This window comes from Gracilinanus agilis, chromosome 3, assembly GCF_016433145.1.
Source record: "Gracilinanus agilis isolate LMUSP501 chromosome 3, AgileGrace, whole genome shotgun sequence".
In the NCBI taxonomy this organism is placed as follows: Eukaryota; Metazoa; Chordata; class Mammalia; order Didelphimorphia; family Didelphidae; genus Gracilinanus; species Gracilinanus agilis.
In genome coordinates, this window is record NC_058132.1 from 620,205,528 (window position 1) to 620,260,679 (window position 55,152).

The 55,152-nt window shown below is 37.6% G+C and overlaps 1 protein-coding gene across 3 annotated transcripts; it reads left to right on the forward strand.

Annotated features, from left to right (window-relative positions):
• Window positions 1–13,909: 13,909 nt before the first annotated feature.
• On the forward strand, window positions 13,910–51,991 carry MOGAT1 (monoacylglycerol O-acyltransferase 1). Of its 3 annotated transcripts, none has more exons than XM_044667583.1 (6): window positions 13,910–14,164; window positions 29,923–30,119; window positions 31,921–32,125; window positions 34,426–34,600; window positions 35,429–35,628; window positions 51,593–51,991. In XM_044667583.1, the coding sequence occupies exons 1-6, from the start codon at window positions 14,071–14,073 to the stop codon at window positions 51,745–51,747; spliced, it is 1,026 nt and encodes a 341-aa protein (XP_044523518.1). In that variant the 5' UTR covers window positions 13,910–14,070; the 3' UTR covers window positions 51,748–51,991. The 3 variants fall into 3 exon arrangements, with proteins under 3 accessions (XP_044523518.1, XP_044523519.1, XP_044523520.1); XM_044667584.1 differs by having other exon boundaries at window positions 29,941–30,119; XM_044667585.1 differs by lacking the exon at window positions 13,910–14,164 and adding an exon at window positions 25,729–25,787 and having other exon boundaries at window positions 29,941–30,119.
• The last annotated feature ends 3,161 nt before the right edge of the window (window positions 51,992–55,152 follow it).

Below are 55,152 nucleotides of genomic sequence, written 5' to 3' on the forward strand. Positions count from 1 at the left end.
AGTACTTTGTCTATTTTATCTGTTTTTTCAAAGTACCAGCTTCTAGTCTTATTTATTAATTCAATAGTTCTTTTACTTTCTATTTTATTAATTTCTCCCTTGGTTTTTAGTATTTCTAATTTAGTTTCCATCTGGGGATTTTTAATTTGCTCGCTTTCTAATTTTTTGAGTTGCATGCCCAATTCATTAATCTCTGCCCTCCTTAATTTGTTAATATATGCACTCAAGGATATAAATTTCCCCCTGAGAACTGCCTTGGCCGCATCCCACAGAGTTTGGTAGGATGTCTCATCATTGTCATTTTCTTCAATGAAATTGTTGATTGTTTCTATGATTCCTTCTTTGACAAATTGGTTTTGGAGAATCATATTATTTAATTTCCAATTAGTTTTTGATTTTCCTATCCAGGTGCCCTTACTAATTATTATTTTTATTGCATTATGATCTGAGAAGGTTACATTGATTATTTCTGCTCGTTTGCATTTGTTTGCAATGGTTCTATGCCCTATAACATGGTCAATCTTTGTGAATGTGCCATGTGCAGCTGAAAAGAAGATGTATTCCTTTTTGTCCCTATTTATTTTTCTCCACATATCAATTAAATCTAATTTTTCTAGGACTTCATTCACCTCTCTTACCTCTTTCTTATTTATTTTTCGGTTTGATTTATCTAGATCTGGAAGAGGAATATTTAGATCTCCCACTACTATGATTTTACTATCTATTTCCTTCTTGAGCTCTGCCAGTTTCTCCTTTATGAATTTGGATGCTATTCCACTTGGTGCATATATATTGAGCAGTGTTATTTCCTCATTGTTTATACTGCCTTTAATCAGGATGTAATGACCTTCCCTGTCTTTTTTAATCATATCTATTTTTACTTTGGCTTTGTCAGAAATCATAATAGCCACTCCTGCCTTCTTTTTCTCATTTGATGGCCAGAATATTTTGCTCAAGCCCTTAACCTTAAACTTGTGTATGTCCACCTGTCTCATATGTGTTTCTTGTAGACAACATATGGTAGGATTTTGGTTTCTAATCCACTCTGCTATTTGCTTCCATTTTATGGGCGAGTTCATCCCATTCACATTCAGAGTTATAATCATGAGTTGTGCATTTGCTGACATTTTCGTATCCTCCCCTATTCCTACCCCCTTTTTCTTATACTGTTTCCTTTAAAACCAGTGGTTTGCTATTAAGACCCTATCCCTTATCCCCTCCCTTGATTAACTTCCCTTTCCACCCTCTCTCTTATTTCCCCCCCCCTTTTTGTTTTTAAAGGCCTTATGAATTCCCTCCCCCTTCCTTTTTTTGACCTCCCCACTCCCCTGTTTCCCTTGGTTTATCCCTTCTGACTTTTTCAGAAGGGTTAGATAAGAGTTTTATGTCCCAATGGATAGTATAGCTACTCTTCCCTCTCCAGGTTGATTACACTGAGAGTAAGATTTGATTATTACCTCTTAATGCTCTCTTCCTCTCCTTCTTATAATAGTATTTGTCCCCTCTGCTTCCCATGCCCTCTTTGTGTGTAATAGAATATCCTATTTTTCTTATTCACTCAAGTTTCTCTTGGTGTCCCCTGCTATTCACCCCCTCTTTCCCATCCCCCATGTCATCTTAGATTATTTAGTGTTCCACCCTCACCCTGTGAATTATTCTTCTGATTACTATAATAGTGAATACTATAATAGTGAATAGAGTTCACTACAGAGAATTATACATAACATTTCTCTACATAGGAATACAGATAATTAGATCTTACTGAGGCCCTTAAAAAGGCAAATTTAAAAATTATAAGTTTTCTTTCTTTCCCCTCTGTTTCTTATTTACCTTTTCATGTTTCTCTCGATTTTTGTGGTTGGATATCAAACTTTCCATTTAGCCCTGGTCTTTTCTGTGCAAATATTTGGAATTCTTCAATTTTGTTGAATGCCCATACTTTCCCCTGGAAATATATAGTCAATTTTGATGGGTAGTTGATCCGTGGTTGCAGGCCCAGCTCTCTTGCCTTTCTGAATATCGTATTCCAAGCCTTACGGTCTTTTAGCGTGGAGGCTGCCAGATCCTGTATGATCCTGATTGGTGTTCCTTGATATTTGAATTGTCTCTTTCTGGCTTCTTTTAAGATTTTTTCTTTTGCTTGAAAGCTCTTGAATTTGGCAATTATATTTCTGGCCATTTTCTTATCTGGATCGAATGTCATGGGTGTTCTATGAATCCTTTCAATGTCTATATTGCCCTCTTGTTGTAGGACTTCAGGGCAATTTTGCTGAATAATTTCTTTTAGTATGGAGTCCAGGTTTCTATTAATTTCTGTTTTTTCTGGAAGACCAATTATTCTCAAATTGTCTCTTCTAGACCGGTTTTCTTGGTCTGTCACTCTCTCATTGAGATATTTCATATTTCCTTCTATTTTTTCAGTCTTTTGACTTTGTTTTATTTGTTCTTGTTGTCTTGAGAGATCATTAGCTTCTAATTGTTCAATTCTAGCCTTTAGGGACTGGTTTTCGGCTCTAAACTTTTCATTTTCAGCTATGATCTTTTCAATCTGGTCATTTCTGGTGTTCAATTTGCTTATCAGTTCATTTGATTTCTGAGCCTCACTTTCCAATTGCAAGATTCTACCTTTTAAACTGTTATTTTCTTGCCAGATCTCTTCCATCTTTCTCAGAATCTCAGTTTTGAACTCTTCCATAGCTTGTGACCCGTTTTCCTTATTTGAGGAGTGTCCGGATGCTTGTTAGTTCTCCTCCTCTGTTTGCTTGGTTGTCTGGATTTTCTCTGTGTAAAAGTTGTCGAGTGTTAAAGACTTCTTTTTCTTGTTGTTTATCTTTCTCTTCTGAACTTCCTGAGTCTGAGTAGCCATCATTAGCCCAGCAGCTTCTCAGCTTTATCCTCGCGCTCGGGGTCTGTCTGCTGGTCTTTTGGCTCCTGAGGTCTGAGTTCTGGATTTTTCCAAGGTCAAGCCCCCTGGTGGACCCCCTTGCTTGATCGTCTGCGGGAGGTTCCTTTACAAGTCTCAGGGCGCTGCTTCCACAGTCGTATACCCGTCTGCACTGATTCCCTACTCAGGGTTTCAGAGCTTTAGCTCGTGCCTGTGTCTGCCTCCACCCACGCCTCCGCTGCGTCTGCGCTCTGCTCCTGTGCTCAGAGTTTGCGTGCATTCTTTGGCTTTTTGGGGTCCCAAATCTTGCTGCTCTCAGGAACAGGCCCCGGAGCTGCCAATGACTCAATGGGTGCCCCAAACTTGCTCTCTTTCTTTTTAGCTGGCTTCAGCGCTATAGGTGTTGTGTGTGGAGGGGGTGAGGGTGGGGTGGTTGCTCAGCCAGTGGTTTAGTGAGAGCTGTTTCACCCTTTTATAGCATGGAAATGTCCCAATTCCACGTACCTTCCATGCTGCACCCTGTTGTGGGGTTCCTCCATTCGTCTGGACTTGTTTTTATGTCCCCTTGAGGAGTTTTGTGTGTTTCGGTCAGGAGAGGTTAAGAGCTGCTTCTTACTCTGCCGCCATCTTAACCCGGAACCATCCCAACATTTTTTTTAATGTTAAATTTTTTTTACACGTAATTGGGGGAAATAAAATAATGTGAATTTTTAAAAAGTTATATCACACACATGATAAAAAGTCATGACAGACTGAATCACTCATTTAAATGGTATTTTAATCCCTTTCTCTATGTATCAGTAATAAAGATAGTACAAAGTGGTTTAGACAAAATCCAGTTAAAATTTGGAGAGGGAAGAGCTCATTTGTACTCTGTAGGAAACAGACTAGAGGGATAAGTGAGGGGAGGCTTCAGGATGGAAGAACAATGGGAAATAGGTTTTGAATAATACAAGCCAAGTATGAACAATGTATGAAGAAAAGGCATAGGGACAGAAGAGGGTAGGATGGAAAAGAAGACTGAACCCATTTAAGGACTTTACAAAAAGCATTTTCTTCACAACATTGCCCTTTTGCCTGGAAAGGATTTCCCTACTCAGAGTAGTCTCTGTTTAAGGCCTTGTCTTCCATGGCTCCTCCACCCCACTGCTAAGAAATACAAGTGAGCTCTCTCTCTTCAAATCCTGACAGCACTTTAGGCTTCTGCTTTGTACTTACTCTCTTATTGCTATGTGTGGAGATGGGGAATAAAATTCTAGTTTAAATGAGTGACTCAATCTGTCATGACTTTTTATCATGTGTGTGATATAACTTTCAGTGACTTTGCCCCCAGGATTAGAGACTCTAACTAAAGCAGAAATGTTGGTACATTTTTCTGGGTCTGGGAATCTGGACTTCTGATTTCATTAGCAGAGAAAACTCTGGGTGTAAAACTCCATCAGTGCAGAACATCAGTGCCTCTGTAACTTTATATTTAATTGTAAAATATTATTTCCTTGGGCCCTAAGAGATCAAATATGTTATTCATTTTTTTGTGATTTGAAAACTTTAATTAATTAATTTAGAATATTTTTACATGGTTACATGATTCATGTTCTTTCCCTCCCCTCCTCCCACCCCCTCCAGGAACCAATGAGCAATTCCACTAGGTTTTACATGTGTCATTGTTCAAGACCTATTTCCATATTATTAATATTTGCACTAGGGTGATCATTTAGACTTTACATCCCCAATCATATCCCCATCAACCCATGTGATCAAGCAGTTGTTTTTCTTCTGTGTTTCTGCTCCTACAGTTCTTTCTCTGGATGTGGATAGTGTTCTTTCTCATAAGTCCCTCAGAATTGTTCTAGATCATTGCATTGCTGCTAGTAGAGAAGTCTATTACATTTGATTGTGCTACAGTTTATCCATCTCTATGTATAAGGTTCTCCTGGTTCTGCTCCTTTCACTCTGTATCAATTCCTGGAGGTCGTTCCAGTTCACATAGAATTCCTCCAGTTCATTATTCCTTTAGTATTCCATCGTCAACAGATACCACAATTTGTTCAGCCATTCCCCAATCGAAGGGCATCCCCTCATATTCCAGTTTTTTGCCACCACAAAGAGCACAGCTATAAATCAAATATGTTATTCATGATCTCTTGGTATGAATCAAAGTCAGGATAAGGCTGGCCCTGAATCCATGATTCTACACTGCCTTTTGTTCGTACATCAGTAAAATATATTGTTACATCTTCCCTTTCTTATTGTATTCCTGAATTTTGTAAAAGGCCTCACTATACAAAGGGCTTACCCTGTGGAAGCTATATGTTAGTATTAGATAAGGAGTTCTATGAAGTCCATGCAGACACAGGTCCCATCAATATGAAGATGTAACCTGCAAGGCTCACAAATTTACAAATTAGGCTACTCATAGGTAGGTGTAGGGTGGAGAGGAGGGTTTAGCCAGTTTAGGAAGGGACCATCCCAAGTAAAAAAACTAGTCTCTATATTTTCTCCTCATGGATGCTTTGTGCTTTATGTGGAAGCTGGCATGCTTCCAGGGCATGTACTCTTTTACAAAGAAACTGAATAAACATGAATGGGGTGGGATTGGAGACATGGGCAAAAGTAACCATGTTTCATCCAAGACAGCACCAACACAGGGTCTCCTAGAGTCTAGTGTGTGCCATATTTCTCCTTGTGTCCTGAATAACTAACAAAAATGCTTTGCATGCTGTAGCAGCTTAATGAGTTTCTTGATCTATGTTAAATTTGTTCAATATTCTCGATCTAAACTCCAGCAGAAATTAGAATCATACCATTTTGTCACCACTCAAAGATCTTCTCTATCATACTATTCTCCCATCCACCACAAGCTGAATGAATTGGGGAAGAAGGACAAGGAAGGAAATCCAGAAAAACTGTGGCAAGGCAATGCAAATGGAATGAGTGAATGAATGAACAAATAAATGAATGAAAAAGCATTAAAATGCTTACTATATGAAAAGCACTGTGCTAATTGTTGGGGCTATGAATAGAGATGTATCAAAAGCAAGACTGGGCAGGCCCTGAATCCATGACTCTGTACTGCCTTTTATTTGTACTCTATTAAGTAGAAGATATTATATTATCTTTACTTTCTTATTATTCTCCTGGACTTTTAAAAAGGCATCACGATAAAAGTGTGTGGAATAGTTTTATGTAGGCAGGAAGCATATCTGGAGAGAACCAGAAGCTAGTGGTCAAAACAAAGCATGGGGTCCAGAAGGAGGAAAAGGGTCTAGAGAGAGTGAGAGTCCACAGAGAGCAGTAAGATAAGAGTTAAAGCAAAATCATGAGCTGGAGGTTCACAAGCCTAAGAAGTGGACATGAACCTTGAAGATGACCTAGTTTAGCCTTCATACAGCCTTGAGGCACAGCATATAGAAAAACAATGGTCAGAAGCCACAGAATAACAACTATACCATTTATATTTATGAGGTTTGTAAAGTACTTATGAGGAAGGCAAGTTGGGGTAATGTGAAGATCATCTGACTTGGCATCAGAGAACCTGAATTTTAATCCTTTTGTGTTGTTGTTGTTATTAATTTATGTCCACCTCTTTGTGGACTGCCCATGGAGTTTTCTTTGCCAGAATACTGGAGTGGTTTGCCATTTCCTTCTCCAGTGGATCCTTTCGTCAGGCAAAAGTTAATTGACTTCACAGATGTTGGATTTGATTTGAACTTAGGTCTTCCTGAGTCCGAGCTCATTACTCTATCCACTGAGCTACCTAGCTGCCTTCTAGGCATACAGAGGTTAAGTGACTTGCCCAAGGTTACAGTTGAGAAGTATGAGGATGAATTGAGCTTAGATCTTCCTGAGTGCCCTTAACCACTGAGCCACAGCTACTAAGAATTTGAATTCTAAATTTTCTATTTGCTACCAGTGTGAACTTCACATTACTGAGTCTCAGTTGCTTTGTCTGTAAAATCAGGAGTTAGATGAGAGCCCTTTTAGTACTAAATCCTTAGATTCTTCTTGAGTATGTCTATCCCCAGACATTTGCCATCGAGCCAGGATTTGTTCATCTAATACCGGGGAGGTTAATTTTTTAAATCTTTTATGTAACTTCACATACATAGCTATTAAATTTCACCAAATCCAATTGAGGCTAACATTCTAGCCTGACTCCGACAAGTTCCCAAACTAGTAAGCAGAGTAGCAAATTTGGTTCAGGTAAATAGCTAGAAATCAGGAAAAGCAGGAAAAGGTCAAGCTGAGAGGAGAATAATAATCATAGAGGCTCTCCTATTGGGAGGTCCCAGATTTTTATATGGTCCAGTGGAGGCAAGAACTAATCCCAGTATGAAAAGCCCAGATTGAGTAGGAAATTGAGAATGCCACACACCTATGGAAAGTATTCAGGGTAGAGTCTGGTGCCTTAGACCACTTGGCCATCCTGACACTGCTTGAAAGTATTCAGGGAAGGACATCCCATGTACTCCAGGAGACAGATGCCAACATAGGCTTGGCCTCTGTTTCCATTGGCCTGTCCCCAGTGCCTTACCACCACCACTTTCATCACAAATTCTTTACATCTTTTCTCCATTCTCCATTTTCATTTTTCTAGAGTTGAATTTTTTATCTTGGAGTCCATACATTAAAAAAAAACTTTAATAATTATATTCAATAGAATTGGTTTTCTTTATAATGTGTTTTATTTTATGTATTTAAAAACAATCTTCTGAGGGGTGCACTGGCATCAACAGACTGCCATGGAAATCTATCACCCCCACCAAAAGGTGAAGAACCCCTGTTCTAGATGTTGCCGGAATAGCAGTGTTTCCTTCAAGGCGAAGGTCTTATTCCCATTAATGTGTATGTATATATTATAATTTCTATCATTGAGGTTTGCAGGGTGTTTTTCTCATATCTCTATGTAGATTATGATCTTAGCTGAGTACATGTCATTTACTTATTCATTTTATCCACTCAAATTGTATTAATCCATCTGGGAAGAAGAAGCTATTCTCTCCACCAGAGTCCCTGGTGCTGTTCTGATAAAATCTACCTCATTCCTTGTGAAACATTGCCCTACCACACAGAATGAGAGCTTAAAGACTTGCCAGCTGGATATAAGGAGGATCTGGTGTCTCAGGTGATCTGATAAATTTGATCAAGTGTGTTGGGAGACTCAAATGAAATAATAGATGAAAAACACTCTAAAATCTTAGGCCAGTTGTTGTTATTGTTATTAACCTACAATTTCTAATCTGGTAATGATCGAGCCTTCTCCTGTACTGCTAAACTCAAGCAGTGTTTATAGAGCAATTATAGTAGTGAGTTGGTAAATTTAATCTGCATTATTAACACTTTCTTAAGTCAAGGGGATCAACAAGACAAATAAACCCAGATTGTAGCAATAGGAAATTTCTGAGGTGTGAATGTACATGACCACACAATACACAAATGAGACATCACATGGTAGCTTGCATGCCACACTATATGTTGCTACACAAGGAGAATTGTGGTTCTCCAATGTTGGCAGAAGAGCCATGCAGTATGGGTAAATATATACATATATCAGCATTTATCAGTTCATTGAACACAACACAAAACTGATTTTTTCACCTTTTGACATAGACTTCATATAGACAAATGAGAGTCTCTATAATGTATATATGTATATTTGTATCATATGTACATATTGCATGTGAATATCTGTATATAATGGAAGAGTATCCCAGGATCTCTAGCATATCAAAAGATCCATTGTTTGTTTTTTTATTTGATAGACATCAATGGAACTTTTACTTGTATATATATATTATGTATAGCTGTATTATAATTACTAACACATATATAGTTTAGAGTTACTAATAACCTTAGGGACAGGTAGCTTAGGGACCTTTAGAATACAGAGTTAGTTAGGGAGAGTCACTATAGTATCAGAATAAGTAATGTATTTAGCCATGTACATAGTTATGACTAACAAGATAACCTTAACATACTAATAATTTAGAACTTAGAAGTATCAACACTATTAATATAGCTTCAGTAATGTACTAACACAAAAAATTAGGATTAAATGTTTCTGTTTATGCCTAAACACAATTTTATAGCACTTTGCTGTAGAGTTTGACCATGTTTCTTTTGTTATGTCAGAAGCAAGTTCAGATACAGTTTAGCCTTTTGCAAGTTTGCATTTGATTGTGTTTCAAAGATATTTTTGTTGCTTTAGAAATGGTCATTGCAACCTGTTTTGTTGCAAAGTTGAGTTTTTTAACTGTGTTACTTTGTTTCATATGTTGTCACGCTTGTATTTATATCAAAACCTTTTTTCCCTTTGTTTACTTTCCTTTTCCCTTCTTAGATAGTGGTAGACAGTTAGAAAAAGGCATAGGAATAGCTTTATGCTATTAGGAATAGAGAGCATAAGGTTAAGTTGTTAAGAATGGGAAAGTTACTTTAGACATAGTGTAGAGGGGGGTGATATGTGCTGAAATGTCTTAAGCCTGCAGAATATCCAGTGGAAATTCTAGCTACAAGAAAAGTGGGGTTACTGTGAGATTCATATTGCAGAAAGGAATTCTAGCTGAAGAGAGGGGTTCAGGCCACAGCTCAAAATTCCATAGGGCCCCCCGAAGAACTCTGAGAGAGGGGGCAGTTAAAGGCAGTTGGAGTCATGGGTTGAAAGTAGGGAGGTCACTCTCTGGGGCTGGGTCTTGGGTCCTGGGTTGCTCTTAGGGCTTGAGGCTGGAATCTGAGCAAAGCCATTTTAGTTCCTAGCTGCCAACTTGTTTTACCTTGATTTGACATTCAATCTATATCACAGTTTACCTCTGTTTAGTTATTTAGAGATAGAGGAAGAATATTTATAGGGATAGAGAGCAGATTAGCTATTCAAGTTACCTTTCCCCTTTGGGGGGAGGGGCTGCTTGGACATAACAGTTTGAGGGCTTTCCAGACCTTGTCAATCCTTATTTCAACTCCCTTCCTTCCCATCCCCACATATCATTAAACCTTTAATCAATTGGGAGCAGTGCTTGGTTCTATTTAGGGAAATACTCACAATTTCCTTAAGCTGAGTTCCTCTTACTTGGTAGTCCTGGTTTATATCCTATCCTCTGTGCCTGTGAGCTTCAAAGACATCAAGCTTCTCCTATACAATCCTGTGGGGAAATAATTTAGAGAAAATTATCAACTTTAGGAGTTTAGTCTTTCCTAGTTTATTGTCTGGCCCAGAAGTTAACAGATCAACCTCCATATTGTAACTGACTTTCTAACTGCCTTGTGGGAGGGGGGAAGTGAAGGAACTCTCAGCAAGATCTTGCCCCTCCCTTCAGTCAAGCCTGTTTGTGGGTGTGTGTATGTGTGTGCGTGTGCATGTCCTCTCCATAGACCAAAGCATCAGAGAGATTTGACCCTACAGATTTCTGTCATCTTACAGCTTCCCAAATACAACAGGACTCGTGATGAAAAATGCCATCTGCCTAGAAAAGAACTGATGAGATCTGAATGTGGACCAAAACATACTATATTTCACTTCATTTCTTCACTTTTTGAGTTCTCTTTCATAAAATGACTAGTATGGAAAGATGTTTCACATTATTTCACATGTAAAATCTACATTAGATTGCTTGCTATTTCAGGGAAGGGGGAAGGAAGGGAAAGAGAGAGAAGGAGAGTTTGGTTCAAACTTAAAAAAAGGTTAAAAATTATTTTTTTCATGTAATCCAGGAAAAAAATAAAATATTATTGAAATCCTTAAAAAATATTATGTCTAATGTTATATATAAAATTTACATGTAATACTAATTTAAATGTTTGCTCCTAATGAGAATAAAAAGGTAAACTTTACCTTTAATATATTATTCAGTATTTTATATTCCTTTATGTTTCCTGGGATATGTAAGAAGAAATGATGAATTAAACATTTTTGACATTCACATATAAGACAATTTTAGTAAAGTCAATAAATAAAAAGATGAAGGCATTAACTTTAGCCTCAAGTTAAAATATTCGCCACTGCTTCCTGTAACATTCAAGCTATTGCACCTATTAGAAAGAAAATTCATTTTACTTTTTCATATAAATACAACTTTAATAATAATTTTTGGCATTTTTTGATACATGTCCTCTCTATATCTCCCACTCAGCAAGCATTTTTTAAAACTTTACAAATTGTGTATTTTAAAAACCCTTATCTTCTGTCTCAAATTTGATAGTAAGTATTGGTTTCAAGGCACAAGAGTGATAAGGACTAGGCAATTGGGGTTAAGTGACTTGTCCAGGGTCCCATAGCTAGGAAGGGTCTGAGACCAGATTTGAACTCAGGACTTGGACTCTTGCCCCCCAGGCTCTGTATTGACTGAGCCACCTAGATGCCCCTGAACAAGCATTTTTGAAGCACCTTTTATGTTCAGAGCCCTGAGTTTAGTGCTAGACATACAGGTTAAAATAAAACTATTCTTGGCCTCAAGGAACCTGAATTCTTTCATTTCTTTTTCTCTACAACACATTTCAAGCCTTAAGAGCAACAACAACAGCAACACAAATCTTGTAATAACTACATTTTTCTTATCAGTTCATTCACAGGAATATGTAAATTTAAATACTATTTTGTTTGGCAATTCAATAAGCATAAATTGGCATCATGATGATACCTTCTTGCTCAAGGAACCAATTGTGGTTCCTTGAATATAGGAAAAATAATTATCCCGTAATTGAAGAAAATTATTTTTAATGTTTATTATGCCTAAGAGCAATCTTTTATATTCCATAAAGAAATGTCACTTTCTTTTACTCTTTAAAAAATTTTAATTTTTTCTAGATTTTCAAGATACAATTTTTAATATGCATTTTTATAAACTTTGTTCTCTGTCTTCTTTTTACCCCTTTCCCCTCCCCAAGAAGGCAGATAATATGATATAGATTGTACATATATTATCATATAATACATATTTCCATGTCTGCCATGTTGTGAAATAAGACATATATTGCTTACACTAGAGAAAAATTCATGTAGGAAATAAAGAGAAGAATGATATGCTTCAATCTGCATTTGTACTCTGCTCCTTTTTTTGGCAGTGGATATCCTTTTTCATCATAGGTCCCTTGGAGTTGCCCTGGATTCTTGCCTTGTCGGTAATAGTTAAGTCATTCATTAGTGATCATCATACATTATTGTTGCAACTGTTTACAAGGTTCTTCTGGCTCTGCTCACTTCATTTGCATCACTTCATATGAGGCTTTCCAGATTTTTTGCTACCTTTATGGCCAACAGAATGGACATTTTTTTTTAAACTCAACGACTTAATTTTATATTACACAAGATGCATGAGGTGTTGGGAGAGACAGGGGTGCCAGGATTAGCATCAAATGCCCATTCCAATGGCCATAAAGATAGCTAACTTGTTTCAGCTCTAATAAATCTTTGCACCCTGTATGGGATGAAATTGTGCATTATACCTCAGCAAACACTGATTAGTTTTAGTAATCATAGCCTGGCAACTTCCTATAGAACATTAGTGAAATTTAGGTGCCCCTCACTAGAGAGATGCCAATCTCTCCTTATGAAGACTAGAGAAATCCCCCTCCCCAAGAAGCTTCATATATATATATATATACATATATATATATATATATGAATATACATAAATATAGACCTTTAGTGTACTCTTTTCTTATGTGGCTAAGAGATACACCCCACCCTTCTTTTTCTTCCCTTGGGAAAAATGTCGGTGTCCTACTTCTCATAAGAGGAATCTTGAAACTTACAAGTTATACCTTGGACACCTAGGTACTCAAGTGAGAAATTGTAAGCTTAAGGAATGCTCCCATAGGTTTGGAAGTGTTGGGAAAACTTAAGGAGGACAGAACAAGATAAAGAAATATAACATACAAAAGCATTATGTCACACTAAGATGGTGGGAAAGAGGAGAAGGTATTGTCTTAGATTTCTATAAATTCTGAGTGCATTTGAGCATCTTTGGACACTGCTTCTGAGAGGTCTCTCCAGACAGTGCTCCCACTCTTTCTCTCTCAATCTCTCCCCTCTTGCCCCACCCCACTCCTAAATAAAGCCACATGATCTCTGCCAGCATCTTATCAGGTCTCCTGTCTGCTCATTAGAGTGATTCTTAGGGGAATGAGCACCCCCAGAATTGGACTCCACACACTCTATTCTAATTGCCTACAAGACTTCAGGCATCTTTCAGGGGCACCTAAGAATCCATCCGGCTTTGAGGATCTGAAAATAAGATTAATCACATACACCTGAATTGTTTTTCTTTGCAAGTGTTGGTGTGAGGTGAGCTTTACTATGTCACTACGAATGCCACCAGGCCTTTACTGCCTCACTTCACGTCTTCATAGACTAAGCGTCCTGGAATCTAGTTTTGTCAGTGTTTGAAAAATGTCAGACTCCGAAAGCTGTACACGCCGTAGAGGCAACCAGATTATAGTTGTCCTAAGGAATCGTGCTCCTCTTTCACCTTATTCTTATAACCACTACTTCCCCAAAGAGTCATTTATCTCGTCCATCAGTAGGCTTGGAGTTCTTTCAAGAAGAGCTGAAAAACAACGGGGGTGGGTGAGGGGGAGGGGAATAGTTAATGAAGCAAAGGAAGGTTGCATATATTTGGTGATGAGCCACCTTTACTCGCTCAATCAATCTGGTTCGTCTGGGCAAGTTGGATGACGCTTCTGTTCTTGCTACAATCCCGGTCTCCCCTGGGCTTTGGATGGAAGGAGAATGGGTAGACAAGCTGGGCAATGGACCCTTCCCTCGGCAGCTGCCACCCCAGCCCTTGTCGGGAGCTTCTGGATGCCCGCCCGGGGCCATTGGGCAGCCTCCAAAGCTAGGGTAAGGTCAAGGCTGCGGCTCCTCCCACCCTCCGGGCAATGGCCAGCTCAAAGTGCCCTCGGACAATAGCCTGGTTAGTCGCCTCTGACTCTCCCAAAGTCTTTGTAAGTGCGTGGAGTGGTGGCAGCTCGGGCGCACCGGGGGTGGGGGCGGAGGCGGGCGTGGGGGCAGGAGCGGGGCTGGGCTTCCAACTTCCTGAAGGTAAAGCAGAGGAGCGCCCGCACCCTAGATCCCGTTGGCTCCGCTACACTGCTACCTGCGGCGGCGATTACAGTCTCGTGGTAGTAGGTTTGCATACTCTACCGACTGACAGGACCCAGTGACTGACAGACGCACGTGTCCCGCGCCAGTCATGAAGATCCAGTTTGCCCCCTTAAACATCCCTCTGGAGAGGAGGCTGCAGACCGTTGCCGTGTTCCAGTGGATCTTATCCTTCCTCCTCCTGGGTAAGAGCCTCTGCTGGCTGGTGGGATGGGGATGCCCTCTACCTTGTCGCTCCTGTCTTAGCCTTAAATCTTTCCGGCTCTAGGGATCTCCTTCCCAGGATTAGCAATCCCTGGCGCAGAATTTGGCTTGTTGCCTCTGCCCACCTGCTCCCACCTCACCGCTCCACAGAAGCTAGACGGTTGCTAAGAGGAAATCTGGAGCTAGCTCTGATTCATCCACCCACCCTGCAGTGGGCAAGAGCGTTGACCTCTTTTAAATGGAAATATAGGTACTCCTCTTTCTTCTAGTCAGGCATAAAATACAATAAAATAATAATAATAACAAAGTAAGGCTTCAGAGCAGCCTTGCTGCACGCCGCCAAGACAAACAATTGCCTTACTTTTTCCCTGAGATTTTTCCCCCTCAGATTCCCTTAGAAAGCAGGGAACACTGGATCTGTCATACTTCGGGGAATTGGATTTCTTGAAATCATTGAGCATTTTCCAGGCGGGTTTTTAATTCAGCCCATAGCTTATACTTTAGAAGAATTGTAAAGAGCACAGAGAGCCTCCTTGAAGGAAGTTTGCCTAATGGGATAAAACATCTTGTGCAAAGATGATTTCTTTTGCAAACTTGTTCTGCCATTGGTGGAAATGGGAAAGTTGAGTTCTGGGAGTTTGAGTTTTCTGGACCAAGGCTGACTATGGATTTTTTATTCGGATTTTTAAAAATGTGCATTTCAGATAAAGAGCAGAACACAAAAAGAGGATTGCATGTGCATCTGTGTGTCCATTGCATATGGCCTGCTTTCGTGGAAATCATTTGTGCTGTTATCTCTGGCCTAAAGTGCAAATACAAGAAATGGCTGTTTGCCTGCAATTTGCAGAGTCCTGTCCTGGAAACTGGGGAGATACAAAGTTTAGATAAGACTAGGACCTTATCCTCAAGGGTTTAAAGAATATAAGATGAAGAAGGAAACACAAACAAAACCACAATATCCAAGATAACTGTATTAGAGAAGTACATAACCAAGTTGTTTGATGGCCTAAAGAACACAAAACAGGGGCAGCAAGGTTGTGCATTGGGTAGAGCACCAGGCCTGGAGCCAGGAAGACCTGGGTTCAAATGTGACCTTATATACTTCCTAGCTGTTTGACACTGGCCAAATTACTTAACCCTGTTTATCTAGCCTTTGCCTTCCTATCTTAGAGGTGTTTAAAAAAAAAAAAAGTATAAAACATAACCACTTGAGGGGAGGCCTAGGGAAATCCAGGAAAGCTTCCTGGAAGTGGTTTTTTGAGTTGGACTTTCAAGGTGGTTAGAAGTTAAACAGGAGTTTGGTCTCCCAACCTCAAGGCCCTCCCTACTCCATTCCATCATCTAGTCATTTTCCTAAAGTATAAGCCTGATCTTATTACTTATGATCAGACTCCTGAGGGAAACACCCATGGTTCCCAGTTACCTCTAGGATAAAATATGAACTCTTTGAGGCATTTAAACTTCATAACCTGGTTCATTTTCAAGTTTTATTATATACTACTCCTGTCTCCCTGCTCAGCAGCCCAACCATATTGACCACACTTCCCTTCCTATGAACTAGCTGGGCCTCCTGATTCAAATGTCCCCCCTTCTAACACTACCTTTATGGATATACCTATCCATGGACATACTGTGTCCCTAACACAGTACCTACCTGAGCTTATTGAGTAAGAGGCAGAGTTGAAATTTGACTGCAGATTCAGCACTCTTTCCATTACAATATGATGCTAAACAAGAATTTGCATTTTCCATACTAGGTAGTAAGGGAAGCAGTAGACTAGGGTGATGAGGATGAATAAGAAGGAGAGTGGAAGTACTTCCCTTTTACCTAGCACTTTCTGCTTTCCAAAAGGCCTTCTTCTACAGAAGGACTATATCTCACGTTCATTTCAGCTAATCAGTCAAAAACATTTAGTAAGCACCTTGGCTTGGAATCTGGACTAAGCTCAGAATGATCCTGGGGGATCATGGGCAAGTGTCAGAATTTCACATTGAGAAGAGACCTCAGAAACCATCTATTCCAAACCCAAATCCGAAATAGGAGCAACACTGCTTCTAAGTTCAAATCTTTACTTAAATGTGTTGTTTTTAGAATTAATTCCTTGGGGCATTTTGTTTTGGATAGTTCTATTTGTAAAAAGCTGTTTTTAAATTCACAGGAAGCCTAAATTTACTTTTTTGAAATATGAACCCATTGCTCCTTATTCTGTCCTCTGGGACCAAACAGAACAACTCTAATTCCTCTGCCACATGGAATAGGGAGATAAGAACTGGACCAATGATTTAATGGATTGAAAGGTCCTGAATGAATAACTCCCTTTGCCAATACGAGTGTAAGGCATGTTCAGAAAAGACTAGTACCTCTGGCATAAGGGCTTGCTAGACCTGTTTTCCTCCTTTGGTGTCCACCTGTCTCCCATCTCTCAACTGTGGCTCCAAGAAGCTGTGGCATGTGCAGTGGTCACATTCAGTAAGCCATCTCAGCAGGCAAGCTAAACCAGGTTGAGGTCTCGAACTCCTCAATGAGTTGGAAGGGACAGTATCTACTCAAAGTATGTGAAACTTCCCCCAGGGGAAGGGACAGATGAGAAGAATTTGTTCCAGTGGCCATGAAGGTGGCAGAAGCAGGTGCTATGGAATGCTTATAGAGAGCTTGGTCACATATCAAAGAAGCCAAAGTCATACACTGCTTCCTGAGCCATCACCAGTTGTCTTGACTTTTATCTTGCCCTTAGACTTGGATGACTATCAGAGAGAGTGAGCTGATGGCTTTGTGTAACTCTGCCTCACTTAAAACCAAGTTATGTGTGACTCAAAGGACATTACCAATGATGTCATTTTGGTCCTCTTTGAATATAAAGGACAACAACCGACTAACCAATGCAGAGCAATACTTTTTCTGTTAGAGGCAGCTAGTTGGTGTCCTCTTGCAACCCAGCTCTAACTGGTGGGTCTGGGAAGCTGGAGCATGCAAATCTGCCCACACCTCAGTCAACAGTCTGGGCAGTCAGGCTAAATTAGAGGCAGCTAAGTAGAGTGCACTGAGCTTAAAGCCAGGAAAACCTGAATTCAAATCTGGCTTCAGACACTAAATGTGTGATCCATGGCAAATCTTGTATCTGCCTCAGTTTCTTCAACTGTAAAACGGGAATTATAATAGCCCTGCCTCATAGTGTTGTTAAGCTGCTTAAAATGATCCTAAAAATGATGGTGATAAAATCTCTAATACTTACCTCAGAGGGTTGTCTTAAAGAAAATTCTAGTGAAGTTATTTCTGTTGTATAGCTGTGTCTACTCTAATGTACTGACACATTAAAATGATTTCATTTGTACTTTTTTTCGCAAATGAAAATGGGATGAATAACAGTTACAATGTATTTTCTATTATCTGTAAAGGTCGCCAGATTCCATTAAAAAGATAAATCGAAATTCCAATATTTTTACAGTGTTGCAGGAAACGAAATTCAAGCTGAGGGTGTAAATGTAATTAATCCTCAGGATACATACTAGCATCTCAAAGTACTTTTTTGTACTTGTTTTTTTATGGTTTTATAAACCATTCAGATTCTATACTCTTGAGACAGATAACATATAAAGAAACTTGGCATGCAGGCAGTCTGAAGGTTGGCTGTGATGTTTAGAAGACACAGAAGAATTTAGGAATATGAAGTAAGATCCCAGGCTTCTGAATTTGATATTCTATAGTGTTTTTTTTAACCCTTACCTTCTGTTCTAGAATCAATATTGTGTTTTGGTTCTGCAGCCAAAGTGTGGTAAGGGCTAAGCAGTACTTGTCCAGGATCACACAGCTAGGAAATGTCTGAGGCCAGATTTGAACCTAGGATCTCCTGTCTCTAGGTGTGGTTTTCAATCCACTGAGCCACCCAACTGCCCCTGATATTCTATGTTCTAATGTTTTTTATACAAGCAATGGCAGGGAACCAACCTTTGAGAACTATGACTATGGGAGCAAAGGACTCTTAGTTAGGTATGGAAAGGATACTACAAGTTCTATCTACTTTTCCACTCAGGGTGGGAGGCAGAGGTCCCATTAGGGAATAACCATGGCCTGAACAACTATGGGACAGTTAAGAAAGTAGGGCAGTCTTCAATAAAGTCTTCAAAAACCTTGGGTGCTCAAAACTCTTCTAGGCTATAAGGCCCATTGCCATTTTACCTCCTTTGCTAATAGTCTTTAACTTAGTTTACTGGGAATTTTCTCCCTTCCCCAAGTGAGAATATATTTCAAATTTTGTAATGTCAACTAGTATGAAAATATTATTTGCCTTATAGACATCGACTCTACTTTGCTGAAAGGCAAATTAAGAGATACATGTCAGTGATGTATGAAGTAGAATGTGTAAGTGATTAGTTTACATATATATATGTATATATATATGGAGAGAGAGAGAAAGAGAGAAAGAGAGAGAGAGAGAGAGAGAGAGAGAGAGAGAGAGAGAGAGAGAGAGAGAGAGAGAGAGAGAGAGAGAGATCTCGGTGATTTTGTTAGTTTCATATCTATCAAGTACTTGCTCTTGAGATATCCAGATCATTAATATATACTAATTCATCTGACTTTATTTCCAGTATTTTATTTTTGCTAGAATATAGTGGAGATAGATTTCCTCAAACATTAGTGAGGAAAATGGAAATCTGGGGGAATTTGCTTACTTAAGAGTAGAAGTGCAAGAGAATTGACTCATGCCTTTTGACCCAGGATATTAGCTTAGGCAAACACATGTTTTCTGACCTTTGTTTGCAAGGGGCCAAATATAATCCTTGGAGTGAAGACCATCAAGGTTAGTTTTGGTAAATGTGCTGATGATGCAATGAATTTTTATATCCCTTCACCTTTGGCCCACAATGACAAAGAATCAAATTAATAAAGTGCTAGATGGGATAAAGGTAGTAAATAGTAAATTGAATATTAATGGTGAATTGAATATGACTAGTGAATAGTAAATTGAAATCTAGTAGATGGTAGAATTCTATAGTTGGAAGACTAAAGGCTTTAAGTCAGGATCAGCCCTCAGTTTCCTCATCTGTAATATAGAGATAATGTTAGCTGGTTTTTATATACTACACAAAGTACCTTTAAAAAAACCCACACCTTACTTTACCTTCTGTCTTATCAATTCTAAGACAGAAGGGCAGCAAGTGCTAGGAAATTGAGGTTAGTTAACTTTCCCAGTGTCACAGAGCCAGGAAGTATCTGAGGCCAGAATTGAACCCAAGACCTCTTGTTCTGGCACTCTATCTACTGAGCCATCTTCCTACCCCATAAAGTGTGTTCAATCAGTGAATGGGTGGTTATTAGACACATGCTGTAAGCTAGGAATGATGCCAAGTTATGGAGATATGAATAGGAAAGAAAAGTGGGAAAGGAATAAACATTTATTGAGCCTCTCCTCTGTGCCAGGTACTGTGCTAAGTGCTTTACAGATATCTTATTTGATTTAATCCTCATGACAACCTTATGGAGTATAATTTATAATATGTATAATATAATATAACAATATACTTTACAATTTTACTATTCAGGAAGATAGAGGTTGAGTGATGTGCGGGCTCACACAACACATGAGTATCTGAGGTTGGATTTGAAATCAAGTCTTCTTTATACACTGAGCCATCTAGGTAAGGCAATCTTTGCTTTCGAGGAATTTACATTCTCCTGGAAGAATCTAGCCAGTTCATGGATAAGTGAATACAGGTTTCCTAGCTGTGGCAAGTCACTTAACCCCAATTACCTAGCCTTTACCCCTCTTCTGGCTTGGAACTGATACTTAGTATCAATTCTAAGACAGAAAATAAGAGTTGAAAAAAATAAATGAATGTAGCATTCATATAGAATAACTCTTTCTCTTACTCCCATGTACTAAAAGAACGAAAATGAAGAAAACTGAGCATCCTCATCATTGTAGAAATGTGTTGAAAAAAACAAAGGAAAAACAGATCTCCATTCCCTTTGAATGATTTACAGTGGCTGGGGGTAGGGAGAAATGAGGTTACAATAATAATATGTAAGCAGATAAATGTACATGTGATTATTTGAAACAGGATTAGGGAAGACTTCTTTAGAATGTGGCATCTGAGCAAAGCCTTGAAAGAAGCCAAGGATTCTAAGAAGCAAGGGCAAGGAGGGACCAGGCATTCCACAATCTGGGGACAAGATATGCAAAAACCTGGAGATGAGAGATGGAATACTGATATTGAACTGCAAGTAGGCTAGTTTACTTATTTAAAGTTCAGAACCAAACAAAATAAACAATTTCATATACATCATCAAACAGTAAGAGAGACTTGTGTATGAAACAGAATCGCTACCATGTAAAGCATACTTAAGTGGGCTAGTTTAGCCAGAATATATGACCTTACTTTATATTTCCATATACGAGTATGTTTTTTTCTTCTCATAGAATATAAGCTCATATCGGGCAGGGATTTTCTCATTTTCTCTTTTGTTTTTATCCCCAGCACCTAGCACAGTACCTGTCACATAGGAGAGGCTTAAAAAAATGCTCGATTGCTGAACATGGTGAGATAAAGGGCAATAATAAATGGGTGGGGGACAGAGAGGACCCTGGAAACTCAAGCTGGAACTAGATTGAGAATGGTTTTAAATGCCAAATTTAGGAGGTATCAAAGGCTCTCAAGTCAAAAGGTTATTTCTGATTCTGGGAAGAATGCCTGCAAATACCTGGGAGAAACTGTCCATACTGACAATTTCAGGCTAGATGTGAGTGGCCTGAGATAGTTAGTGCTTAAGATGCTTTGAACCAAAAGACTAGGGAAGCTTAAGCCTTCTCTAAATGCACCTATCTAGAGTAAGCAGACCTTAGGCACCTGGAATTATACCAAGCAGAAGAAAACCAGTTAAGAACAAAGGGCAGAGCTTTGTAGAATTCCTTTGGCTTCAGGTCAATTGCTAAGTGATGGTTCATGCTTTCTGTCTATGCTGCCCTTTCTTTCTCTGGGGTATGAGCATCTCCTCTAATCTAATTACATCATGAAGATTTATAATATTATAGGCACAGATGTAGTTAGAACAATGCCATTTAATATTAAGAGTTTCTAGAAAACCTTTCTGGAGGTAGGGAATCCTTCTATTCAGACTCTGTGCATGACAATCTCTATGACAATCAATCAAACATGTATTTAATATAGTTTTTAGGGGGAGAGCACTTGCAGCAGGGACTAGGAATTAGGAAAAATTTCTTAAACAGAATTTTGGAGGAAATGAGAAAGGTAGGAGGAGGGAGAAGAGAATAGATTCCAGGAATTTGGGTTAGCCACTACAAGGGCATCAAGAAGACTGGTGGAAGTGATGTTTGACTGGATCACAGTGTATATGGGAAGGAGAATACTATTTAATGAGGATGAAAAGATAGTTTGAGGTCAGGTTGTGAGGGGTTGTAAAAACTAAACAAAGAGTTTCATGCTAGAAGCAATAGGGATCCCCCTAAGTTTGAAGTAGGTAGTGATGTAGTCAGATTCATTTATTTTTAAATTGGATTTTTTCAAAGAGCAAGAATCTATTTTCTCTCCCTCCTACCTTCAACCCTCTTGTTAGAGGGAAAAAACCCTCTGTTACAAACATATAGAGTTCTCCCTACCCCACCCCACCCAAATATCTCATTCTGAGTTCTTCACCAATTTATCAGGAGGTGTGTACCATGTTTCATATGAATCATTCAATATTCTTCTGAGAGTTCCTCTGTCTTTCAGAGTTGTTTGTCTTTATTACATTGTTGTCATTATATAAATTGTTCTATTGGTTCTTCTAATTTTGCTTTCTCTTTGTATCTGTTCGTGTAATTCATCTCCTTTCATCATTTCTTATAGTACAAACTATCCCATCACACATACATACAACCCCATATCTTGTTCAGCCCCTAGATATGCCTCCAGTTGATGAGCATCCCCTTAGTTCCCAATTGTTTTTTATCAGAAAAAGAGATATAAGTATTTTTATATACCCTAAATTAGTTTATTGTGCATAGGACTAATCCCTTCCTTAATTTATACTCCCTCTTATTTTCCCTTCTTCCCTTTACCTTGTATTTCACTGTGGAGTGAAATGTATTTCTGTACCTAGCTTTGTATGTGTGTGTAATGTGTGTTTGGAATTCAGGGAGGTGCCATTTAAAAGTATCTTACAAACTTCCTGTGGACATGTGGGGAACTTTGAGACTACATTCCCCTTGATCCAATGGAGTTTCCAGTTTCTGACGTGATTATGTCAGAGAACAGGAACCAAGGTAGCGCTTGACTTAAATTTGGAGAGCGGGCTGGAGATGGTCTCTTTTTGTTACCTGAGTGCGTGAAGGTATGAAAGGTAAATTGCTGATGGGGCAGTCTGAATTCTTACAGGCTCGTGGTCTAATAATTTATCTCTATCAGCATGGCTTTTATTAAAATACTAATTTCCCTCATTATATTGGCCTTCATCATTTTTAATTGTTACGATATCTTTTCCCTTTTGATCAGTTCAAATGAGAATAAGGTTCAGTTCTTATCAACTCACTCTACCTTTCATCCTTTTCCATATAGATGTGAATATCTCACAAAACTGTGAAATAATTTCCCTAACATTCCAATCTCTCCCCATGAATCCCTCTTCTCTACTCTTTCCATTATTCTTTTAAGATCATTAGGACATAATCATTCCCAGGGTTTTTGTCTAGTCATGTACCCTCAATGACCCCTGATGATGATGGATTTCAGAAGGAGTACATTTGTCATCTCTTGTGTTAAAATACAACAATTTACTCTTGTTTAATTCCTCATTATTGTTTGTTTGTGCTTACTTTTTTTATGCTCCTTTTGATTCCCATGTTTGTACTTTGAGGAAAACTTGGAAATACATTATTTCATTAAATATCCATTTCCCATTGTAAGATGATAGTTTTACAGAAACATTGATTCTTGGTTGTAAGTCTATATCCTTTGCCTTGTGTAATTAGAATTTTGTACCTTAAAATACTTTTCCCAGCATTCCTCTTTCATCCCCATGTTTTGTCCTCACATTTTGTAGATAAAAGTTTCTGTAACTCTGCCCTCTCACTCTCTTCTCCCAATTTCAAGGTCCGGGAAACTGCTTTTTACTCAGGTTATCACTTTCCTCTACTTAAAGTGATTATTAATGAATATAAAATATAATACTTGGAGTATTGGATATTAATTTTTAATCTTACAGCCTTCTGTAATATCATATTCCAAAGTCAACATTCTTTATTGTAGTGACTTCTAAATCATGTGTGATTCTAATTGTTGCTCCTCAATCCTTGAATTCTTTCTTTCTGGTTACCTGTGGTATTTTTTCTTTGTCTTAGAAGCTCTAGATTTTGGATATATTGTTTCTGATATTTTTTTATTTTTATAATCCTTTCAGGAAATTTCTGGTTATAAGAGATCTGAACAATTTTCTTTTATAATTTTAAGCTTAAATGGGCTGGTTTAGGCTCTTTGTTTGATCATGACTTTAAGTAGTTTAGTGTTCTTAAATTACCTCTCCTTGATCTTTTTTTTTCGGGCTAGTTGTTTTTTCTATGAGACACCTTAAATATTCTATTTTTTCCATTCTCTTGGCTTTGTTTTAATATTTTTCATATCACTAATTGGGCCATTTTAGTTTTGGGGGAATTTTTTACCTCTTGTGTGAAGCTATTAATTTTTTTCTATTTTTTTCATAACTCTCATTTCTTTTCCAATTTACTCTATTAGTACTTTCATTTAATTAACAAAAACATTTTAGACTCTTTTTTCTTATAATCATACTTCATCTCTTCTGGGAATTTTAGCTCAATTTGTTCCCAAGCTTTATATTTCTGAGGCTTTGCTTCTGTAGGTGTTTCGGGTCATTCTTTTCTGCTGGGTTTGGGTTTTGGGTATCTCTCTTACCATAATAGCTTTATGGTGGTATTCTTTTTTTAAATTTTTTTTTTGGTTACATGATTCATGATCCTTTTCCCCCAACCCTGCTCTTTCCTCCCTCCTCTTGGAGCTGACAAACAGTTCTACTGGGTTATGCATATATCAAAACCTATTTCCATGTTATTCATATCTGCAGTAGAGTGATCTGTGATCATTTAACATCAAACCCTAATCATATCCTCATTGAACCATGTGATCAATCATATATTTTTCTTCTGCATTTCAACTCCCACAGTTCTTTCTCTGGATGCAGATAGCATTCTTTCTCATAAGTCCTCTGGATTGTCCTGGGTCATTGTATTGCTGCTAGTAGAAAAGTCTGTTATATTTGATTGTGCCACAGTCTATTAGTCTCTGTGTACAATGTGCTCCTTTCACTCTGCATTAATTCCTGGAGGTCTTTCCAGTTCACATGGAATTCCTCTAGTTCAGTGGTTCCCAAGCTTTTTTGGCCTACTGTCCCCTTTCCAGAAAAAAAATATTACTTAGCCCCCTGGAAATTAATTTTTAAAAAAATTTAATAGCAATTAATAGGAAAGATAAATGCACCTGTGGCCATCACCACTCCCTCTGGATCACTACAGCATCCACCAGGGGGCGGTAGCACCCACTTTGGGAATCACTGCTCTAGTTTATCATTCCTTACAGCACAATAATATTCCATCACCATCAGATAGCACATTTTTTTCAGCCATTCTCCAATCAAAGGACACCCCCTCATTTTCCATTTTTTGTCACCACAAAGAGCACAGCTATAAATATTTCTGTATAAGTCTTTTTCCTTATTATCTCTTTGGGGTACAAACCCAATAGTGGTATGACTGGATCAAAGGGTAGGTATTCTTTTAAAGTCCTTTGGGCATAGTTCCAAATTGCCCTCCAGAATGGTTGGACCAATTCACAACTCCACCAGCAGTGTATTAGCTTCCCAATTTTGCCACATTCCCTCCAACATTTATCATTTTCCTTTACCGCCATATTGACCAGTCTGTTTGGTGTGAGGTGGTACCTCAGAGTTGTTTTGTGGTATTCTTAAATTTTTTTTGTTTGCTTTTTCTTCCCACCTACTTTTTAACTTTGGACTATATATTAAGGCTAAGCTCTTTGCATTTCTGGAGGGAATATTTGGGCTGGTCTTGGTGCTTTTTAATGATATTGAATATTGTCTTGTTTCACAGATTTAAGGACAGGTCAGCCTGGGGACCTACAAGCTTTCAGTGTTTCCAAAGTTGTCTGAGGCAGAGCAAAGTCTGATTACTGCCCACTTGGTCTGAGTTCTGCAAGTTCCTGACCTGGGTTTGGATCTGAGCAAATAGGCTCGTGGACTTGCTCTTTTAAAGGATTCCATAGATTGTTGCTCAACTCAGCCACAATTAGCCAACTGGAAAGCTCTGCTGGTTCAAAGTGACAGAACTATAGGTTTCCATTTGGTCTAACATTCATGCCTTGGTTTTCCTTTTTGGACTACAAACCAGACTGCAAGATGGATCTGAAATTCATTTTCCTGTTAGAGTTTGAGTCACACAATGCTACTTATTAATGAACTTACTCTTTGCTTTGTATACAGGTTAAGATCCACCATAGCTTCTTTCCCTGGCAAGAATTCCTTCTTCAGTCTCCCTTATCTGCGAACCAGAACTAGGGAGTGAACAATGGAGCTGCCACTTGGTACCTATTCCCTAATTGTATACAAGTTTGGTCCTCCCTTTGCTGGGTTCAGGACCTCTTCTTGCCTCAGAATGATTTGTGTTTTATGGTCTTGACCAGACTGTACCCCCAGGTTCAACAGATCTTTCTGTCTCCACATGCTGCCCTGGGATAGAAAAATCATTCACTGTGGTTTGTTAAAATTGGATTTCTATATTAAAACTGTCTGATGAGTTCTCTAGATCTTTGTAGACGAGGTGTGGGAGGTAGTTATTCTTCCTATTATTCTACCATCTTACTCATCTATACCCTTCCTTGCTTTATGAAAATATAACTTTGTCCCATGTATTTTCCCCAGTTAACAATTGGGCACATTTTAGAAAAAGCTTATAAAAATGACCAAAACTCAGAGAGTGGGGCTACATATATAGATGTTAAAGTCACCTGCAGAGAGATGATAGTTAGACCTGTGGGAAATGATGAGGTTATCAAAAGAGGAAGTTGTAGAGGGAGGAAAAGGCCTATGTCAGAACCTTGGAGAATACCCATAGTTAGGAAACATGATCCAAAAGAGGAGCCAATATAGGAGACTGAGAATGAGTAGTTAGGCAGGAATAGACATACAAGGTAATCATGCCATGAAAGCTCAAAGACAAGCTTTCTTAGGATGACCTAGCTTCATCTGAATTTTAGATTATACTTCCTGCAAGCTCAAGTATTATTCATGGTTTTGTAAGAGAATGCTGTTTATAGTTTTCTAAATTCCTTTTTAAAAGTTTTGTGTCTAGGTTTGTTCTTTAAATTCATGCTCTCTGAGGGACTTGTGAGAAAGAATACTATCCACATCTAGAGAAAGAACAGTTGGAGAATCCAGAAGAAAACATATGATTTATCACTTGTTTTATATGGATATATGATTTGGGGTTTTGATTTTCAAAGATTATTCTATTTCAAAAATGAATAATATGGAAATAGGTATTGAGTGATAAAACATGTATAACCCAGTGGAATTGCTTGTCAGCTCTGGGAGGGGGAAGTATAGAAGGGAGGGAGAGAACATGAATCATGTAATCATGGAAAAATATTTTTTAAAAATAAAATAAAAATTATATATAAAAAACAACAAAACAAAACAAGAAATAAATTGATGCTACCCTTGGCAACCCTGCCTCTTGGCCATTTGCTAAGACAACTGAGTGCTAGTCGTGGTGATATCTGAGCTCTTTCAGCTTCTTTGTTTTGACAATTTGACAATTATTTCTCAAGGGTCAATCCTCTCTAAGAAATTATCAAAGTCTTTACTACTTTTGTTTTCCATTGTTTCAGGGTTTGCTGGGAACTACTGTAATCATATGTAACATCTTCCAGTACTTATCCTTTTTTTGTTTTCATTTGGCACCTTAATGTCTTACTCTAACTAGCTGATGGTCTGACTGCAAAGAGTAGCTGATTGTACAATGACTGTGTCCTCTCTGTTAAAATATATATCTTAACTCCTGTGTCAGGGGCTGTCACAAAAGGAAGGGACCAGGTGTATTTTGGAATATTCTCATTTCTCTGGTTTGCAATTACTCACTACATGACACCACCTTGTACCTGACAGAGTTTCCCCCTAAAAGCATTGAGAAATATCATGGTAAAATGGAGTAGTATTGAATTAAAATAGATATTGATTCTTCCAGCTGTATATTGACTTAAAAATTACAATTTAATATTAGCTATGTTCTATCTTTTTGAAAAATTTTAAACACATACCTTTTGTCTTAGAATCAATACTAAGTATTAATTCCAAGGCAGAAGAGCTAGGAAGTATCTGAGACCAGATTTGAACCAAGGAACTCTCATCTCTCAGCCTAGCTCTGAATCCACTGAGTCACCTAGCTGCCCCTGTGTTTTTTTATTTTGTTAAATATTTCCCAATTACATTTTAATTTTATTCAGGTTGCACTGGGCCAGGACTTTTGTGGGTGTGAGCAGGCACACATCTAGTATGGTGGATTAGGACACTAGACAAGGAATCAGAAGCACTGAGACTCAAATGAACCCACTGTCATGTAATAGCTGAGTCACCCTTAGCAAGCCAACTAACCTCTCTGTGCCTCCAACTTCTTATCTATGAAATGAGATTGAACTGGATGGCCTTAATGATTATTTCTAGTTCCAATTCTATGATCCTTAAAATCATAAAATCAAGGAAGAAAATAATTGAAATAGTGAAGCAAACCAACTAGAATGCCAAAGAGCCCTTAGAAAACAAAATGACACCCATTCCCCAAATTCCTTATTGGAATTTTTCATCTTTTCTGTGTCAAGGACCCCTTTGAAGTCTGGTGAAACTTATAGACCTCTTATCAGACAAGCATTTTTGAATGCAAAAAATAAGATAAAAAGGAAGCCAATTATATTAAATTGAATGTATGATTTTTTTCCCCATCCAGGTTCACAGATTCCCTAAAAGCTTTTGGTCCATGAATCTCAGATTAAGAGCTCCTGATCTGAATAGATTCTTAGTCCTTTACAAGAAAAGATCCTCTTCTGCTGCTCAGTGGCCTTCACTGGAGAACACCAGACACTTTTCTCCAGCAAAGTCAATCTTTGCTGAGATCAGTCTTGCTCTACTGTTAGTCTTTGTTGCCACGAAGTAAGACCTCAAGAGTTTTCTGTTAGGCCACAGATGAATCATTTGCTTCTACTCCTATCAATGTCTATCCTTACAAAAGCTTGCTCAGAGAGCCGGACCCTGATGATCTCCAACTTCAGTTCCAAATTCAAATATGGTGACTTGATGTCCTGTTGTTCTCTGATATCAGAGAGGGGTATCCCCTAACAGAAGGAATACTCATTCCTAACTTATGTATGCACTAATAAAGCACCTTTGTTATTGTTTAATCATTTCAGTGGTATTCGACTTTTCATGATTCCATTTGGGGTTTTTTTGTTAAAGATGCTGGAGTGGTTTGCCACCCTAATTTCTCTCTAATTTTCTCTTATAGTACTGAAGAGTCTCTTATATACCTGGGTAGCATAAGTTAAATCATCTAGGAGAGGGGCTAGAATGTGTGAACCATCTTTCTGTTTATCTGCAAGTACCTTCAGCTTGGGACAGGAAAGTCTGAACCCTGGGCAAATCACTTAACCCCTATTTGTCTCAGTTTCTCATATGAAAAAATGGGGACACACTGGAGAAAGAAATGGCAAACCACTCTAGTATCTTTGCCAAGAAAACCCCATGGACCAGTCAAGAGGGTCACAAAGAGTCAGATGTCAGTGAACAATGAATGTCTTACATCATGTGTAAAGAGAATGTCAAAATGAATATGATTTGATTTCATCACTTGTATACTCTTGGTTGTGGAATAAAGGCCACTATTTAGGTAAGTAGAAGGGGATTATACAGAACTGAGTGTTATTTGGTAATATCTATTTCATGACCCAGTGGAATCAACTTTCTCCTTGAGCATTACTGGTAGATTCTCAGTCTACACTGGAATCCATTCCATTTTTTTGCTAAAGATATTTTATTTTATCAATTACATGGAATAACAAATTTCCACATAAGTTTTCTAAAGATATATGATACAAATTGTCTCTCTCCCAGTCTTCCACCCTCCTTCCTGGAGCTGGCAAGTGACTAATCTGGTTTGTACATGTATTATCATGCAAAACTCTTCCATATTGTTAATTTTCATATGAGAATAATCATATAAAACCAAAAACCCAAATAAAGTTAAACTAAAGTGAAAAATCATATGAAACCATTCCTTCTTGGTAGAACTTGCCAGAGTTTCTGCTGCTATAGCCTTAGAGAAGTCAGATTCACCTCTACACCATAGATGATAAGGCAGGAATTTTGTATAAGTAGAGAGATATTGAGGAGGAAAAATAGAATAGAGATATTGCTTTTTGACCAAAATAGGAAAACATGAACAGGATGGAGGTGGCTTGGATCTCAGAGGCAAACTATACTTTCTCCCCCATCTTCCTCCCTTGAACACAACCTAATAAAACCAACCTATTTCCCTTCAAGTTCTATGCAACCCTTCAGTGGAATAGGAAGGATCATGATTAATTAAGTTCAATTTATCAAGTTTCCAGTTCCTAATATTTATCTAATGAGGTGCTGTCATAATGAGTACTGACTAACCCTGATTTCTAGTTCTCTTTTCCCTTTCAGCACAACTGTGGATTGTAATGTTTGTGATGCTGATTTATAAAAACTACTGGTTTTTCTACATCCCCTATTTAACATGGCTCTACTTCGACTGGAAGACCCCAGAATTAGGAGGCAGAAGGTTTGACTGGGTCCGAAATTGGACTGTTTGGAAGTACTTTAGGAATTATTTTCCGATACATGTGAGTAAAATATCTTATTTGTTATAGAATTTGGAATGTGGGAAATTTGCCCATAGGACTTTTCCCTTTTAAAATAATTTCTAATCCTTTAATCTGGTCATGCCCAAGGAAGTCATATAATCTCTTTGGGCCTTAGTTTCCTCATCTTATACTTGACCTTTTGAGGTTCCTATCAGATAAGAGTTCTTACATTCTCATGTTCCTTAAGCAAATAATTTAGTAAGCCCATCACTGACTTGAATGTACTGGTGGCAAAATTTAGAGGGCTAAATATGAAGAAGTCATATCATGTCAAACTCAGATAGAGTTGGAAAAATTCAAATCCTGTCTCAAGCACTTACCTGTGGAACTTTGGGCAAGTTGCTTAAACTCTTTCTAAACTTCAGTTTCCTCATCAGTAAATTTAGGGTTTTTAGCTTTGAATCTGTGGTATTAAATCTTGGGTTCAAGCTTTTGACACATGCTAGCTCTGTGATGAAAGAATGAAAAGCATATAAAGAAAGAATGAAATGGTGCACTAGACTGAACAAATAAATAACTGAGAGAATAAATCAGTGGATTAAGTAGGATTGGTATAGATGACAGTTTGGTGGATAACACCAGGGAATCGACTGGGGTTTCACTGTGGGTCCTTTAGGTGTCAATCAGGGTATTTGGAAAAGGAACTTACAGGAGAGTATGTATTTTAAAGGTTTAATAAAACACTGGGATAGAGAGTGAAGGGAATGGGTCAACTATACTTAAATTACTAAGGGTCTCCTCCCAAAAGTCCAAGAGGGAGAAATCTACTCTAATCAGCTTCAAACTACCGACTGCCTTAGCTCTAACCAAATCCAGGAACTGGATTGGTGAGCAGGTCTAGTTGTATTGGATGGGGTTTCTCACATATAAGTCAGTCCAAGCTAGATGATCTTCTGAGCTGTTTCACTGGAGTCTTGATGGTCTGCTATTAAATCCAATTAAGTGAGGATTTGATTCCAATGTCCACCACTAGACTTAAATCTCAACTCAACCTTCCTCTTTCACCAAGTCTCTTGATTGTAGATGATCTCTGGTTCAATCAGGATCCACACCAAAGGGAAAACAGCTCTCTTAATCCAGGGAGTTAGTGAGAGTCCAACTCTCTTCATCCAAGGAAAACAGTGAGTCTCAACTGACACTTTGCCAGTATCCCAGAGTTCTGGAACCTGCCTCCCTGCCAATCAATCTTGCTCTCTGCTAACTAAAAATCCCCATAATACCTATAACCGTGACCACTTAACTCTCAAGTGTCCAGGATAAGTTACAGATCTCTTAGGAGGGAGTTAGCATGCATATGATTCTCTGTGCAGATGAAATCATAGGATCTTCCTCATCCCCAGAAAAGTTTAAGTATGTATTATGTATGGATTACATATAGGTATGTGGATGTATTATGTAGAGATATGTAAAGGAAGTTCTTTAATGTTTTAGTTTTGAAGTAAACTTGAGATCTCATCTTGGGTTTTATAGTGATTTAAAGTTGAAAAGAGCATCAGAGGTCATCTAATCCCAACTCCCTCATTTTACAGATGAGGAAAATGAGTTCTAGAGAAAGGGTAATTATTTGCCAAAGGTCACACAAGTAGCAAATAGCAGAGCCAAGATTTATACTCAGATTCTCTGACTCCCAGTCAAATGTCTTTTTCCCCCTTTTGATCATGTTAGTCTGCATTCCTTTAAGAATTAAACACTTCCTTCTATTTGTGACTGGCAACTAATAAGGTGGTGGTGGGAAATATGGGGGATAAGGTATCTTTACTTCCATTTGAATGCTCTATAGCTCGTCAAAACAGTGGATTTGGATCCAAGTCACAACTATATATTTGGATTTCATCCCCATGGAGTGCTTGTTGCTGGGGCATTTGGAAACTTTTGTACAAACCATTCGAATTTCAAGGAATTGTTTCCAGGCTTTACCGCATACCTTCACACCTTTCCCTTTTGGTTCCGATGTCCTTTCTTCAGAGAGTACTTCATGAGCTGTGGTAAGTGAAGGCTGGAACGCTTTTTCTGATACTGGTGATGGGCAGCAGATCCATCAGGTAGCAAACCTTTATTAAGTGCCTACTATGTGCTAGGCATTAGGGGGTTCAAAGATGATGGTGAAACAGTCCCTGCCTTCAAGGGTCTTAAGTATTAGCCAGGGAAACTATATCTACAGTTAAATATGTCTCAGAATGTCTGATCTATGTTTCCTTGGGAAGAGACCTCTTCTGGAAGCTTTATTCACTAATCGATAAGCCTTCAATGAATTCCCTCACATGTGGATACTTGAATCTAGAGCTCTGAGTTGTTGGTAGTTCTATTCTTGCCAGAAACCATATCTCCTTGTACAATTTGATTGGCCTGAAATATTCAACTAGCCAATAGTTAAAGTTAATTCTGTCCATCAGTGAATCTTAGTTGTCTTAACTATCATTCTAATTTAACATCGTGGGTTTCATAGGAAGCTATGTTTTTAATGCGGGATCCCAACTTTACCTAGAGCCTGCCAGCATCATATCTGTTTCCTCTGATAGCAAGAAGCAACTTCCTTATTTATTTTTATTTTTAAAACTTTCTGGGGCTACCTGAGAAGCCCCTTGAATAGAAGACTAGTTTTTAGGTCACTTGCAGACCAGAACTGCCTGAATGATCAAGCCTTACCCAGCTTAGGTTATCTACTCCAAGAAATCATGCAGACATATACTAAAAGAAAAGTCTATCAGAATATTATCTTTATAGCTTAACAGTGTTAAAATACCTTAAACACACAACAATCCTAGCAGATTTAATTTATACCAAGAGAAGGTCATTTCTTTCATAACAACATATTCTATGAATCTCTCAATCCTAAAAAAAGAACCTATTAATGAGAGAGCCTAAATCTCCATATCTTATTTAACTAAATTCAGACTAGAGTTATAGTGACATTTAGAATATCCCTTAGTTTACTTGAATCTTGTATAAAAATCAAATTTCCTTTAAAAATGTAGGACATTGCTCTGATATATGAGTTCATGACCTTTGCCAAAATTCTAACATGGGTATGTTTAAGAGAAATTACATAAGTTCAAAAGATAGTATCAAGGGGGCAGCCCTCACTGACAGTGTGACTCAATCATGAATCCTAGCCCTTTGGTTCACTAGACCTCAGCCACTTGGGAATTTTTTACAGTTATGCAATAAATAAGAGAACAGTCATGCAGGCAGTCAGAAATATCTCCACCAAAAGAATCTATATTCTTTCTTATCTATCTGAATGATTTTGAAATATTCATACTACTGATGCAGATTTAGGAAGCATTCAACAATAAATAAATCAAACCATTATGTACAAAATACAGGGTTAGGTACTGGGGAGGCTAAAAAAAGATTAGATACTTTTGGTGTTTAAGAGCAGTGATTGTCTTATATGATGCTAAATAGTTGACAAGACCCTCTGCTTCTGCTTTCAATAATCTTCAAAGGAATGGAAACTTTATCTAAGGAAATAAAAATGTTAGAGAATTTGAGTTCATATCTTTTGCTAAGTTCTCTATACCTTAGTTCTCTCATCTATTAAGTGATGAGGTTCGACGAATTAAATTGTATCTTCAAATTCTGAGTTTGTGACCCTATACAATTAATTGAGCCTAGAGAGCTAAGTGACCACCAGCCATTTAACTACCGATGTCCTATAGACTCAGATCTTCAGACCCAGTGCCAAGACTCACATGATGGAAAAGTCACTTGTAGACCCAGATCACTGTAACCATCTTTCTCTCTGTGTCAGAGCTTCTACCTTGCAATCATTTACCATCTGGCAATAGAATTATGGGGATGGATGTGAAGAACAAACACTAGCAACATCTACATTTGTATATTGCTTGATTTTCTTGAAACCAATGGACCACTGAAATTCTCATACCCTTGTTCATGTTTTTATTATAGTCCCTTTCTTTTGATAAGAGTTGTATATCACCGAGTAAATGATGTTACAGTGCATTGCCGATGGACCTACTATGCCATTTTCTTTAGAGATGATACTTTTATTAGATATCAAAGCTTTATAGACAACTTCATTTGATATCCTTAAAATGGCACGAACTGACCTTAGGATTTAATTAATCTTCCAAAACTTGTTTTATTATATTTATATAATTAGTCACAACAATTTTTACTACATAAATTTTTTTCACAAACATTTTAAATGGAAAAAACAGCATTCTTTAAAAGGGACAATGGAGGAAATTGGGTTTAAGGCATAGTAGTACCACAATAGCACCTTAAAATAAAATAATCTTATTTTATTTTATTTACCAAGGAGCAGTCCCTGTTTCCAAACAAAGTGTATCTCATGTGCTAAGCAAGGAGGAAGGTGGAAACATTTCTATCATTGTGCTTGGGGGAGCAGAAGAGTCACTGGTTGCATATCCTGGAAGTTTTACTCTGTATATCACCCAAAGAAAGGGGTTTATTAAAATGGCTTTGACACATGGGTAGGTAGCTTGTCCGTTCTGTTGTCTCTAATGATAGTGTTCTTCCATTTTTCAGTCTGACTAGAGAAGTATTTTTGAAAGGGGCCCCTTAAATCTCATTGATCCTGTCTATTTTGTTTGTAATGGACAGGTATGTGTTTGGTGAGTAGAGCATTGCACCTTTCTTTTGGGGACTCACTTCCAAATTTGCTAAGGTATTTGGAAACCTCCATGCACAGAATATCTGTGTAGATAATAATGATCATGAAAATTCTAAGTAGAGTTAGAGGCATATTTGGGGTAGTGGATAGAACTCTGGATTTGGAATCTAGCATGACTTGCCTCTGAATCTTGCCTTTGGTATGTAATAGTTATGTGACCATAGATGTTTGATTTCCCTTTGCAAAGCCTTAATTTCCTTAGATATACATTGAGGCTATTGATACTGTCAAGTACTTACTTCACAGGGATTTTTTGAGATTCAGATTGGAAGATGTCTGTCAAGTACTCATAAATGTCAGCTATTCCCAATTCTTCTATGAAAAACATATTGGAACTTCAATATAATCTAGCTCCCCCTAGAGAGGCATTTGAATATAAAGCTGGGTTGATGTGGACCCCATTCGGAGCAGCAGACTGAACAAAATCCCAAAAGAACCTCGTGAGATTTTATCTATAAAATAATCCTATGCCGAGGACCACAAGGGCAGTATTTTAGTGACATTTAGGCATATTGATTTTTATTTCAAGCTAACTTGACAGATGAACATTTTTTATACCCCCTTCTTTCTTAAAAACATTTAAAAAAATTTTATAGCAGTTCTCTAAATTCTTCTGCTTGTTCTACAGGGCTTATTTGGTTCCTGTGTTCTCGTTTGGTGAGAATGATCTGTTTTACCAAATCGCCAATCCTGAAGGCTCATGGCTTAGAACTTTCCAACAGAAAATGTCCCAAAAATTGGGGTTCACTTTGCCATTATTTCATGCCAGAGGAATTTTTCAGTACAGTTTTGGCCTGATGCCCTATAGGAAACCTATTCACACTGTTGGTAGGTATCTTGAAGATGATTACTGGGATGTTAAAAATCAGTAAAAGTATTTTATGGTTCATAATGTTGATCATTTTTTATTATAAATAAGAATAAATACAAGGAAAGTAGTCTTAAGATAATAGGACAGGGGACAGCTGGGTGGCTCAGTAGATTGAGGGCCAGACTTAGAGACAGGAGGTCCTAAGGTTCAAATCTGGCCTCAGACACTTCCTATATGTGACCCTGGGCAAGTCACTTACCCCACTTGCCTATCCCTTACTGCTCTTTTGTCTTAGAACCTATATACAATATTAATGAAAGGTTTCAAAGAGTTTTAAAAAAGATAATAGGACAAATGAGAAACAAAGGATATGAGTAACAGAATTGGAGCAGGAATTTCTAAACTGTTTTGATTCATAATGTGCATTATATTTCTGAAGTGACCCTAGTTTCCATTTCAATAGTATTTGACAGCTTTTTGAATCTGAGAGCCTTTAGTCTCTTATAGCCATAGAATCCTCCATAATATATAGGCATAATCTCTCCCATTCATTAAATAATAATAATAATTACATTTTTCTTTTCCCTCTATCTTTCATCTTAGGTCTATTCTCCATTTTTCTGACTGACTCCAGGAGTCAGGTGGATAGAGTGCTGACCTTGGAGTCAGGGAGACCCTAGCTTGAATCTTTTCCTAGAAACTTACCAGCTATGTGACTTTGAACAAGTCACTTCATTTCTATGTGCCTTTGCGATCCTTGAAGAAGACAGCTACACAGCTATATTCTTTGCTTCCATGTCCTCACATCTAGTTAATTTCTCAGATCCTTACAATCCTTACAATCTTTATGTGTATGACTCCCAAATCTACATATTTGGCCCCCATCTGTCTCCTAAATGCAAGTCCTGTATTACCAACTACCTTCCTGAAGGACATTTTCACCTTGATTTCTGATCCCACCACTCAACTGAAATGTCTTTCTCCAAGGTTTTCAAGGATTCTTTAGTTGTTAAATCAAATTGATATTCCTCAACTCTCATTATTCTTGAATTCTTTTTCATATTTGACATTATTGACCATCACCTTCTCCTGGATACTTTCTTCTGTCTGGGTTTTTGTGGCATTATTCTTTCTTGATTTTCTTCCTACCTGTCTTGACCATTCTTCTCATTCTCTTTTCCTGGATTATCATCCATTTTTTTCTTCTATGAATGGGTATATACCAGAACTCTGTCCTCGGGCCTCCCATCTTTGCTCTTGGTACTTTGAGTGATCTTATTAGCCCTAGTATATAACATTATCTTTATGTGTATGACTCCCAAATCTACATATTTGGCCCCCATCTGTCTCCTAAATGCAAGTCCTGTATTACCAACTAGCTTCCTGAAGGGCATTTTCACCTTGATATATAGTAGGCATGTCAAACAAAATATGTCCAAAATGGAATACATCCCCTCTCATCCCCCCAAAGTCTGGTTTTTTTGAGGGTATTACTTTCCTCCCAGTAATAAAAGCTCATAACTATAAAGTGATCTCTGACCTGACACACTCCCTCTCTTCTATCTTCACAAAATCTCCTGCATTCATATGCTTATTTCCATTCACATAACCACCAACTAATTCCAGTCCTCAACACCTCTGGTCTAACCTCCTGTATTAGCTTGCTAATTTGTCTTGCTGCCTTCAGGTTTCCCCCCTCAAATACATCTTTCACCCAGCAGCCAAGGTGATATTCTTTTTTTAAAAAAATTTTTTTAAACCTTTACCTTCCGTCTTGGAGTCAATACTGTGTATTGGCTCTAAGGCAGAAGAGTGGTAAGGGTAGGCAATGGAGGTCAAGTGACTTGCCCAGGGTTACACAGCTAGAAAATGTCTGAGGTCAGATTTGAACCCAGCACCTCCCATCTCTAGGTCTGGCTCTCAATCCACTGAGCTACCCAGCTGCCCCACCCAAGGTAATATTCTTAAAGTACAAGTCTGATCTATGAATGTCAATGTCTTCTTTTAAGATCATCAATGATTCCCTATTATCTCTAAAAGAAAATATGTGCTTTTGGCTTGACAATTAAAATTCTTCACAATTAAGCTCCAATCTTTTTCTAAAGTTGTTTTCATATAATTGTCCTTTATGCTCTGCATTCTGGCCAAAAAGGCCTAATTGATGTTCCCTGTATCTAACATTCCATCTCCCATTCCTTTGCCTAAAATGCTTTCCTTCCTCATTTTCACCTTGTGGAATTCTTAGTTTTCTTTAAAAATTAATTCAAGTGCCATATTCTATTCAAAGATAGGTGGCTCAATAGATAGAGTGATGAACCTGGAATCAAGAAGATCTGAATTCAAATTCAGCCATAGACACTTATTAGCTGTGTGAGTCTGGGCACGTCACTTAACTTCTATCTGCCCTAGGTTCCTCAACTGAAAAATAGGGATGAAAAATAGTAATTGACTCCTGAAGAGGTTGTGAGAATCAAATAAGATAATAATCGTCATATGCCTAGCACAGTGCTTGGGACTTAGTAAGTGCTCTATAAATGTTAGCTCTAAGCTATAACCTCTTCCAGTCTTCTTAGGTACTAGTTCCTTTCTCCTCCCCCAAACATTACTTTCCTTTTACTTGTCTAATACATGTTATTATCCTCCCCTCAGGGGAACATTACCTTCTTGAGAGTAGAGCTGATTTTATTTTTGTCTTTGAATCTTGACCTCCATTGCCTAACCACTTAAGGATTATTGGGGCAACTAGGTAGCACAGTGAATAGAGCACTAGGCTGGACTTGGGGAGGATCTGTTCTCAAATCTGGTTGCAGACATTCCTTAGTTGTGTAATCCTGGGCAAGTTACTTAACCCTGATTGCCTAGCCCTTGCAGCTATTCTGTCTTAGAACTGATACTAAGGCCAATAAAAAAAAAAAGGATTGCAAATTCCTGGTAATATGAAGTAACACAATAAATGGAACCAATATGAAACATCAGAAAGAGCAAATCGCAAAACAACTTTGAAAACATTATTGAGGAATTAGATTCTTATTTTTGCCCATTGCCTAAAAACATGTTTCTTTCACAAAATGGGTCCTATCAGTCTCTATACCATTCTATTAATGAATTCTTGTCAGGAATTATTTTTGTCACATTTCATATTTTTTCCCAGATGGCGTTGGCCCATTAAGACAAGTTTGCTTTATCTTTAGTCATGTATGGGTTTCTGACATAAACCACAGCAAAGTTACTCTGGGCCTTTTTACATAATAGGTATTCAAATATTTAGTGAATATTCCTTTCCATTGCTATCAGTTTATAGCCCAGAAGATTTCCACACTAACAAATATTGCCTTATTTTCCCCTCATAAACTTCCTTCGGAATGTTTTCTTAGTAAACTCAGAATGGCTTCTTTGGTGTGAGCCTCATTTGTTTTTCAGTCATTTTTAGTAGTGTCTGACTCTTCATGGCCCCATTTTGGGGTTTTCTTGACAGAGATAATAGAATGGTTTGCCATTTCTATCTCCAATTCATTCAACAGATGAGGAAACTGAGGCAAACCAGGGTTAAATGGCTTGCCCAGGGTTACAAGGCTAGTAAGTGTTGAGGTCAGATTTGAACTCAGGAAAAATCCAGTACTTTATCCACTGTGCCATCTAGCTGCCACAAGATGCTTTTACTAATACTTTTTAGGCCTCCTTTTTTCATATCTCATTATTTGAATTCCTTTAATCTCTTTAAACTTAAAATACCTACATTTAAATCAGCAGTATTTTCCCTTTGCCTTTACTGACCTCTCTCACATCTCAATTGAAATTCTCTTTTCTCCTTATAATCTACATTTGACTTGATCCCTTATAAGATGGATTTTGAGCTAGAAGAGATCTCAGAGGCCACTTTGTTTAATGCCTTAAGTTTTAGAAATTAAATTAATTAATTTGCCTGTTTCAGTAAAATACCTGGTTAACTCTCTCCCTCCTTTCTTCCCCCTCATTAGAGAAGGCCTTGTTTGACAAAAAGATATATTTAAATATAATATGTATACACTACTTCTTTTTGTTTGTCAGTTCTTTCCCTGGAGGTGGACATACTTGTCATTCTTCAAAAAATATTTCTGTTGCTATATACAATGTTCTCTTGGCTCTATTCATTTCACTCTTCATAGTTTCATGTAGGTTTATCCATGTTTTTCCAAACTTAACCTGTTTGTCCTTTCTTATGGTATAATAGTATTTCATCACAATCATACACCTTAACTTGTTAAAGCATTCGACCCTCTAATTTTATACTTAAGAAATTGAGAAATGCTCAGCCCAAAAGCATACAGGAAAGAATTGAGCAAAGGTCAGAACCCACATCCTTTTCACTCAAAATGCAACACCCTTTCCACTGTTCCATGCTTGGAGTTGTGTTTTCAGCTGACTCATCCCCAAAAGAGTCTTCTAAATCTTTCTTTGCATATTTCATAGCACTAAACAATATGCTAGGAACACAGATCAATTTAGATAAATGTTTACATATTGGGGATTTTGTCAGTTTCAAATGAAAACAAAGTAAAACAAAAAAGTTCTAAAATGTCATCAAATTCTTATTATAGTAAGAAGAGAGAAGATAGGATTGGGATTAATAATATACATTTGCATGGAATTTTAAGGTTTACAGAGTGCTTTTCTTATAACAACCACCCAAGTGTTATTATTCCCCTTGTACACATCAGGAAACTAAGGCTTTGAGAGGGATAGTGACTCATTCTGGGTTTCACAAAGCCAGAATTCCACTTTTTTCACTCTTACAGGGCAGTTTGCCTTCTCACTACAGGATATAGTGGATGGATGTTGCTCTGTATCTGGTCAGGTTTATACTCTATTTGTTATCCACTATCTCATCTGCTGGCAGTTCTCAAGTACGCAAACATACATATTTTGTCCTTTTTAAACCTTAGAAATATATTAATGTTTTGCATAAGCAGGAAGTCTATTTGATTTTGGTGAGGGAGCAGAGATATGTCTTGAAAAGAAGAGAGAAAGGACACTTTATCTTTGAGGTGCTGGAATAAAATAACTTGGAATATAGTAGAGTTTTAATTTCCTTTTTTGTTTGTTTTAAAAGAGATATTTATCCTTCATTTTTATATGCCAGCTATTTCTGGATATTTCCCCTCTACCCTAGAATTGAGCCCTCCCAAGCAGTGAAGAATGTTTAAGCTAAAGCAACCAATACAATACAGTAACTTGTCAGATACTGCAGACATTCTGCTCCTGTAGCCTTCCTAGCTCCAGTAGTTTTCTCCTAAGAGTCTCTGAAACTAAGATTGGTTTGTGACAGTTCTTCTCAGTTTGCATTCCCTTTAGTGTGATTTAGATGATAATTTTCAGCAAAAATAAAGGGAAGGGAACAAGCATTTATTAAGTACCTACTATATAACAGGCACTGCTAAGTGCTTTACAAATATTATTTCGTTTGATCCTCATAACAATGCTGGGAGGTAGGTACTATTATCCTCCTTTGAAAATTGGCAGAGGTTAAATGACTTGCTTTAGGATTATACAACTAGTATTTGAGAACAAATTTGAACTTAATTCTTCTTGAACCCAGAACCAGTGTTCTAACCACTGTAAAACCTAACAGCCTCTAAAAAGAGCCTTCAGCTGGGCTTTCTTTCTTGGGTGAGTTAGTTGTAGGATCCAATTCTTTCCTTAAAAGAAAGTTCAAAATTGTATACTACATCATTCTTTCAGGCATTTAAGCTTCCCATGAAGTCAATTGTTTGCCTCAGTGTATTAAATGAGGTCTGAATCTCATCTCCTAAAAGTAATAAACTCAGGTATGAAGTATTTTATTACCAAGCAAGATTATTTGTTCTAGTTGTTGTTCTTTAATCATGTCTGATTCTTCTTGACCCCTTGGACTATAGCATGCCAGGTCCTTCTATCTTTCACTACTCCCAAAGTCTGTTCAAGATCATATTCATTGTCTCCATGAAACTATTCATCTCATCCTCTGCTTCTCCTTTTACCTTCAATCTTTCCCAACATCAGGGTCTTTTCCAGTAAGTCTTCTCTTCTCATTATGCAGCCAAAGTACTTCAGATTCAGTATGTGACATTCTAGAAAACAGTCAGAATTAATTTCTTTAAGTATGGACTGATTTACTCTCCTTGCCATCCAAGGGACTCTCAAAAGTCTTCTCTAGCACTCAGTTTGAAAGCGTCATGTCTGGGATACTCAGCTTTCCATATAGTCTACTCTACTCTAATAATTTCTAATAATAAAATACTGTCCTCTCTAGCTTGGAAAAAAAAAAAGCTTGACCCGTCTCCCTGCTCCCTCTGCTTATCTCCTCAGAAAATGTCAAGCCATTTTCCTATTTTTTGGTATCTTTTGTTTTTCCATTACTTTCATTTACCAATATTTAGTTAGAGTTATTAGATTTAGGGAATATAAAAATATTAGAATATATTTCATACTAAATATAGCTAAAATCTCCTATTTTTGGTATCTTTTGTTTTCCATTACTTTCATTTACCAATACATCCTTACCACCTCTCCTACCCAATAGCTCTCCCACCCAATGAGTCATACCTTATAGCAAAGAACACAAAAGAAAGAACGATAATGGTGAGGAAGTGGGAGATAAGAGCAGTTCTGTGAAACTAACATATTGAGTCTAGAATCATATGTAATGTTCAATATATAGTTGTCTTGCTTCAGCTACTCCCCTCTTTTCAAAGAAGGAAGAAGGGAAGAAAGTAAATTTTCTTTCCTTTTTTTCCCAGGTCAACCTTGATTATTGTAATAGTGCGCTTGGCTCTGAGTTTGGCTTGTGAAGGTTCTTTTTATTTTAACTGTACAGTTTTCATTGTGTATGTTGTTTTTCCATTTTTATGTACTTTGCTTAGTATTGATTTGTAGAAGTCTTCTCAGGCTTCTTGGTATTCCAAATATTCATCTTCTTATGCTGTAGGAAGATTCCCTTATATTAATGTCACCACAATTTGTTTGACCATTTCCCAATTGATGGGGAATCTTCTTTGCTGCTATAAATCATGGAGTTTGCTTTTAAATAAATACTGAGTAAAGATCAGAGAGACTATTAAGAGTAATGCAGTTGTTTCATGAAATAAGTATAATTTTCAAACTGTAAAATAAATTTAAAATGTATTAATGTTAGGCTTGAGCAAGAGAATGAGTCATGTGCATTCAGGAGCATCAGTCTTGACAGCAGCCCAGCTCATCCAGAGGTAATACACACACACATAAGTTGTGAAGTCAAGAAAGCATTTATTATTCAGATAGCAGGTTTTTTTTTTACAAGGAACTGAAGAACACCCTTACACAATTTTAACTCCCAGCATTTTTAAAGGCTTTTGAATAAGGTTACACTTAAAATTGGGAAGAACTGCTAAGGATAAATAGCCGAAGGACCTTTCAACAAGAAACAACTTTGAGAAATTTTCCCTCTTGCATATTTCTTGATCAAAACAGGGAAGGAAATTTTTTTAATTTAAAAATATTTTTACAAGTGTAACAAACTTAGGAATAGCAGAGAAACTGTGTATATATAAATCATTATGAGGAATATCAACCTAGTATTGATTATGTATTGGTTGGTATTGGATTTTATTGGTAGGTTATGTTATCAGGTTTCAGTTGTTAACTGTTAGAGTAATGGCTGGACTTGCAGTTGATAAAAGTCAACTGGAGACTGATATATATAAAAACCTTTATTTAAAACTATAAAAATAAAGGGAAAGGAAATGAAGGATTAAAAAGAAAGTATGAAATATATTCTAATATTATTTTTATATTCCCTAAATCTAATAACTCTAACTGGATCCCAAACCCCAAAACTAAACTTTGTGAGGAGTTGCTTCTGCCTGAAAATCAATTCTCTAATCTCCTTAAACTATCTAAAATATATTTTCCATCTATAGACTCTAAGCTAATTATAAAATCCTTATATTATAATTTCAAAGTTCAGTTAAGATTTCTCTGTCTCTAAAACTTCAGTCATGTCAGGAAAAATAGTCACTGCAGGTTCACAGACTTGAGTTGCCCTTTTCTGTCCCCTGCTGAATAGAATTAGGGAAGTAGAGTCACTCTGCCTTGAATCTTCTTCAGTAATTTTCAACCACCAGATTTTATTCCTAACCATCTATATCCAAAATTCTCCAGGAATACAGAGAAGAAAATGCTAACCAACCACTACTCTTGAGCTTCAAACCCAAAAGGGTGTCCGTTATATTCCAACTCCTCACCTAAGGCACTTCTGGGAATTCTGGCCCTCTGACATTCAAAACATTCCATAGAAATCTTAAAGTACCCTCCAGAAATCTCAGCTTACTTGATACAACTTACATCTGACTACAGTCTATCCTTAATTAGGCAACTTTCTTAATTATCTTTTACAATATACACGCACATATTATAACATATGTACATATTTACTCTCCTTTACATCAGTAAGGACAAAGTTAATTTTTCTCTGGGTTTGTTTGTATTGTGATTCATAGCAAAGAGATGTAAATGTAACATCATTCTCTACAGAAATAAGGGAGTGGCAACCAGAAAAAGTGAAAAAATGGAAAAACTGGAATTTGAAAAATGCAACAGATGACTGAGTTAAATTTAAATGGAATTGAAACATAACATTTTTTATTGTTATTTATATCACTAAAAGAAGGCATTCATTCTTAGGCTAAGAGAAGGATATTTCCTTCAAAAACTGCCTAATCAGCTGCTTATTTCTTGGGCTGCAAATAGTAGTCTGGGTACTGTAAAAGTGATCTGTTTCAATAAGGTTTAATGCTGAAAATACTTTAAACTCCTTTTTTTTCTAGTTCTGTCCTTTGTAATCTGAATCTGTGCCCAGCACTAAACTAAAATTTATTTAAACTCATTAAAGACTTATTATTTATTATATTGGATTATTAATGATCATATAGGCTAATGATCTTTTTCTATCTCCCGTCCTTTGACTTCTCTGTAAAGATTGGCACTGTTCATTATTTCCTCCTTGATTGATTGATTGATTGATTTTTTGGTTTCCAACTTTAGCTTATGGAATATCATTTTTTCATGGTTCTCCTCCTATTTCTCTTGACCCTGCTTTGTCTTCATTTCTGGCTGCTCACCACTTTTTTTCAATTAAAATGTTTTCCAATGAACCAAAATTTATTGTCTTATTGATTAAAAAACAGAAAAATGCCCCCTTGCCCCCCTTTTTTGACAAATATAAAGAGCCAAATAAAGCAAATTTCCACATTGGCCATGTTTGATAAATATGTCTCATTTTTTACCCTGAGCCTAGCACCTTTGTTAGGAAATGATTAATATGCTTCTGCCCCAGATTATCCATAATCATAATTGATTATTATGTTGATCAGAGTTCTTGTGGCTTTCAAGGTTTCTTTGTTTGTAAAGGGTTGTTATTATGTTCCCCTCCACTCCAATTCTTTTCATTTCACTGTTTATCAGTTTATATAAATCTTCCCAAATTTTTACTTTCAGTGTTGTCTTTGACTTTCTGCCACATGGAAAATGGCAGGGTGGAATTCCTGCAAGATACAGGGTCAAGCCTGGAATTCTGGGTGAGGCTTGATCCTGTATCTTGCAGGAATTCCACCCTGCTATTTTCCATGTTGCACTTTCCCCTTACCTCTATGCATAGTAATTCAAACAGTGGCTCCGTCCTATTGATTCAACTTCCAGCAATAGCTCTTGGATTTTTCTATTCCCATAAAATCACTTTAGTTCAGGCCTGTACATAGAAATGAACTGTTCTTACCTCCTTATTCCAAGGTTTGCCTTTAGTTGCCCCTCCTTTCATAGCCCAACTCAAGTGCTCTATTTGCCATGAAGACTTCCCTTCCCACCTTCTGGCTAAAAATGATGACCGTTTCAAATTCTTACTAGCACTTTGCTTGGACTTTTTTCTTGCATATAACACTTTTCTCTTGTTTAATGGTTATGTATATTTATATTCCTTTCTACCCTACCCTTCTAGATTATAAACTATTTGAAAGCTTATCTGTTATACCTGTCTGTGTACCTTCAGCACTTGGCTTCAATTCCTTACACATATTAACAAATCTTCATTGACTTATTCCTCTATTCATGGTAATAATATTCCATTACAAGTAGTGATCCTGATAGCCTTAGGTGACTAGAATTTGGGTTCTTATACCTTTTTATCTAGATGATATTTCAATATTCTCCTAATTGACCTTCCTTCCTCAACTCTATCCCACTAATCACTCCTATGCACCTAACTCACTGTATTTTTTTAATTTAAAAATAATCTTCCATCTCATGTGAAATAGTTAAACTAGCTGCCTCATCTTGATATTTCTTTGGTCACAGAGGCCAATACAAAGTGTGTTCGACATTCCTGTTTGGCCTATAAACTATTATTTCCAAGTAGAGCTCTGCATTTTTTAAAAAGCAATTTGGGTTTTCTCAATCTTTGTAGGAATAATGACCTTCATGGTAGATGTTTCTCTTCTGGGGATAACCCAAGGACTAGAGACGGTAGCCTAAAAGTTTGAACCCATTTGGGAGAATGACGGTGAACTTTAAAACCATAATGTCATTTTAAGATGAGTTATTTCTCAGGATCAGATATTATGATCATGTCAGATTTTTACCTTGAACTTCCAGGTTCTTCCTCAGCAAAATGCTAGAATTTCTGGGATATTCAGTATAGAGATTTCACAGTCTTTATCTCAATTTCAAAAATGCAATTCTAGTAGATAAATTGGTTACTAGGTTTGGAATCAAGATACTTCTGTTGAATTCCAGTTTCTATTGCCGAGCATGTGGTGTTGGACCCTTGTCTTAACTTCTCTACATGTAATATAGGATAGGTTACATGTTATCAAAAGTAAATTGCACGGGAAGGTAGATAGCTCAATGGTTTGAGAACCAGGCCTAGAAATAGGAGGTTCTGAGTTCAAATCTGGCATCTGATGCTTCCTACCTGTATGATCCTGGGCAATTCACTTAATCCCTATTGCCTAGCCCTTATGGCCTTTCTGCCTTAGAATCATCAATATGCAGTATTGATTCTAAGGTGGAAGGTAAGGACTTTTTTTTTAAGTGCTTTGGACTAAGAATTAAGAGAGATGTGGGTTCAGATCTTGTCCTTGGAGGTCACTCCATGAGGCCATAGGCAATCATTTGACCCCTCTGAACCTGTTTCCTTTTCCATAAAATAGAAAGAGTGCCTACCTGTACAGGGCTGTTATGAAGATAAAATGAAATATATCTTTCAGAGTTTATTTCTGGATTGTCAATCCAGTATTCTTTCTCATTAGAAGTCATGTGCTTAAATTTGGCCTTATGACCCTCCTTTTCTCTTATTCATTTTTCTGGTTTCGTTAATAGTAATTTATGCAGGCAATTTTTTGCCTAATGACAGAAATTGGCAGGAAAGGTCAAGAACAAATGAGTGTAGGTATTAGGAGAAAGTTCTGAGCAAAAAACTATATGAGAAAAAGGAATCAAAGGATGAAAATTAATAATCTGGTTTGACCAAAAGGCCATGAAAGATAATAAAATCAAGTAAAGATGGAAAAATAGATTGGAGTCAGTTTGATAGTCTTCATATGTATGTAAAACACAGTGCATATTTATAAGCTCATTATAACTCGAACCCCAAAAATATGTCAATGGGTCAATTTGAGTATTTCCTTAAGTAGTGAAGACAGCCCATCCATGACTATCCGTCCTGTGACTCCCATAAATTTACCTCAGGGAAGTCTATCAGTGAAGGGATAGGAGCCTTTCTCCCTTTCTTATAGATATAAGTAGAGCATGGGACCTGCCCATCAGTCAACCCATCTTTTTTTCCCCCTCTAGGCCTACATTCTTTTGATAGCATCTTTTTGGGGTGGGGGCTGCATTTTTTTAATTTTTAATTTTTTGTTGTTTTGCAAAATGCACTCCCATATTGGTCATTGTTGTAAGAGCAAAGTCATACATAACCCAAACCCCCCCGAATAAAACCTAAGATACACTGATGTGAACAATGAAGCTATGGATTCTTTCTGTGGAGGTGGACAGCATTCCCTGTCATAAGTCTTTCAGGATTGTCCCAGATCAGTGCAATGCTGAGAGTAGCCAAGTTTTCACAGATAATCATAGTCCAATATTGCTGTTATTGTGTACAATGTTCTCCTAGTTCTGCTTGTTTTGCTCTGCATCAGTTCCCACAGATCTAGCTTTTTCTGAATTCATCTTGCTTATTTTGATAGCATCCTTTAGACTTTCTGCCTGCTTCCTTCTTTGTATCAGATAGCTGCCTGCCCACATATGCTCACAATGGACCTCGCCATTATTCTTTAAAAAACAAAAACACCTTACCTTCTTAGAATTGATACCAAGTTTTGGTTCCAAGGCAGAAGAGCAGAAAGGGCTAGGCAATGGGGTTGAAGTGACTTGCTCAAGATCAAACAACTAGAAAGTGTCTCAGATCAAATTCAGATTTGAATTCAAGACCTTCCATTTCCAGGCCTGGCTGTCTATCCCTGAACCACCTGGCCTCCCATCCATTATCCTTCATATAGTTCTCAAGTGAAGTTTTGTAGGGAATGAAGAATTCTGTGAATCACAAGAAATAAGTGCCATCTATAAGTGGAAAGGGAGGTAAAGAAAACCATATGCAGATAAAATTAGCATATAGGTAGGAGCAGTTTAAGTTCTTGTGAAGAAATAGTCTACATAAATTATCATTAATGGAACCAAAAAAAAAAAAAGAAAATACAAAGAGAAAAAGAAAATCATATTGACAAAAGTAACTATGGGGTGTCCAAAGAAAAAGGAAAAAAAAATCCAGAACTGAATTCCTAAAGTCCAATTTTAATAGGCTTGGGCCAAAACATTTTGCCTAGTTATGGAACACTTCAATGAATTTGTCATCTCATCAATGAGGGTATCCCTATCAAAGGTGCAGATCTCCTCTATGCACTTTCATCTTGTGTTTCTTATCCTTTTCCTTCCATAAATCCTCAACAAGAAAAAATATCTAGTGTCATACACATCTTTAAATCTTTTTTTCTTTTAATGTTTCTTGGTACAAATGAAATACATAAGCTATTCATTTGTTCTTGCTACATTTTTGTCTTGTCATCTTTACTGATCGTACATTTCTTGGATAACTGTTCAATAAGTATGTTGCAACATAAAAAGGTAAAATAATGCTAACTCGCTGTTTTGTTAGGATATTAAATTGTGCAATAAAGAAACAGAAAGGCAACATCGTATAATGGATAAAGAGTTGGCCTTAGACTCAGGCAAAGCCCTACTTCTGGTACATTATACTGAGCTAATGATCGTATACAAGACACTTAATCTCTCAGTGCTCTGGGTAACTTTCTGTGATTCTAAGTTGTACAATAATTGTTATTATCTTCATTGGTGAAAAGAGTTTCCTCACCAGGAGTTCCTTATACCAGTGAAAAATCACAGATCTTGCCCTTAAAAAAATGGGAAGAAGCAGGCATTTCTATAAAGCTCTCAAAAGTTGAGATTGGCCCATCATCCCAGAGACTTCTCACCACTTATTAAGGAAAAAATGCAGTCAAATGAAAAGAATTTTAGAGCAGCAAGATACCTGGCATTACTGCTCTATGGATGGAGAAACTGAGGTGTAGGGAGGTGATGACTTGTCTCACTGATTAATTGGAGGAGCTTGAACTAGAACTAGAGTATCCTGATTCTCAAGCCAGCCTTCTTTCTACTACCACTCTGTCTTTGCCTCACTATTTGATTCTCGTCCATAATAGAGAATGAAGACCATAGCTTTGGTTGTTTTTTTTAAACCCTCACTTTCCATCTAAGAATTAATACTATGAATTGATTCTAAGACAAAGGAGTGGTAAGGGCTAGGTAATGGGGATTAAGTGACTTGCCCAGGGTCATGCAGCTAGGAAGTGTCTGAGGTCACACTTAAACCCAGGACCTCCCAAATCTGGGCCTGGTTCTCCAACCATTTAGCCACCCAGCTGCCCCCAGGATTGGTTTTTAATGGGATCTATTCTGCTCCCTCTTGATTATGTGTAGATAGCATGACTGACTATTATTCTTGCCTCTAAGCTGTTTAAGTAAACTGAGTTTAAGCAGCTGAGATTATACCAGTTTATAATGCAAAACAAATGGAGAAGAATAAATTCTGGAATTAAGGCATGTAGTTTCTTACATTCCCCCAAGCTTTTTTATGTCCTATCCCTATCCCCCAAACTCAGATTATACTATAACAACAATGTAATAATAATCATGCTTTACTGATGTTGAGTAATAATTATGATTATCATCATCATCATCCCCCATTAGTCCATTTCTTTTGGGTTTTCTAATCACCTTTTCCCATTGATTGTAAATTCCTTGAGGGCAAGAGTTGTTTTTTTTTTCTTTACCTCTTTTTATATTCCCAATGCTTGGTACTGTGCCTGGCATATAGTAAATATTTAATAAATGTTCATTGATTGATTTATCTAGGCTCTATAGCAGGGGTTGGCGACCTTTTTGGCTATGAGAGCCACAAACGCCACATTTTTTAAAATGTAATTTCGTGAGAGCCGTACAGTGCTCACAGTGCCGCTCCTGTAACAGCGCCTGAAAAAAAAAATTGACTTCATGGCTCCTGCAGAAAGAGCCCTATCTGGCCCTCAGAAGAGCCAGATATGGCTCGAGAGCCATACGTTGCCGACCCCTGGTCTATAGGATACTCAGAGATCCTCTACCAGGGATACTTAGAGACTTGGTGGAAAAGATCACTTCTTCTTAGAAACAGAGCTCCACTCCACTGTCTCTGAGCCAGTTTAATCTTTCTCGTGTTGTGGATCCCCTTGGCAGTTAGGTGAAGTCTATGGACCTCTTCTCAGATTATGTTTTTAAATGCTTGAAATAAAATATATAGGATTACATAGGAAACCAATGATATTGAAGTAAAATGTTCAAAATACTTTTCAAAAACAATAACAGGTTTACAGATATCAGGGAAATAGTATTTGCTATGGACCTAGCTTGACTTCATGTCCAGGCCATTTACAGTTGAGTGGGGCCTAGCTGTTGCCTATCCTATCCTATATAGGAAAGTGATTTTTATTCTGGGGAACTGAGAAGCAGGGTTGAATTAAGCCAGGAGGGGGCGTCATAAGTAATGTAGATTCTGAAATAGTATATTTGTTGTTAAAAGAGAGGAAAAAAGAAATCCAAATCCTCTGGTTTCTCCAAAGTAGTCAAAATCTAAGTAAGTCTGTTAGATCCATGAGGCAAGTGGAGAAAATATGATATTTTAAATACTTCTAGAAGTTATGCTGATTTCTTTTGCAATGGATGCTAATTGAGGGAGTCCAAACTGAAAAAGATTTACAGGCTTAATTGTAATCTGCTGTGCATGATCTTTAGTTTTGCATTAGTGTCTGTAAATCTGCCTTTAGAAAATACTTGTTTCTTCCCCAGAAAAGTACCTTTTTAAGTCCTCAGTGAACCGAGCTCAGTGCGGCTCTCAATTGGAATGGAACAGTATTTTAAAATGTAATGCCAATGAGAAACAGTGTAGGGGTGCAAGAAGGCATGAGGAGAGAGAGGGTGTGGGTACCCTCCAGCCTTCAGGAAGCTCATGGTCAGTAAGCAATAGTAAAGTCCTGTGGTTTGGCTGCCAGTTGTGTCAGACAGAGAATGTCGCTGACCTTGGTGGAGGGCAGTGCCCACATAAATCCCCAGCTGCATTTCAGACAGTAGCTCATTTGACAAGGGCTCAAAACCACCAGGGTACTGATAGTACAGTGTTGGCAAAGGAGGCAAGTGTTTCATATCGGATGGGATGGTGTGCATTCGGGCAAGCCGAGAGAGAAACTAAATTTGGAGGTAACAGACGGCAGGCACAGAAATGGGATGCCTGTCTTCCAGCCTCCTTTTATGGATGATAAGATATGTACAAAGGGATGACGCTCTGTAGCTATATAACCTGTGACATTCTTACATTCTGTACTCTTGCAGTGGGACGACCTATTCCTGTTCAGCAGACTCCTCACCCCACACAAAAACAGATCGACCAGTTGCATCAGACTTACATGGAGGAACTAAGAAACTTATTTGAGACGAACAAAAGCAAGTATGGAATCTCAGAACAGGAAACACTTGTTTTTAAATAAACATGGCTATAGAAGGTATTAAGAAAGCTAGAAGAGCTTTTTTGGCATTGAAAGAAATCTCTGAATCCATAAAACTGGTATCTGTCGAAGATTGTGTTGTACATTTAATGAAGGTTTAAGGGGTAATAAGAGAACCTGGATTTTTTTCTTCTTCTTTCAAATACTGTGTCAAATGATCACACATTGCCTTCAACCACAGTGATATTAATATATGAAAATCCAAATAGAGTAGACCACTATTGGAAGCACCAAGGAGAAGATGACCTTTGTAAAGGTTTTAAAGTTAAAAATTATCCAAAGGGGCAGCTAGATGGCTCAATGGTTAGAGAAAGCCAGGCCTGGAGATAGGAGGCTCTGGGTTCAAATACTTCCTAGCTGTGTGACCCTGGGCAAGTCACTTAACTCCCATTGCCTAGCTTTTATTGCTTTTATGCCTTAGAACTAATACATTGTATTGCTTCTAAGACAGAAGATAAAGTTTTTTTAATTAAAAATGAATATTACTTAAAATATAATATGTAGACAATTTAATTCTTTAAGATACACTTTTTGTTGTTGTTCAGTCATTTAATGTCTAACTCTTTGTGATCCCATTCTTGGCAAATATACTGGAATGGTTTGCCTTTTCTTCCTTCAGCTCATTTTACAGATGAGGAAACTGAGGTAAGCAGAGCAAAGCGACTTGCCTAGAGTTACACAGCTAGTAAGTATTTGAAGACAGATCTGAGCTCACAAAGATGAGTTACATCATCCTCACTAACTTATGTATGGATTCAAGCACTTTTGTGCAATTATTGAATCTGTCATATGAAGGCCAAAGCTGACAATAGCATTCCTCAACCTCCCCAGCCCCACCTATTTGGATTTGTGCTTGGACATAGAGAAATATGTTCACCTGTCATGAACCTGGTTGGAGAGGACCCATCTTGGATACAAAGTTCTGCAAGGTTTTCACAGTGATATGAATTGATATTGAAAATGGTTCAAGTGATTCTTGCATTCCAGAGGACCTTCTGTGCGAAGAACATCCTCTTCCAGAGGCTTGCAGCACATTTTCCACAATGGATATAGGGGTGAGCTACCCTGAGACGTAGACTCAGAGAATTTGAGATTTGGGAGGGCCTTCGGTAACCACTTAATCCAGCCCAAACACGAAGGGCATCCCTACCATACGATTCCTAACGACTAATCTTCCAGTCTCCTCTTTGAGAACTTGAGAGTAAAGTAAGGTGGCAGACTTTTGCAAAAGGAGAAAAGGGACTGTGTAACAGAGAAGGAACAATGAGAAACAGAGGGAAATGACCAATGAAACAGAGCAATTTGTTCTCTTATTTCTAAGCCCAGCATCTCTATCATGTCAGTTATGCCTTAGCTTTCTTACTAGTGCCTGGCACTGTCCTAGGTGCTGAGGATAAATAAAAAAGTCAGCTAGTCCTGTGCTCAAGGAGTTTATATTCTACTTGGGAGGAGGGAGAGGAGAGAATGCAACACATGCACATATATGTACAAAATATATATCACAGTAATGGGTGGGGGTGGGGGACCATTAATAACTGGGGGGAATCTACAAAGGTTCCTTGAAGGAAGAGGCTCTATTTGATCCTTAGAAGGACAAAGAGCATTCCAGGTATTCAGGACAACCTGCACAAGGGTGCAGCCATGGAAAGCTGTCTTGGGTGGAGAATGGCAACAGGACAGTTTGGTTGGAATGTGGATTGGATGAAGTGGATTAGCAATATGTAAACAGCCTAAGAAGGTAGGCTAGACCTAGTCTTTAAAGAACATTCAGTATGTAACTCTTAAACAAGGTTATAGGGAGGTCTGTGCTTAAGGAATATCACTTTAGCCATGTGTGAAGGATAGATTGGAGAGAGAAGAGACTGAATACCAGGAGAATAATTAGGGAGCCATTCCTGAACTATATCATTTCATTTAAGATCACATGGCCTATCCCCTATATTAGATCCAGAGAGCATCATTCAATTGCAACAAAGTATAGTATTTAATATTTATGATGACTTGCAAGGTCATTATTTAAAAACAATTAGGGTCTATACCCATGATTTCATTTGGCAGAAAATTCCCGAAGCGGAATATCTCTGTTCTAATATAGAACAACTTGTCCATAACTGCATAGTTTGCAATAAAAGGTGGGGTTTGGGGGAGGACAGAAGGTAAGGTGGACTGAGAAGTTAAGTTTAGAGTCACTGAGCCAATATGTGTCAGAGGCAATGGCCAAACTCGGGTCTTTCTGATTCCTATACTGGCTCTCTATCCCTTATACCAGTGATTCCCAAAGTGGGCGCCACCACCCCCTGGTGGGTGCTGTAGTGATCCAGGAGGACAGTGATGGCCACAGGTGCATTTATCTTTCCAATTAATTGCTATTATTTTTTTTAATTAATTTCTAGGGGGCTAAGTAATATTTTTTCTGGAAAGGGGGTGGTAGGCAAAAAAAGTTTATACCATAGCTGTATGGGACTCTTTCAGGACTCTGTAATGAGAATGAAAGTGCTTTAAATGCATTGCTAGACAAGTCAGATGTCAGCAGCTGTGGTAATTCCAGCTCAAAAAAAAAGGTATATATTAAAATTGCTGAAGTTAAAAAGTTTATGGTTTGATATTGGGATCAAGTTGGTTATCCGTCATGGGGAAAGTCAACTCCTACATCATTCCCCCAAACCATACCATCTGCACTCCAGCCATTATCTTCATCTTCTCATCCACTCCTTCCCCTAGAACTTTGGGCTCTTAGGTTCTGATAGAAAAGTCTTTGCCTTATTCTGTACCTGGAACTTGGTCCACCATTTCCAAACTGGATCAACCTTCTCCAAATTTCCCTTTATGTGCTATTTTCTCACTAATAGAATATGTATACTCGGTACTTAGCATGGTGCTGTCACACAGTAAGCATTTAATAAATGCCAAATCTAGGCAAGGTAGGTGGCTCAGTAGATAGAGCCAGACCTGGAGTCAGGAGGTTCTAGGTTCTAATGTCGTATCAGACACTTCCTAGCAATGTGACACTGAACAAGTCACTTGCCTAGCCCTAACTACTCTTCTGACTTGGAACTCATGGATTCTAAGTTAGAAGGTAGAGTTTACACATATAAACAAATAAATGTCATATCCATCTACTGATTTATTTTTCTAATCTATATTATCTAATCTATCCAAACCCCAGTACCTCTATGCATCCCTTCAATGTATTATATTTATACTGTGGCAAACACTTAGATATAGAATTATATAGATATAGAATATCAATCTATATCTATATAGATATAGAATAATCTATCTATATCTATATCTATGATATAGAATAATCAATTCAAAGTCATCACAAAAAAAAAAAAGGTGAAATAGTGCCCAGTACTCTTTTTAAGAAAGCATGGAGGGAAAACT

Bases quoted from the DNA above. Each gene is read 5' to 3' on its own strand.
- MOGAT1 (XM_044667583.1), top strand. From the start codon at position 14,071: ATGAAGATCCAGTTTGCCCCCTTAAACATCCCTCTGGAGAGGAGGCTG. The intron at 14,165-29,922 runs GTAAGAGCCTCT...CCTGATTTCTAG, and splicing joins CTTATCCTTCCTCCTCCTGG to TTCTCTTTTCCCTTTCAGCA. The intron at 32,126-34,425 runs GTAAGTGAAGGC...TTATTTACCAAG, and splicing joins AGAGTACTTCATGAGCTGTG to GAGCAGTCCCTGTTTCCAAA.